At 42.4% G+C, this 70,678-nt stretch overlaps 4 protein-coding genes and 2 long non-coding RNA genes across 11 annotated transcripts; 3 read left to right on the plus strand and 3 right to left on the minus strand.

Moving 5' to 3' along the window:
* The first annotated feature begins 13,529 nt into the window (after positions 1 to 13,529).
* LOC103974993 (phosphatidylinositol transfer protein PDR16) lies at positions 13,530 to 22,911 on the plus strand. 3 transcript variants are annotated; one of them, XM_009389901.3, is made up of 6 exons: positions 13,530 to 13,771; positions 20,957 to 21,055; positions 21,687 to 21,863; positions 21,944 to 22,042; positions 22,129 to 22,374; positions 22,469 to 22,911. In XM_009389901.3, the coding sequence occupies exons 1-6, from the start codon at positions 13,691 to 13,693 to the stop codon at positions 22,739 to 22,741; spliced, it is 975 nt and encodes a 324-aa protein (XP_009388176.2). In that variant the 5' UTR covers positions 13,530 to 13,690; the 3' UTR covers positions 22,742 to 22,911. The 3 variants fall into 3 exon arrangements, with proteins under 3 accessions (XP_009388176.2, XP_009388178.2, XP_009388177.2); XM_009389903.3 differs by having other exon boundaries at positions 13,531 to 13,771; positions 20,962 to 21,055; XM_009389902.3 differs by lacking the exon at positions 13,530 to 13,771 and adding an exon at positions 13,837 to 13,861.
* Positions 22,912 to 26,333: 3,422 nt separating this feature from the next.
* Positions 26,334 to 27,631, minus strand: LOC135637235 (protein NONRESPONDING TO OXYLIPINS 2, mitochondrial-like). The gene is made up of 3 exons (XM_065149812.1): positions 27,421 to 27,631; positions 27,196 to 27,317; positions 26,334 to 26,654 (listed from the first exon to the last, which is right to left on the minus strand). The coding sequence occupies exons 1-3, from the start codon at positions 27,627 to 27,629 to the stop codon at positions 26,635 to 26,637; spliced, it is 351 nt and encodes a 116-aa protein (XP_065005884.1). The 5' UTR covers positions 27,630 to 27,631; the 3' UTR covers positions 26,334 to 26,634.
* A 9,667-nt stretch (positions 27,632 to 37,298) lies between these two features.
* On the plus strand, positions 37,299 to 48,526 carry LOC135624556 (uncharacterized). Of its 3 annotated transcripts, XR_010491727.1 has the most exons (7): positions 37,299 to 37,645; positions 37,766 to 38,265; positions 38,415 to 38,485; positions 45,288 to 45,440; positions 45,532 to 45,719; positions 45,824 to 46,928; positions 47,001 to 48,521. It is a non-coding gene; the product is annotated as an uncharacterized LOC135624556 (long non-coding RNA). The 3 variants fall into 3 exon arrangements; XR_010491726.1 differs by having other exon boundaries at positions 37,299 to 38,265; positions 45,285 to 45,440; positions 47,001 to 48,526; XR_010491725.1 differs by having other exon boundaries at positions 37,299 to 38,265.
* LOC135624562 (uncharacterized) lies at positions 44,517 to 45,999 on the minus strand. The gene is made up of 2 exons (XR_010491728.1): positions 45,860 to 45,999; positions 44,517 to 44,827 (listed from the first exon to the last, which is right to left on the minus strand). It is a non-coding gene; the product is annotated as an uncharacterized LOC135624562 (long non-coding RNA).
* On the minus strand, positions 48,449 to 50,890 carry LOC135624550 (protein DETOXIFICATION 48-like). Its single transcript, XM_065128285.1, has 2 exons — positions 50,218 to 50,890; positions 48,449 to 50,099 (listed from the first exon to the last, which is right to left on the minus strand). Exons 1-2 carry the CDS (start codon positions 50,359 to 50,361, stop codon positions 48,567 to 48,569), a joined length of 1,677 nt encoding a protein of 558 aa, XP_064984357.1. The 5' UTR covers positions 50,362 to 50,890; the 3' UTR covers positions 48,449 to 48,566.
* A 4,837-nt stretch (positions 50,891 to 55,727) lies between these two features.
* LOC135583778 (transcription factor bHLH18-like) lies at positions 55,728 to 57,975 on the plus strand. Of its 2 annotated transcripts, none has more exons than XM_065128317.1 (5): positions 55,728 to 55,885; positions 56,079 to 56,153; positions 56,240 to 56,743; positions 56,832 to 57,206; positions 57,289 to 57,975. In XM_065128317.1, the coding sequence occupies exons 2-5, from the start codon at positions 56,118 to 56,120 to the stop codon at positions 57,361 to 57,363; spliced, it is 990 nt and encodes a 329-aa protein (XP_064984389.1). In that variant the 5' UTR covers positions 55,728 to 55,885; positions 56,079 to 56,117; the 3' UTR covers positions 57,364 to 57,975. The 2 variants fall into 2 exon arrangements, with proteins under 2 accessions (XP_064984389.1, XP_064984385.1); XM_065128313.1 differs by having other exon boundaries at positions 55,731 to 55,885; positions 56,061 to 56,153.
* The last annotated feature ends 12,703 nt before the right edge of the window (positions 57,976 to 70,678 follow it).

A 70,678-nucleotide genomic window follows, 5' to 3' on the forward strand; every position in this document is an offset into this window, starting at 1 on the left:
GGTATAGTGGTGTTCCTATAAACTGTAACCAATGAGAATGACATAAAAATTTATATAAACCTCATCTTCATATCATTCTTTTGACCAAGGATTGGATTATCTGCACAATGGGAGCAATCCACGAATAATTCATCGTGATGTAAAGTGCAGCAACATCCTTCTAGATGCAGAAATTAATGCGAAGGTCAGTGACTTTGGGCTATCAAAGCAGGTGCTTCAAGTAGATGCCACTCATGTTACTACTGCTGTCAAAGGCACAGCTGGTTACCTAGATCCTGAGTAAGTCTCCGACTTGGCACTTCATTTTCACTCCTATTGAAATCCTTACAATTGGTTTATTGCACAGATACTATGCCACCCAGCAATTAACTGAGAAAAGTGACGTCTATAGCTTTGGTGTCGTGTTGTTGGAAATGATTTGTGGACGTGAACCTTTAAGTCATGTTGGACCTCCAGATACTTACAATTTGGTGTTATGGGTACTCTATCTTCACTCTTGTCAATTTAACTAAGCTTAGATAGATAAATTTGCTTAGGTTTACAGTGATAATTGACTATATTACTTTTGGATGTGTTGGATATGATTTTATATAAAAAGTTACATGTTATCATCTTGAACCTTTTTTTTATTGTTATACTAGTGGGAAGTTGCATTTGTTTTACATGACGTTGTTATTAGAAAAAAAATAATTATTGTATAAATATATTTATAAATATTTTTTCTTGATAGAATCTGAGTGTTGGACAATTAAGAAACAACATATACAAAAAATTTATATCGCTAAGATAAGAAAGTTAAGATGGATATGTGAGTTACTAGGAAAGATAGAAAAGGAGGTGCATACATTCATGAACAACTGAGTATCGTTTCGATAAAGGATAAGATGAAAGAAAAATTATTTAAAATGATATGGGCATATGTTAAGGAGATCTCCAGATGCGACAGTTAGAAAAGATGAAATAATTAATATTAATGGTACAATAAGAGATAGAGGAAGGCCTAAAAATACTATAGTACTTAAGTACATAGTTTACATAGTTCCTCAAGGACCATGGGATATTATCCCAATGGACACCTCCTTATACACCTCAGCTCAATGGTGTCTCTGAAAGGAGAAATCGTACGTTATTAGAAATGGTACGGTCCATGATGAGTTTCGCTGACCTACCCATCTCATTCTGGGGATATGCCCTAGAAATCACAGCTTACCTTCTGAACAGAGTTCCAACTAAGTCGGTAGTGTCTATATCATATGAGATATGAAAAGGGAAGAAGCATGATCTTAATGTTGTTAAGATTTGGGGCTGCCCTGCCCACGTTAAAAGACACAACCCCGATAAGTTAGAATCAAGGATAGAGCGATGCAAATTTGTGGGATACCCCAAGGAAACTTGTGGGTATTATTTCTATCATCTTGAGGACCAAAAGGTCTTTGTAGTTAAGAGAGCAGTGTTCCTTGAGAAGGAACACATTCTTGGCGGAGACAGTGGGAGAATGATAGAGTTGAGTGAGGTTGGAGAACCAAGCTCAAGCACCACTCTACAACCCGAGTCTGTTCAGGTATCTAATACACAAGTTTCAACTTTACGTAGGTCTGATAGAGTATCTCATCCTCCTAAGAGATATGTGGGACATATTAGAGGAGAGGATGTTGAGGATATTGATCCTCAGACCTACGAGGAGGCTATTATGAGTATAGACTCCGGGAAATGGCAAGAAGCCATGAATTCTGAGATGGATTCTATGTACTCCAACAAGGTTTGGAGCCTAGTTGATGCACCCGAAGGTATTGTACCCATCGGTTGCAAGTGGATCTTTAAGAAAAAGATCGGAGTAGATGGAAAGGTAGAGACCTATAAAGCAAGGCTAGTGGCTAAGGGGTATCGTCAAAGGCAAGGTGTTGACTACGACGAAACCTTCTCACCCGTAGCAATGCTAAAATCCATCAGTATTCTATTGGCTATTGCAACACACTATGATTATGAGATCTGGCAAATGGATGTGAAAACTGCATTCCTCAATGAGAACCTCGAGGAGGAAGTGTATATGATGCAACCTGAGAGATTCGTGTCCAAGAACTACCCAGATAAGGTGTGTAGGTTGCTTAGATCCATTTATGGACTAAATCAAGCTTTCTGAAGTTGAAACATAAGATTTGATAAGGTAATCAGATCTTATGACTTCATTAAGAACGAAGATGAGCCTTGTGTGTACAGGAAGGTAAGTGGGAGTGCTATCACCTTTTTGGTGTTATATGTGGATGACATCCTGATCATTGGGAATTACGTAGGAATGCTATCCACAGTAAAGGCTTAGTTATCTAGACACTTCTCCATGAAGGACTTAAGGGAAGCATCCTATATCTTGGGGATTAGAATCTATAGAGATAGATCCAAGAGGATGCTTGGCTTGTCCCAGTCCAGGTACATAGAAATCATTGTCAAAAGGTTTGGCATGGAAAATTCTAAGAGATGTCTCGTACCGATGAGACATGGGATATCGCTTTCTACGAGTATGTCCCCAAAGACTCCAGAAGAAAGGACGAACATGGATATGATACCTTATGCCTCAGCAACAGAGTCTATCATGTATGCCATGCTATGTACTAGGCCTGATATAGCGCATGCTCTAAGTGTCACGAGCAGGTATCAGGCGGATCCAGGCTTGGAGCACTGGAAAGCAGTAAAGTGTATCCTTAAGTACTTGAGAAGGACTAAGGATTTTTTACTAGTATATGGAGGTAATAGCCTTAAGGTTGAAGGTTACACTGACTCAAGTTTTTAGTCTGATGTCGATGATAGCAAGTCGAATTCAGGATATGTGTACACCTTGAATGGAGGAGCAGTGTGCTGGAAGAATTCCAAGCAAGATACCACTACTGACTTGACCATAGAGGCGGAGTACATTACTGTATCAGATGCAGCAAAGGAGGGAGTCTGGGTGAAGAAGTTCATCACAGATTTGGAAGTCGTGCCGAGTAGCGAGGAGCCGACTTCCTTATATTGCGACAACTATAGGGCGATTACTCAAATAAGGGAACCCGGGTCTCATCAGAAGTGTTCTGAGGAGGTTCCAGCTTATCAAAGAGATCGTAACCCGAGGAGATGTAGTAGTGGAAAGAGTTCCATCTGAAGATAACATTGCAGATCCACTAACAAAGCAATTGTCTCAGATTGTCTTTGAGCGTCACATGGGTCTGATGGGGATCAAACACATAGGTGATTAGCTTTAGGTCAAGTGGGAGATTGCTAGTCATAGGTGCCCAGCAAGCCAATCACGTGAGTGATAGCACGTGTGACTTGATACAGAATCTTTTTGCTTATTATATTTTGGCGTATATCACTTTATAACTATTGCATATATACATATATATATTGTGATGTCCTTAGATTTGTGCAATGGGAATCGGATCGTGATGAGATCACGATAATGAGATCGATTCACCTTTAAACATATATCCTAAATAATCCCGGTCATAGGTTACTCGAGAGGGACATCGTGATAACCGAACATACTGGTGTGTTGTATACCCGTCCATATGATGGATGCAGCTAGTCTCATAGTTGCTCGTGTAGGGACACTAGGGATACAGTACAGGTGCTCATTGGAGAACGAGTTCACTGATTGATCCACTTACGGAATGTTGGATGGTTGATGATGCCTTATTGTCAAACAGCGATTCCGTAGTCCTAGTGGTGTATCTGGTCCTTAAACTTGAGACACCAAGGATATCCTGTATGAGTGCTCCACTCTTTGATACCAGACTTATAGGTTTGGCTGTCCCAGATCTAGTACAGCTGGTCATTGGGAGTGGTAATCGACCTTACGAGGGCTATTGAGTGTCGATAGATGATCATCCACTCTCGGCGTCATGAGAGGAATATCCCATGTATTCTTGCGCAGAAAAATCCCTGGCTAGGGTCATTCGGGTTGAGAGAGAAAGAGTTCTCCGGGAGAATCTGATTAGAGCGAGACTCGAGTAGAAACCATATGGGTCTGATAGCACCATGCTCGATATATAGTCTTTGGGATATTAGATGGATGAGGAACTATAGGTACATGGTAACTGAGGATAGACAGGTCCCCTGTATCGTCTGGGGACTACGGCGTAGTGGCCTAGTATGTCCGTAGTCGATGAGTCAAGTGAATTATTACAGAGATAATAAATCATTGAGTTAGAAGGAGTTTTGACAGGTATGACTCACGACCAGCTCGATATTGGGCCTTGAGGGTCACACACATATGGTAGGCATTGCGATGAGTAGAGGTTCGGATATGAGATATTCGACGGAGCCCTTGTCTTGTTGGATGCAGATCCAATACCCACTAGGGGAGGACCCATTAGGGTTTGACAGGGGACCTCTATAAATAGGAGGGATTTAGAGCCTCATAGGCTAGAGCCTTTGCTTGCCTCTCCTATTCTCCTCCCCTTCTCCACCTCAGAGCAGGCCTGGAGATTTGAGGAGCGTTGTCACAACCCTGCTGTGTAGATCACCACTAGAGAGGAGGACGCTTGACCTCTTTCACCCTCTCCTAAGGATCTGCAAGGAAACAGGGATATACGATCTCCCTAGGTAACACAATCTACTCTATACGCAGTTTTAAGTTTCGCGGATTTTGCGCCTCAATCTTCGCATGACGACGAACATCTCTTTGGGAATCGGGGATTTTCTTTTCTTGTTATTCCGCTGCGCATGTGATGTCGCCCCCAAGATTTTCCAACAGATCCAATACCCAATACGGTGGGATCTATTAGGGTTAAGTTGACAAGAGGCCTCTATAAATATGAGGGAACCAAATACCCATAGGCAAGAGATTTCTTAGTTGCCACCTCCTATTCTCCTCTCCTTTTCTCCTCCTCAAACAACAGGTGTGGAGATTTGGGCAACAATTGGAGGAGTATCGTTGCAGCCCTCCTATGTGGATCACTACCAGAGAGGAGGACGCTTCCTTCTTTCTCCTCTCCTACAGATCTGCAGAGATTCAGGGATATACGATCTCCCCAAGTAATCCTTACATGTACTTACATGTACTTTTCAGTTTTGCATATTTTGTGTACCAATCTTCGTATGACAATGAACACTTTTTGGAAAAATTTGGGGTTTTTGTTTTCTATTCTTCCGCTGCGCATGTGTTGTCGCCCCTATATTTCCAAATAGTAGGATTGGGTGATATTAGCATGCTTACATTCTCTAATGAATACTACCATATAGCATCATGAATTGAGCACTATTTGAGATAATGATATTTTCCCGACGGCTTCATAGGACAAACACAAAGACTTAGGTGTAGATCATATGGATGCTAGCCGGGATGAGTAGCTTGCAGCTTGAACTCTAGGAGTGGAGTGCTCACCACCAAGTCACGATAATGCGAACACTTTATATATTCTAAATCCTGTAAAACCCTAGGGTCTATGGGAGTTATTCCTCTTGATGAGGGAGAGGCGAGGACCCCTTTCACCCTCAAATTATCGGAGGATAGGGTATGGACCTTGATTAACTAGCAATTAGTGGACTTGGAAGAATTTGTGCAAGAGGGGAGAGACATCCTAACCTGAGGTATAGAAGCCAAATAGTAGACAACCTAAGGATTGACTCTCCTTTTGGATACAAGAAGGAAGCTTCAAAAATATTAAGGCTTGAGTAATGGAATGAGCCTTACTAAATAGGCCAACATAGGTTTATAAATAAGGGATGACCTCTCTCATGAGATTGGCACAAGTGTCTCTTCCGGACCATATCAAAGGGACACTCTCCCATTGCTGAGGCACCAATTGAGGAAGATATGAGACAATCTTCCTCTCTACCCCCACTATTGAGGTGCTAATCAAGGAAGATATGAGAAAATCTTTCTCTCTCCTTCATTGTTGAGGTGTTAATCGAGAAATATATTATTTTTCTCTTCTCATATGATTAACACAATTGTCCCTTCAGGACCATGTTGAAAAGATGTCACTCAAGCATCTCTCCCTCTCCTCCATTACTAAGGCACCAATCGAGGAAGATGTGAAGAAGATATATTCTCTCTCCTCCCACTATAGATGTCGATCGAGGAAAGCAAATTCTCCCCTCTTATGATGGTGCCACCCTCCACGATGTTAGAAAATAAATAGATAAACAAGTTGTAAAAGAAGTTGATTGTTATTAACATATCCCCCTTCCTTTTATACAGGTTAGAAGGGAGAATTTTCCTCAACAGGTTAGAGGATTTCCCTCAACAGAGTAGAGAGATTTCCTCAAACAGTTAGGGAAATCTCATCTACTTATCATGCCCCCGCAAGATGGTACTTCGATCAAGGAGACCAATCTTGGACAGATGTAATGCAAAAAGTTTACGAGCTAGAGGCTTCGTAAATGAGTCAGCCAATTGATCAGTCGTATGAACATGAGAAACACGAAGTTTACGGCGGACAACTTGATCGCGTACAAAGTGGAAGTCGATAGCAATATGTTTCATGCGGGAGTGAAATACCGGATTAGCGCACAGATAGGTAGCTCCAATATTATCACAATATATTGTAGGGGTGGAATCGATGTTGAGTTCCTGGAGTAGATTCGTGATCCAATTGAGTTCTGCAGTGGTAGCGGCAATGGCACGGTATTCGGCTTCAGTTGTAGACCGAGCGACTGTCTTTTACTTCTTAGAACTCCAACTGATTGGATGAGCACCAAGGAAGATAATATACCTCGATGTGGATGTTCTATCATCAAGGTTACTTGCCCAATCAGCATCGGCAAAGGCATGAAGACGAAGTGGAGAGTGTTTACGAAAAAAGAGACCATGATTTAGGGTCCCTTTAAGATATCGTAGAAGTCTCTTGACCGCAGACCAGTGTAGAGTATATGGTTGCTGCATAAACTGTGATAATTTGTTGACAGCAAATGAGATGTCTGGATGCATGAGAGCTAAGTATTGTAAAGAGCCAACAACTTAGCGGTATTGAGTGGGTTCCGTAGTAGGACTTCCATCCGATAATTTGAGAGAACCACTAGTAGAGATGGGGGTTGTAACTGCATTTGCATCTTGCATGTTTGTCTTTAATAACAAATCTTGAATGTACTTGCGTTGTGATAAAAGGAGACCGGAAGACGTGAAGGTAGCTTCGACGTCCAGAAAGTAGCTCAAGGGTCCGAGATCCTTAAGCGAGAATCGAGCTGCCAGCTGTTTGATGAACGCTTGGATGCTGATGGGATTGTTGCTTGTGACAATAATATCATCCACATATACCAGAATATATATTGTGTTTCCATGATGATGTCGCAGAAATAACGAAGTGTCCGATTTGGAGTTAAGAAAGCCGACAGAAGTCAAAAATGAGCTAAGTTCAGTGTACCAAGCTCTCGGAGCCTGACGAAGTCCATAAATGGCTTTCCGAAGTTTGCAAACATGCTGTGGATACTGAGGATGAGTAAAATCGGGGGGTTGTTGCATAAAAACATCTTCGGATAGAGATCCCTGTAGAAAGGCATTATTAACATCCAATTGTCGTAATTGCCAACCTTTAGTGGTAGCCAGACTCAAGATAAGCCGGATTGTAGTGGGTTTAACAACAGGACTAAACGTCTCAGTGAAATCAACTCCAGGTCGTTGATGAAACCCTTTGGCGACTAGGCGTGCCTTATATCGTGCAACAGAACCATCTGGGTTCCGCTTAATTCTAAAGACCCACTTACACCCGATGATGTTTTGTGAAGGATGGAAAGAAATGAGATCCCACGTTGAATTATGGAGGAGGGCATTATATTCCTCACTCATGGCAGTACGCCAATACGGAGATTTTTGGGCTTGAGTGAAGGTGGTGGGTTCAACGTTGGGGGGTGAGGAATTCATGATAGCTTGTAGGTTAAGTACCTGACGAGGTTTAAAAACACCATGCTTAGAGCGAGTGGTCATAGGATGATTGGAGACGACAGGATTGGGAGGTGATGTTGGGTGAGGATCTGTGGCACAAGCCGGGTCAAGTGGAGACACGTTAGGGGCACTTGGGCAAGAAGGAGGTAAAGAGGATGGTTGTGTTTCGGAACATATTGCCCCATCAATTGGGGAAGAGTGGAGTGGAGTAGGAACAGAGGAAACGGGCAAGTGTTGAACTGGAGTGATATAGTGCGGATCAGGAGGGGAGGAAGTAGACGAAGTCATGAGAGGCTCGTCCGATTGGTCCGAAGGTATACTCCAGTGAGATAGTGAAGTGGTCTGTATGGCAGGATATGGAAGGGTTTGGAAAGGAAAGTTAGACTCAACAAAGACAACATGACGTGATATGAAGATTTTGTGAGTGTGGAGATTATAGCAGCGGAAAGCATTATGTTCAAGTGAGTAACCAATAAAGACGCAAGGAGTAGATCGAGATGTTAACTTATGAGAGGCATAGGGACGTAACCAAGGATAGCATAAACAACCGAACACTCGGAGTTTACGAAGGTTAGGAGGTTTGTGAAATAGTGTGTCAAAGGGGGACTAGTATTGTAGAACTAGTGTAGGCATTCGATTAGTTAGGTAGACAGCAGTTTGAAAGGCTGCTGTCCAAAAAGTTGAAGGCATGGAAGCCTAATGTAGAAGTGTGAGTCCAGTTTCTACTATATGCCGATGTTTGCTTTCGGCAGAACCAACTAGTTGAGGAGTATGTGGGGGAGACTTGAGGTGTTGAATGCCACAAGCTGAGAGATGGGATGCCAGGGCTTGATATTCACCGTCACCATCAGAGTAGACTGTTTTAATGGTAGACTGAAAATAGTTTTCAACCAACTTCTGAAAAGTGAAAAAAATGCGAGAAACGTCAGATTTATGAGAAAGAGGATATATCCATGTATACTTAGAGAAGTGATCTACAAAAATAACATAAAATCGAAACTTATCAAAAGATAAGATTGGAGTAGGACCCCAAACATCAGTATATATAATTTCAAAAGGTTTAGAGGAGGAAATGGAAGATGAGCCAAAAGGCTGCCGATGACTCTTATTACTAAGACAAGCATCACAATGCATCATAGAATTAGTGGATTTAAAAAGAGGAAGAGAGTGACGAGATAATAATTTCTGCTGAATAAAGGACGAGGGATGACCAAGCCGACGATGCCACACATCAACTGGAGCCGCAACAGAAGAATGAATAGTGGGCTGGGTTATTCGAGAGGTTGACGGCCATTCGTAAATATTGTCTTTATTCGGGTCTTGGACCAATGATGCCCCCGTGCTCAAGTCCTTAACAAGAAATGAATCAGGAAAGAATTCAATGGAAGTATTGTTATGTTTGCAAAATTGAGAAACAGAAATGAGGTTGTGTTTCATATGAGGAGCGCATAAAACATCATTGAGGGTAAATGTATTAGAGTCAGAATTAAGCATTGTGGAACCAGTATGAGTTATAGGAAGTCCTTTACCATCACCGATGATGATATCTTCATCGCCGCCATAGGGATTGTGAAGAGACAAATTCTGAAGATCAGCGGTGATGTGATGAGAGGCACCAGAGTCGACAATCCAGTTGGACTGGCTAGGTGTCGGAGAAGTTAGGAGATTTGCCTGAGGCCAGTGTGACGGAGCAGAGAGGCGGGGACGAGACCGGCAAACTTTAGCGAAGTGGCTGACTTTGTCACACAATTGGCAAACGACCCGTCTTTGATGGCTCGGTAGGGCAGGACGCCAAGACGGATGATGGCTGGAGTTACCACTTTGCGAGAAGTGATGACTAGGAGGATAGGAGGGGTGTTGCATGGAACTCACAGAATCAAGAGGCGCATTAGCCAAACCTTGGGTGATGTTCGGCGAGTACTGAGTGCTCTTCCGTTTAGACTTGTGACTGACTTGAGTTGTGACAGTTGATCCAAGTAGTTTGTCTGCACGCTTCAAGTACATCTCGTAGTCAGTCAGTTTATCATAGAGATCTTCAAAAGAGACTGGCGAGTCGCGTGCCCAAATTGCAGCAGCCAATTCCTTGTAGTCGGTGTCGAGACCATTGAGGGTATGAATGACAACCTCTTCGTCACATAGGGAATGATCTATCAAGGCTAAGTCATCAATGATAACCTTGATATGTTGTAGATAATCAGAGATAGTACTTCCCTCTTGTTTCGTCACCATAAGCTTGGATAGAAGACTGAGCTTGCGAGTACGTGAATGATTTGCCAGGGTGGTTTGCAGTGTAGACCATGCATCGGTAGCTGTCACACATGAAGATATCAAGGGAGCAACGGATCCAGCAACTGAAGCTTGAATAGCTTGGAGGATGAGACGATCTTGACGTAGCCATAGTTTGTGAGCTGGATTGGGTACTGGACTGGGATCGCCGGGGATGTTGAGCATGGCTAGAGGACAACTAAAAGAGCCATCAATGTAACCTAACAAGTCGTATCCAAATAAAAGATTAGAAAATTGAGCTCGCCAGGACGCATAGTTGCCACCCTTTGATAACTTAAAGGGGATCAGCGTGGCAGCATTGATGGAGGAGATAAGCCCTGTAGAAGAACAAGAAGTGGCAGTCCCTACAGGAACTGAAACATCAGAAGAAGTGAATGAAGACTTTTTTTTTTCTCGTGTGCTTTTTTTTTTTTTTGTAGAAGATGCAGCAAACCTTGTGTGATACTCAGGTCACACAAGGTAGAGAATGAGGGAGGGGGCTGCTGCTGCAGCAGATTGGGCAATCTACAACAGTGCCCAAAGCTGTCGGCAGCTGCTGTGGATTGCTGCTTGCTGTAGCAGATTATAGAGGCTGTAGTTCGCCGAAAGATGGCCGCGAAAACTGTAGCGGTACTCAAGACTGCGGATCGTCGGGAAATAGCCATGAAAATCTACAGCGGTACTCAAGGAAACTGCAGTGAGAGAAATCTGCAGCAATTAGATGTATAAAGGAAAGCTGCAGCGAAAGCTGCTGCGGTAGAGGAAGGAAGATGCAGTGGTTGCGGCTGCTGCTGGCTAGGAAGCGGCTGCGACAGCGAAGGAGGAAGACGCGGCAGCCGTCGTTAAACAAGGAAGACTGAGCGAGGAAGACACCGTCGTTCGTCGTTCGTCGCTATTGAGGAGGAGGACACCGCCATTAAGGAGGCATCATTGTGTAGAGGGAAGCGATAGCGAAAGCTGCTACGGTAGAGAAAGTTGCAGCAGTTACGACTGCTGCTGGCCGGGAAGCGAGGAAGACACCGCTGTTCGCCGTTCACCGCTATTGAGGAGGCAGTGAGAGAATGTTTTCCTCCTTACGTGACGGTGACGGAGAGTGTCTGCTGTAGGCAGCAAATAGGAGAGGGAGCAAGGCCAGCGTTGAAGGAAGAGAAGGAGTGGATGAGCAGAGCCAAGACAGTGCGACAATGCTCGTTAGCACTAGCTCTTAATCCGTGTCTTGTGCTTCTTCAATGACTCTGCTTGAGGCAGCGTGTTACTGTGGCCGCTTGGCTAACACACGGTGATACTGCTGTCGCCAAGGAGGAACTGCTCTGATACCATGTTAGAAAATAAATAGATAAACAAGTTGTAGAAGAAGTTGATTGTTATTAACATATCCCCCTTCCTTTTATACAGGTTAGAAGGGAGAATTTTCCTCAACAGGTTAGAGGATTTCCCTCAACAGAGTAGAGAGATTTCCTCAAACAGTTAGGGAAATCTCATCTACTTATCACACGATTGAGTTAAATGTTCCCTCGGGATAGCTCCGAAGAGACGTGTGAGTCGAGAAGACCCAACCGACACTAGAAGATCCGCTACGATAGAGGTGCAAGGTGAAATGCATACAGATGCATGAGTCAAGAATACTTAACTTGCATAAAAAAAAATTCACTACGACGAAGGATCAGGCCAAATGGCACCCGAGGCGCATAAGTCGAAAAAAATCCAACTCACGCTAAGCGAAATCTGCTAAGGCAAAGGCGCAAGATGAAATGCATCTAAGACACATAAGAAAGACCTAACCCATGTAAAGAGAAATCAACTACGGTAGAGGATCGAGTCAAATGGCACCCAAGGTGCATGAGTAAAAAAAAATCTGACTCGCACCAAGCGAAATCCGCTACAACAGAGGTTTAAAGTAAAATGCGCTTGAGATGCGAGATTTAGGAAGACCCAACCTGTGTAAAGAGAAACCTGCTATGCTAGATGATCGGGCCAAATGGAGCCCGAGGCACATGAGTCAAGAAAAATTCGACCCATGCCAAATGAAATATGTCATGATGGAGACATAAGGCCTAATATACCCGAGACACCTAATTCAAAAAAACCCGACCTGTACGATGAGATCCCAAATGCTCTCATGCTGAAAAAACCAAATGACGCACTTCAAATGCAAGAACCTCAAAGCACGTCTTCCGGGTGATAAATGATAGGGAATATATAATTAGCCAATCATCGCCCATCACACCAACGCCATATAAGGCCCATGGGAGGGAAAAGGCTTATACTACTCGACACTTGCTTACTTGCATAGATAAGAGTCCAAGAGACAACTCGGGTTAGTTATCAAATTGCCTCCCTATAGAATATTCATAAAAATATTCCTAAGAATCTAGGGATAATTCAAGTTAGTTACCAAATTGCCTCCCCTTACAAAATATGTAACCGCTCAGGAGTCGAAGGGATAGCTCAGGATGGTTACGAACTACCTCCCCTACAGAATAATCACAGAAATATTTTCAAGAGTGCAGGAGGCAACTCGGGTTGGTTACAAATCATCTCTCCTATAAAATATTTATGGGATATTTTGTCTCCTCAAGGTCAGATATAAAAATACACCCTCAACTTCGGATGAGGGGGGAGTCAAAGCAAAATGAAGTGGTTCATAGTACTAGTTTAAGTGTCGGAAGGATTGACTCGGGAAGCTCCTCTCGACTCTAATCTTTAAATAAGTAACGACTCAAAAGAATACGCTCTCCACTTCAAACGACTCTGCGCATACGGTCTAAGGCCACGTTCGTGTTGACAAAGACATCAGCGACAATTTTTTCGAGAGTTCTATCATGTTATATCATGATGTTAATATTTTAATTAATTTTGATCTTTAGTTTTATTATTCTATCTCAATATTATTTGATTTTTTCTAATATTACATAAATGATTAAAATAACTTTCCTTTTGAACAGGAACAGAAACCAAATAACTATGCATTTGCAGAGTTGCTGTGTCCTAAATTGCTACGCAAACCCCATGTTTTATATGGTGGCTATATCACAGGCTTTAGGCATGTGAGAGACAGAGAAGATTGTGGATCTTGAATACTTATGTATTCGCCCCATGCGACGCACGCTACTCTGCACCTTTGTTGACTCACGGAAATATGGCATCCATCTCCGTCTCCCTCACTGATCTCTGAAATATTCCTGAACACAAACACAGACGTCTTCTGGACTTGGGGCCAAAACTCCACTGACAAAGTACGTACGATCCATTCGTCAGCAACGCCAGCTTGACTTGACGGTGCCATGTCACTCTACTGTCACCCCAGCATTGCGAACACAATAGCTTCTCTACGCCACCTTTGGACACGTCATATTAAACTACGCCACATATGCTTTGGGTTAGCTCCAAATGACGCGGAAAAATAGATCGAATACTGAGTGGTCCACTCGTCGAGTCGTCTACGCGCTTCTGCGAAGCTTTTCGCCTGCGTTTTGTTTGGGTTGGGACTCCACCCGATCGTCGTCAGCGAATGAGCTGCAAAAGAGGCGAGGCCGCATCTTATGTCTGCTGCTCCATTCGAAGTCGTTGATGCGGAGCAGTTCGCCGACCGACCCTACCCCTAAAGCCAAAGAAATCGCTCTCTCTCTCTCTCTCTCTCTCGTTCACCAGGTATGGATTCTTTCTGTTCCTTTTTTCTATATCGGCACGCCTATTGCTTGCTAATACCGGAGTGCTTCGCCTGGAACTCATCTGAAAAAGGTTGTTTGTTTATCTTCATTGCCGCTATGTTGATCATGTTACTCGTTTCAGACTTTTAGTTCTAGTAGGGTTTTGCGATTTGGGGGAGAGATCTGATCCGTTGGTTTCTTGATTTCGTTTGCAGTCGCATGATTTCTAGATGCATTTTCTTCTCTTAATTATTGTTCGATTCTCCTGTATATGTGATCGGAGGAAGTGGTTTTATTTGATTTTGTGATACTCCCCGTAACTGTTGTCTATCTGCTTCCATCTGGGGATTTCTGGGTGATGAGGGAATCTTTTAATGATCTAAATCGGTCAACATTCTCTGGCTAGGAGGCACCCAATGCTTGGTTAGATCTATTTCTCGCATCTTATTCCTCACCGTGCCGTTTACTGTTCCACAATCATAGGCTTCCTGAGGTGCTGTCACCTCATACGAAGAGATGATCACTTCTCTTCGAAGTAATTGCTGAGATAAATTAAACCAGAAAGGTGAGTGAAATCAGTCATCCGAGTTTCCACTTTGTGATTTCTTGGTTCATAGCCTCATCTAATCCCCGTCCTCTATGGCTTAGCTTGCTGAATTGGATTGTTCTTCCTCTTAGGAATCTCTTTGACACAGGCAAGTAAAATATTATGTAAACTAGATTTATAGTTGTTTATTCTGTATTTGGTGTTACTGGGAAGTGACAAAGCTTTTAGGCTGGAGGATACTTTAAATGCTGTTTGTCTATGGGGACCCAAAACTATAGTTGGAAAAGGAAGCTCCAAACTACTGAGAAGATATTTTGAGATGTATGAGATGATGGTATGGTCCAGTAGCACATCACTCATTGGTATCTGGAATCATAGGCTCTGATAGTCACAACATGGGGTTTCCTAGGCTGTATGTGCATGCTCATAGTAGGTCATAGGTCCATCACTACAGGATAGAACATTTTCCCTGATGAACTAGCCCATTGCTTTGAACTTCTCATGACGTCAATTACTTGACCGATTACCCATAGTAGTTCGCTTGATATTTGCATGCTTATGGTCTGTTTAAATGTGTCAGAAATGTGTGCTCATGTTCTTAGACCATTGTCTCATTGTTACTAGAACTGAATAGAAAATCATTCACTGGAATGGCTCATAGGACAATCCAAGAATTTGTATTTGCTAAAAATGAATAGCCTATTTTGTACACCTGCCACCAGACTGCACTTGAATAGTAAAACTCCTGTTAAATCTTCAGTTGTGAGCATTAAAATAATTTGTTGTTCTCTTCCACTCTCATCCAGCTTTCTGTTTAAGAAAATCTTACTTTTAGCATAGCATTTCTAAGACAAATGCACAAGTGGAATATATAGGCTCCATGAACAATTGCTGTTGAGTTTAGCTGTCTTCTTCTAATCTGTATTCCAGTATGAATTTTCAAAGTGGTCTTCGTTTTGTATCTTTTTGGACCTCTAAACTTGGATCATCTTTGGTAGTTGGACATTCTATGTGATTATAAAATGATATTGTTGATGCATCTGAACATATTCTGCGCTACAGGCTCGCCTAAGTGCTCGCTCGAGCTTAGTGAGATGTTGACAAATATTAAAATTAAAAATATAAATAATGAAGGATAAGAGTGAGAAGGAGGGAGGAGGAGGAAGGAGAAGAGGGTCGTCGGGGTCCGAGAAGAGTCGCCGGTTTGTCACGGACTTAGCTGGTTTTGCCTAAGTCGTGCGGCACCCTTGCGTGTCCGTCCATAAAGGTCAGCCTCCCCGAAATCTCCCATGTCCCTTAGGACCCACGAAAGAGAGAGAACGGGTTAGAGAAAACGCCTCAATCGGGATCCACAAGCAAACATCTCCGAAAAACACTTCATAGACAATGCAAATTACAAACAGACTTTACAAGCTCTGAACAGTTGCACAACAAAGGGTAAAATGGTCCATTACAGACCGAGAATCTCTCGCACGTGTCCACATGACATAACCTTTATTTACAAGCCTAAAGAGGCCACCAACCCAACTAAAGTGGGACTATTAAGCCTTCGGCCGTCCCTCTACATGTTGTACAAGGTATGAACATTCCCAAAGACACGGACATACATAAGCATTACATCAAACATCCTGTTTAGAAGTTTGTCCGTGACATTCTCCCCCACTTATTCCTTCGACGTCCTCGTTGAAGCCTTTGTCGACACTGCAACTCCTCGCCTTTTGCTGAGTCTTCAATCTTCTGCTCCAGCTACAATGCGCCTCTTGGCTCCTAGCTACTCTCCGCTGCTGTTTTTGAGTAGTCGAACCTTTGATCCGCCATGCTGCTTCAACTCACCAATGACTCTGACTTTGGTGTGGGGTTGGCTGAGTTGTGTTGATCATTGTTGATTCCTGCGGATCCCCCAGATGAAGGAAAATACCATCCTTACTACGCCAGTCTCTTAAATTCCTCATGCTTCTTGAACTGGGTGGATGCTTGTTGGAGCTTTAACGAGCATCGTCTCGCAAACTTCTGAAGTTTTGGGTCCTTCCTCCACAAAATTTGCTCATTGACTCTTCTTTCACTTAGTTGTCACATCCAAGTAGGTTCGCATCACTTCCGCTTTCGATTGGCATTTCGTTGGGAAATGAAGCGGACAATCTACTCTCAGTAACACTGATCACCGTTGGTGAGGATTTGACAACTATTGTCTTCCATTATCTTCGAAGGGTCTTTGAACATATGCAGAGCTCCTCTGCTGGATAGATAAGAGAATTTAGGTACTCGGTTTCGCCCATTCTCTTAGGAGTTGAGAAGGCAAAGGTTACTTGACTTCGCCCGCCTCCTCAAGGTTGTACTCCATGCATCGAGCTGGTTACTGGCCTTCGCCTGCTCTTTGCTCACACTTCTGAAGCACTTGAAGTGTTTGCACTCCTTGCGTTGAGTTAGCTACTGTGATTTACCTTCTCAATTCCATCGAACTTCTGGAATGCAGGAAGTTTTCACCCCAACTTGGAGTAATTCTCTCATAGGTTTGGTCGCCTCTGGGATTGTACCGTCTTCTCCATCAACCCTGCCGCCTACTCCACTGAGTAGCAAAGGTACAGCACCGCGTACTGCCTGCTTCGTTCCTTGGCTATGCACTCTTGCATGACCCGAAGTCCTTCACTTTCGGCTATCTTGATGAGAAGTTCATTGACACCGGTCTTACGAAGTTCCTCGGCCTCTGCCCTTCAGCGTTGTCTTGGTACTTGGAGATTGCCTCTGCATGCTCCACCTCCTCGGCCCCTTTCACGACCAAGCGCTCTCCCTCCATGAGAGCAAGGGATCAATGACTTTCACGGAAGTCCCGCCTCTGCGGTACCATGGCGCTGCCATGCCCATGGCACTACTATCCGTCGCATCGCATCTGCATCCCTTTTCTTCACAATCAGTAGATATGCCTTTGTGGCACTCCTCCGAGTCTACCTCCATTCTAACTGATGCTTGATTTTGGGTAGCTAAGTTCCTCTGGACTCGTCGTCGCTTCCTCGCCCCTTTCAACCCCTTGCTTCAACACCTCTGTGTTCTCCAAGTAGCTCTCCTTTGGTCGATGGAAAGACAGACTACAACTCCCATGCATGGCCTCTGCCATCGCATTATAGGGTTTGCACCGATTCTGTTCTCTTTAGCTTCCTTGGTAGCAACGTTCACTTACTCGACCTTGTCCTCTGACTTGTCAGGCTCCCTTAAGCGAATATGAGCTCTGGAGCAGTCCAACTCTCCAGCTGCTTCGATCATACCTCTGCATGATCAAGTCCCTCCCATGGAACTCATTGGTACTTGCATTTGAACTTTTCCCTTGGTGGAACACAGCCCCCATATGCTGATGACCAAGGTTTTCATCCGATGCAAAATTCGATACACGTACGGAAGACCCGCCTCTGCGATACCATGACCTTCACTCCTTGAATCCATAGCCCTTCTTACCGTCGTGTTGTTCACCGAAGTGGAGCTTCCAATAGCTCCCGATCATACCTCCGTATGATCTAGTCCCTCACAGGACAAAATTGTGTGTATCGCATTGCCACGAACTGTTCCACCACGATCCGCTGCACCATGTCGCCTCCTGGTGACATCTCCATTGCATTCTGATCCTTGTGGAATAAACTCGAATTATGAACCCTCCATGTGTGGCCTCTGCCAATACATCGCAGGGTCTCTTCCACCTTCGATTTTGTTCGCTCCTTTAGCAATCGACCTTCATCCACCCACTCTTGGGTCACATCTAGATGAAGTACCGCTCTAGGACAGTCCGTCGCCTAGTAGCTCCCGAAGTCCACCGACTTCACTGTAATTTGTGCACCATTGTCTGGATCCTGGGCCTTTGCCCCTACCAGCACAATCTCCGCTGCGCACCGCTTCCTTCATGGCAACTTGAATGGCAACACTGTGGCATATTCTTCAAGAGTACTCGCCTCTGCGTCCTCTTGCCCCGTGTTAAGGCCTTCTGAACCCAATTTCGCCTCCGCATATTTAGTCGCCTTAGTTCCTCCATCAAATGCTCCTCCGAGATAAGGTGCATGTGCCCAGAAGCTCCCTTCATCATTGGCACCATGCAAGATGAGTCCTCTCTGATAGAATGAATGACCCATGGAACAACATGATTCTACTCTTGCCTCTGCAAGAGTTCATGTCCTTGACCTCTGTCTAAGGAAAGCACTGTGCCTCCGCTCCATGTTCCAACTTCTATGCTGGCTCTCTTCATGCGGCTTGGGTACTTCGCCAAGTTACACCCAAGTTGCTCCGCTCCTCGTTTTTGCATTGAGTCGATGGTGGCCCTCGCGCCCACCATTCCACGGGTCAGCCCTCCCTTGAGTCCGATCTCCATATCGACTCCAAGTGTGCCTTCATTTAAGTTACTTTGGGTCGCTCCCCCACTTGATCTCGCAATGCATCCACCAATGCATTCTCTCAAGCGAGATCATGCGACGACTCCTCGTCGCTTGCTCAGTCCATTGAGCTTCGTGGAGTCGTTGTTTGTTGAGGTACTCCTCCTCAACATGTGAGGTCCGTCTCACATGATTCTCCCTCTGGAGAGCCGGGACTTATCCCTCCTGGATAACTGTCCCATTGGAGCAACATCTCTCTTCGTTTCGGAGACCACCATCCTCTTGGACTACTCCGATCTACTGAACAAACTGTGCATTGTTCTGCCTCCTGCAAACGCACTTGCTAGATTGCGACTCCACGTCAATACAGCCCCTGCTGCACCACTCAAGGCCTAGCAACATGCTAAACTCGTTGCACACTCCAGCCTCCTACGGACGTATCCTTCACATGCCGAAGAGAAAGTTCCAATGCTCCATGGCGCCGAGTTTCGGTCGCCTTGGGATGGCCGCGAACATTCCATCGTCCGCATACAAGCCCATGCATGAGTATCGAATTCTTTGAGTTAGCAATTCCCCTCACCTCTGTGAGCTTTGCAAAACTCTTTCGATCGCTGAGCAACTCATTCCACCTTGTATGGTCTCATTCTTTACCAAGCGCCTCGCTTGCCTTGAGCACCATCAAGTATAGTTGTCAACGTTGAGCCGTAGCTCAAACTCAGCCATCCCAACCTTTGTGCGCTCCACATTCCTCCAAGCTTGCCTGTTCTCGTGGTGCCTCTTGCGCGAAGGGTTGGCCATTCCTCTGAATGCCAATGTCAGATGCCCGCTCCTCCTAGCGACTCCTTTTCCCTACATCTCCATGCCCGTTTTCCCCTAAACGGTCGCGCGTGTGCTGACTGCCCTCAACGCAGCCCCGCTAGGTCCCCCACGTTTGCATGCTAAGTGTTTTTATGAGTGCTTGTCCCGCTCTGATACCATCTGTCACGGACTTAGCTGGTTTTGCCTAAGTCGTGCGGCACCCTTGCGTGTCCGTCCGCAAAGGTCAGCCTCCCCGAAGTCTCCCATATCCCTTAGAACCCACGAAAGAGAGAGAACGGGTTAGAGAAAACGCCTCAATCGGGATCCACAAGCAAACATCTCCGAAAAACACTTCATAGACAATGCAAATTACAAACAGACTTTACAAGCTCTGAACAGTTGCACAACAAAGGGTAAAATGGTCCATTACAGACCGAGAATCTCTCGCACGTGTTCACATGACACAACCTTTATTTACAAGCCTAAAGAGGCCACCAACCCAACTAAAGTGGGACTATTAAGCCTTCGGCCGTCCCTCTACATGCTGTACAAGGCATGAACATACCCAAAGACACGGACATACATAAGCATTACATCAAACATCCTGTTTAGAAGTTTGTCTGTGATAGGTTGGGAGGGGTGCTATTGTGGAGAAGGCAACCATAGAGAAGGAGAAAAAGAAAGGGTTTACTGAGAGGAAAGGAAAAGGGAAGGAGAGAGAAGGAGAAGAGGGAGGAGGAGGGAGAAGGGTGTTGTCGGGGTCCTAGGAGGCTCAACTAGGATAGGGGATTGTCGGGGATGGCAAGGGGAGGGGGCCTATTACGGAGGCTCAGCCATCAAAGGATGATGGAGGAGGGAGAGGAGACGAGGGAGAGCAAGGTGGGGAGGAGAGAGAGTCACCATGAGGATGTTGTTCGCCAGTTCGTCGATCGTTGGAGTGTCACCTTTGCTGCAAGAGGAAGCCATTCGTCATTGCTAGCGCTAGGTTACCCAGATAGGAGGTCAGGGATGGTCTCACATCCAAGGGACGGGTAGTGGGGGTAAGCTATCAGCCGTTTAGTTAAACCGAACCAGCATCATTGGGTTCGATTAGATTGAACCAGGATTAGTTCAAGCACACGCTTGAACTAATCCTGAACCTTTTGACAGTGATGGTTTATTCTTGTTGTAACTGGGGTTATTGTTAATGCATCTGAATCTTTTCTGAAGGTATATATATTTCACCCTTTTCATAAAACAATGTCACCTGTTGAATTAGACCATGACCATTAAAAAATTTATTATTCCTTCAATCTCATTAAAAAATTTATTATTCCTTCAATCTCTTTCTGTGACTTAATCTGTGGCGTAGGATCCATTTACAATTAAGAGATCCATTGTGGATGGATATTTTAATTTCTTTTTGGGTTGAGATAGATGTGTTTTTTTCTGTAATAGCATGAATGATGCAAGTTCTGTTTTATTAACCTGATAATAATATACGTGTTATCAGCATAGGTTGGACTTGGTTCTGGACTACCTCTTGATCATGTTCAGAAGGAAGCATAGCTCTAATGATGACCTGGATAATGCTGCTCCACAAGAAGAAAAGGTAATGAGTGAATAGATCCAATCATGATAACAAGTACATTTTTCTCTATCATATTGTAGGAAGATCCAATTCAGCTTTAAAGAAGAAAAGATCCAAAGATCGGATATGTCATTTGTGTTTATTCTTAAACTCTGAAAATCCAGTCTTTTATTTAGTTTTCACTAAATTTATTTTTTAGATAAATAATGCTGAATTGTGTGATCATATTAGTATATTTTGCATGATAAATTGCAACACTAGCTATGGGTTCCCAACAATATGTAATTTTGTCATTTTTGTTTCTATTTGGCATCTTAATTTCAAAATTTTGTTATTTAGATCCCTCTGGATTGTAACATGTTCCATGCCAATAATTTTTCATATGAAGATTTTAAAGAGGTTTTCGTCAAGATGTCTTATATGATAATGCAGTCGGTAGTCTAGTACTAAATAACATATATTTCTCACATATGTATGCAAAATGTTAGCTTGCAATTCCATTGTGCCATTTTCAAAATGGATCTGCGACACATTAATCTGGTCCAAGATCGAAAGAGCTTAATCTAGATACGGAAGTCAAGTCATTGACTACTTTAGTAGGTTTGAGTTTTCCTTCTCTATATATATTTTGTTGTAATTGTTCAACAAACAGGTCAAAGAGCTCAGAGCTGCTATTGGACCCTTATCCGGACATAGCTTAATGTTCAGCGACGATGCATGCCTGCGGAGATACCTGGTAGCTCGGAACTGGAACATTGATAAGTCAAAGAAAATGTTACAAGAGACACTTAAGTGGAGAGCGACTTATAAGCCAGAGGAAATTCGTTGGGTGAGCTCAATTTAGGTGGTTGATTTTGAATGTCCGCAAAATTACAGCCATGTTTTACACTATTATTTGGTTTGTTTCAGCATGAAGTTGCAGTCGAAGGTGAAACCGGTAAGGTGTATAGAGCAGATTTTCAAGATCGCGAGGGAAGATCTGTTCTTGTGCTGAGACCAGGGAAACAGGTTTGGCAATGAACGTTTCATTTTCTCAGAAATCATCATGTTATTCAGCATCGAGAATGGAGAGGATAACCATTGAGATGTTGCAGAACACATCGTCGCATGACAACCAACTCAGGCATCTGGTGTATCTCCTAGAAAATGCCATTATCAATTTACCCGACGGCCAAGAGCAAATGATCTGGCTGATAGACTTCACAGGATGGTCACTAAGCAACTCAGTGCCCATCAAGACTGCTCGAGAGACGGCAAACATCTTGCAGAGTCACTATCCTGAGAGGCTTGCGGCTGCATTCCTTTACAATCCTCCAAGAATTTTTGAATCATTCTGGAAGGTATGAGCCTTTCCTCCTTGTTTCGTCAAATATGAAGGAAAAACTGTGATTTAATTTGTAAGATGCTGATGGTGCTCCATTTTTTCACATGCAGATAGTTAAGTATTTCTTGGACCCGAAAACCTTTCAGAAGGTGAAGTTCGTATACCCAAAGAACGAAGAGAGCATGGGAGTAATGCATAAGAACTTTGATCCGGAGATACTACCCGAGGAATTTGGAGGAAAGAGCAAGGTACAATATGACCATGATGAGTTCTCAAAATTGATGTCAAAGGATGATGTTAAGACTGCGAGCTTTTGGAAACCGGACGAGAAGACCACCTTGGTTGCACCGGAACCTGCACATTTTGTTGCCCAAGCAAGTTGACCAAACCATTAGCTTGTAGAACCAAGTTGAGCGAACCATTCAATCCGCCTGACGTTGTTGTTGTGAACTAAGGTCGTCAACCTTGTGCAGGAAGGAAACGGTCTCTCTTCTTCTCTACTCGTTTTAGGATCTCCACTAAATAAAGCACTTGGCGTTTCCGGATTTCATTTCGTCGATGGACTAAGAATGAGAAAGTGGCTTTTCTCTTTTTCTTCTTCTTCTTTAATCTTTTTATTCTCTAGTAATCAAGTAAAATTATTCAGTCAATTTCTTATAAATATTATCCCATATTTGTCAATATCAGAGGGGACAAAATTTCAGTGAAGAGACTATAACAGTAAGTTCGTGCCTAAAGAATCGAAGCTAAAAGTTGGAGAACCCCAATAAGTGTGCTATATGGTTTCGAGTCATCAGGATAACAATTAACGATTGCTTCGTAGAAGATCGTCAGGTTTTGTGGTGGGATATAACTAATTAACTAGTAAATAACAAAGACTTTTGGACCATCATTGTTTTTTAAGCTCGGAACTTTAATTTGAAAAATATTTATGTATAAAAATCGCTTGCAAAATGTGTTACCTCACGATAGAGGACATTAAAAGATTAACCACTCGATTACCCTGTCAGATGATTGCAACCTCCAAAAGAAATTATAAATTTGAGATATAACTTGATTTCTCCATCAGGACTAACGTACCGAGTGTACAAAATGCGCACAATATACCATAGAATACCTATCTATATAATCAAGGAGGTCGATGGGATGGGATAAGAGAGGAGTGCTTCCCCGCCCCCGTCAGGTGGGGGAACCATGAAAATTCTCAATTGGGTTCAAGGAAACCCATATTCTCCTGATTATTTTATTTTATTTTTTTTAAAAATAAAATTACAATCAAAACTAATTAATAATATCAAATTTTATAAAATTAAATATAAGATCGACTTAGTTATTAATGTTCGATTTATAGATATTGAATTCAATTCTCAAATATATTTATTTAATAATAGTAATAATAATAATAATAGTAATAATAATAATAATAATAATAATAATAATAATAATAATAATAATAATAATAATATAAATGAGATGATGACAGATACAAGAGTAGGGGCCCCATAATCTTATCGTACGTGTAATAGAAAAATGCTCAACATCCCCGTCCTAATTAGGGACTGATCCTCATAGGTATCTGGATGTACCATCGAACACAATTGACACCTCTATCTATAATTAACCATTATTGCTAAATAGATAAAGGATATCATATGTTCTATACCGCCCAAGAATTGGGGAAAGAAAAGAAAATATTAAGGCCCTTCAGGTAATTTTCTCGAGGGACCGTGGTGGACAAGGTGGTGGCAACAAGAAAAGGTGCTCTAAGATAGCCAGGATAAATAAATTAACTCAGAGAGTGTAAAAATAGATTAACAACTTGGAAAATTAAAAACCTTTCAGGAAAAACATTAAAGTTAACAAATACGCAAATTGGACACAATTGAAATTCTGTTTATAAGATAAGATTAAAATAGCAGGATAAACATCAACATGAAACAGAAAACATCAGCTATAAACTTTGATACAAAGGGAGAAAGTACAAGAATGGAGTAGACATTTCTATTTGATAGCAGACTGAAACAAAATGTTTCAAGGACATAAGAATTTATGAAGAAATCATGGTCTTTAAATTTGTAATAAAAGAATAGACACTTATGATGCCAGTCATAGGTTACTCAAATAGAATTATGCAATCATATGCCTAATAAGAGGTTTTAGAAGGGAGAAGAGATAAAGCAGCATGCAGGCCACAAATATAGACAAAAGCAAGAAATAAATCCAGAATTCTAGATTCCATAACGGCTTACAATCTTATAATCACTAGCACATATTTCAAAAATACCAAATCAAACCAAACCAACCTACCTGTTGGGATGTCTTAGATTGATGCAGATTCAAATTACTTAAGCCCGAGTTAACAATAAGACATCCATCAAATCCGTGTAAATCAATCTTGGTCTTAGCCCACTTTCGACGGAGTCTAATGGAATTGGTACAATCTCCTCCTATTTAAGGGCTTAACATCCTCCTCAAGACTCAACATAGTCCAAATCAAATCTTAGTATAATACATGTGAGATATCGCCAATGGCAGCTCCACGTCATGACACGCTCTCTAGCCCCATCCATGGGTAATCTTTTCCTACTCAACTCTTACACTATACCCAATACTAGGTCAGGTTTGATACCAACTGTCACAACTCAAACCGATGAGATAACTAGACTATCAACTTCGTTGAGTCTAAACAACGGGTTCGAAATGCTTAAACCCAAATTAATAATAATACATCCAGTATATCCTTATAAATTAATCTTAATCTTAGACCACTTTCGATATAGGACTAATCGGAACGTTACATAAGCATTGCCAACTTAAGCAGACAAAAAAAATGACAAGGACAGATGTAGAGCAATTTGTCTAGAATACATATATAAATCAAAGAAAGCGGACAAAAAAATGGCAAGGACAGATGTAGAGCAATTTGTCTAAAATACATATATAAATCGAAGAAAATAGTAAGGACCGAAAGAAATCCAAGAATTACATGGTGCGAAAATAACACAATAGAACAGAGAAAAAAGAGAACAGTAACAACATGAACATTACAATGACTAACAAGATTAAGGGGAAAAGTGGAAATTGGGGGACCTAAAGGATCAGATAAGAGATTCAGAATGTAGTTAGTGCAGACATGGCAAGGATATGTATAAAAAGTCAAACTTTAAGATATACAAATCACATCCAAAAACTAGGAAACTGAGGGAGCAGCAAAGCAAAATTTCAGACTAATGATTTTAACAAAAGGATAGATATTAGAGATGGAGGCCAACAAACTTGCTACTGCAAGGTAGAATAGAAACTTGGGTAATACTAAATACAAAGAACAAACAAAGTAAAAGAAAGTGAAGATAAGGAGAGGTGAAATAATTACATATAGACAACAAAGTTTCAGGAACTATGTCGTTTAAATGGATCAAATCAGCCATGTGGCCATGTCACCTGTTATGGACGTGGAGGTCATTCTTGTGGTCAGCTATTCATGTCCTATTCACATTAGGTTGTAGAATCTATTACGTGGTCTGATTCCAAATACTATCACTTCTTCACGTATTCTTGGGTTATTTTATCAAATTGTAAGTAGTATATTTAATCAGATTCCAAAGGCTTGGAAGGTGAGAATTCCCTATTTGAGATCAAAATATTATGCAAGTGATACAACCACCAAAGCCAATTCCAACATCATATGAGGAATTTGGATACTTGTTGTACAGTACTAAGTAGAATAATATACATACAATCACAACAATAATCATTCTTGTTGCAATTAGACAAGTAGATAGATTAACTAAAAATAAATGCATTACATAACAGAGCAGTTCAGAATGATTTGTAAGTTAGGACAAACAGGCTTAGTTAGAATCCAATCTAGTTGCTCAGTAACATTACGGTGTCGTCCAAAGAATTATCATGATGGTGGTTATCAAATCCATAAGCTCATGACATACGCATATGTCCATGCGAATAGAGAACACATTGCAAAAGGAAACAATTGACCTAGCTGCATCAGATGCCAAATTTTCTTGTCTAAAGTACATGGTGAACGATATGACATGTGTGCCCTAGGAGGCACCAGTTGATGTTAAAAGCCCATCAAACAAGAAATGTTTTCTCAATAAGTTCCAAAAATTAAAAAGCCAAGACGCTAAGGCTAAAAAAGAGAATGTCCAGCGACTTGGTACAATTCAAGTTTTATAAGCAAGTATGTTATTGTCTTCGGAATAGAGAAGCCCTATGAATCTACTACTCCACATAGCATAAAGCCATCACACCTTGGTCACAAGGGTAAAGCACGTCCTATACCATAAAAATAGAGAAACATGTTAGGATAAGAACAGGTCAGACTGCAAAGCTCCATTAACATCCCCCAAAACAAAGAAACAATCTGCTTGGCATAGATATAAATGCCAAAATCAGTCTCAAGCAGAGAAATGACATTGATCTTTATTTTCCTTCTCACTCCTACTCTTATCCAATAAGATGTCAAAGGACAAGAAGAAACAATAACGTGGCCTGTCCTGTGGAAGTCGTGGTTTAAATTCCTCACATGCAATCTTCCTTCCCTTCTTCGTCGTACTCTTCAAAGCCATGGTCAGATGCGCTTGCTTAATCCTATCATCAGAATTACCACAAGACAAAAGTTCCAATTGTGCAATGAAAACCAATCCAACGACTATTCTCATTTGATGTTAAGTCCCTCCATAGAATCTAAACCTCTTGAAATCTAGATTCTTTTTGCTTCTACCAAATGCCAATACTCGTATGCATAACAAAATGAAAGATCTCCCCAGTTATCAACGATGACCAACCAAGGCATAAGGAAGTTCATGGTTGTTACCTTGGGAGAGCCAACTCCAACAGGAGGAATCAACCGCGATGAAAGACTTGAGACGGGCGGAGGCGATGGCGCTGTGAAGCGGCATCAGCGACTCGACACTTCCCAGCGCCGGTGCGATCGACCTAGAAGATTCGTGCTGGAATTAATCAGGCCACCCAATCGACGTGAACGAGAAGTAGTAGAAGGGATCTCGAAGGCATAGATTTCGGGAGACAATGGCTGCACCTCCGAACGATAGGGGCGGCTCTTCGAGATGACGCGGGCTTCGGGAGTAGGTTTTTGGAGCGGACCGCGATGGACCTCGCGGCGGCCATGGCGGCGGACCTACAGAGCGACCCCATCTTGGATCTCGGACGGGTTTTCTTCGTGTCGGGCGACAGACGGGGATAACAAAAGCCCTTAAACCCTAAGCGAGTGGGCATGGGCATGGGCATGGGCATGGGCATGGGCAATGCGTCGAACGAGTGACCGACTCACCATCACGAGTCGAGAAAGGTCGACCGAGTGCACCAAAATCACATGCACTAAAACGGAGATTAACGCTGTATCTAAAACATTGTTGGTTTCGACAAATCTTTTGTACGATAAAAATCAGAATAAAAAGTGTTTAACTTGAAAGTGTATTCACAAAGTTGTGCAGCAAATGTAATGATGAAATAAAGTAAGTAAGAATGTTTGCAGTAATTTAAATAGCAGTAATGAAATGCAAACCAGATATTACGTCGTTTTTAAAGTGGTTCGGTCAAGTGACCTACATCCACTTGCGAGGCCCCTCTTCGATGAGACTCCCACCTTCCACTAGTAAATCTCTTGAAAGGGAAGGGTGAATACCCCTCTTATAACTTTTTACAAGCGGTTCACTTTCTTACAGATTTTCAGCAAGAAAGAAGGAGGTGAACACTAGCAAATTGAAAACAAAACTAGCTAAGACTTTTCTAAGACCTTTCTCTCAAACAATTGCTGCTCAAAAAGTTGTAATCTCAGCTGAGATTTGAGGGGTATTTATAGGCCTTAAGAGGATTCAAATTTGGGCTCCAAAATTTGAATTCTCTTTGGGTTCCCGATGCTGGTGGTGCCACCGCCTGTCAGTGTCAGACACTGACAGTGCTGGGCGGTGTCACCGCCCAGCCCAGGCGATGCCACCGCCCAACTCTCGGGTGCTGGGCGGTGCAACCGCCCAGTCTGGCGGTGCCACCGCCAGACCCTTCGGTTCACTTGTTGGGCTTCAAATTTTGCCCAAACCAAGTCTAATTTTGGGCCCAGTTGGCCCCTAACCAGGATATAGGATTATCTCTTAATCCTAATCCTAATTACAAGTGAACTACATAACAAAACACATCCTAAGTAAGTTTTCAACCGCGAACGTCGAGTCTTGTTCCGACGAGCTTTCCGACGAACTGCTTCCGATGGGCTCCCAGCAAGCTCCCGAACTTGTGATGACTTTAATGAGTAGCCGAGCCTTCTCGGTGATCTCCGTGAACCTCCGACGATCTCTTCGGTGAACTTCCGAAAATTCCGACAGGTTCCCAATTTCTTCTTGGTTGGTTCCAGCAGCATCTCCGATGATTCTTCGGACTCTAAACGTCCATCGAACTTGACTCCGGTATTCTTGCTTTGTGTTTTCTGGTTGTCGTAGTTAATCCTGCACACTTAACTCAATAATATGGATTAGATCAATTAACCCATCAATTGATTCTATCATCAAAATCCGAGATTCAACAATCTCCCCCTTTTTGATGATGACAATCAATTGATGACGGAGTTAAACATAACTCTCCCTATCTATATGCCATATTATGAGAAGATAAAAACACTTGAATTCCATCCCATTGAATTCAAGCATAAACCGATAAGTTCTAACCGTAGAACTTATCGTTATTCTCATTAAGCATAAGTAAATGTGAAACTTCGATGAAAATCCTTTTCAAGTCGAATGATAAGAGATAATTTTTTCTACGACAGGAGATAAAGATTTTCAACATGAATTTAATGATATACATGTTAGACATGCTTTCAATATGATCAATCGATCTTGTGATATTCTCAAAGATTTTGCAAGGCATATAAGACATTCATATCACACAAGCTTTTGCAATTCATATAAGTCATGCTATTAAAATGATACAAGTCATCACTTTTCTCCCCTTTTGTCATCAACAAAAAGGGAATGAGACTTGAAGCACATAATTTGTCATACAAAAATTTTATCATTCAGCATTGATCATACATCATTCATCCATATTATCATTGATCGTACAAAGATTTTATCAATCAAAATTAAGTATGCTAAAATATTTCTGCAGAGTTCATCTTAAATGAAAATTCAGCATTCATCCATATTATCAAATCTCTTCTTTCTATAAGTAACAAAAATTGTAGATGTACAAGGAAGAGATTGGGATAAGAAAAAAAGTTTCAAGTAGTAACTCCAATAAGTCAAGATCATAATTCGAATACAAATCCATTCAAATTCAATTCGTCAACTTGAAACTCATAATCAAGCCATCAAAATCAATTTCGAGATTCAAAATATCATAAAATCATTAATCTTGATCAGATGGGAGCGGTGTTTGACTCAAGATAGGATAAGATAATTTAACATGTCATTTAGAATCGAAAGAGAAGGATCAGTTCACCGAGGAACGGAGAGAGGATGAAAAACTTTACGGAAAATCCATTCAAACAAGTTTATTCTTAGGGACAATTTAACATACCTAATTCCCTTATAATGAATTCAAATTGGTCTTCATTCAAAGCTTTTGTAAATATATCTGTTAATTGATGCTTTTGTATCAATGAATTCTAGAACAACATCATTGTTAAGGATATGATCGCGTATGAAATGATGCCTAACGTCGATGTGCTTAGTTCTAGAGTGCTGAATTGGATTTTTAGTAAGACATATGACACTAGTATTATCACATCTTATGGGAATATTTTTAAAGTGAATTTCATAATCTTCTAATGTATTTTTTATCCAAACAACTTGTGCATAGCATGCACTTGCAACAATGTATTCGGCTTCCGCCGTAGATAGTGCAACTGAATTTTGTTTCTTGGAAGTCCAAGAAACAAGTGCATATCCTAAAAATTGGCATATTCCGGATATACTTTTTCTATCTATCCTGCATCCGCCAAAATCGGAATCTGCATAAGCTATTAAATCAAAATTTTCAGATTTTGGATACCACAATCCTAAATTTAGAGTTCCTTTAAGATACCTAAATATTCTTTTAACACTTTTAAGATGAGATAATTTAGGATTTGATTGAAACCTAGCGCAAAGTCCTACACTAAACATAATATCCGGTCTAGTCACGATGAGGTAGAGTAGACTACCTATCATTCCCCTATATGTTTTTTATCGAAATTTTCACTATTTTCATCCATATCTAACTTAGTCGAAGTACTCATAGGGGTGTTTATTGCTTTTGAATTATCCATGTTAAATCGTTTTAACAATTCTAATGTATATTTAGATTGGTTAAGAAATATACCATCACTAAGTTGTTTGATTTGTAATCCTAAAAAGAAAGTTAATTCACCCATTAAACTCATTTCAAATTCATGACTCATACATTTGGCAAATTATTCACATAATGATTCATTCGAAAAGCCAAAAATAATATTGTCAACATAAATTTGCACAATAAGAAAATTATTTTCAAAATATTTAATAAACAATGTAGTATCAACCTTGCCTTTGGTAAAATTATTTAAAATAAGAAAGGAACTAAGCCTTTCATACCAAGCTCTAGGAGCTTGTTTCAAGCCATAGAGAGCCTTAGTCAATTTGAATACATGATTAGGAAGAAGAGAATTTTCAAATCCGGGAGGTTGTTCGACATATACTTCTTCAGAAATAAAACCATTCAAGAAGGCACTTTTGACATCCATTTGAAATAGTTTAAAATTATTACTACTAGCATAGGTAAGGAGCATCCTTATGGCTTCTAATCGAGCCACGAGAGCGAAGGTTTCTTCGTAATCAATACCTTCTTCTTAGTTGAAACCTTTGGCCACTAATCTAGCCTTGTTTCTAACCACGATACCATTTTCGTCTTGCTTGTTTTAAAGACCCATTTAGTACCAATGACTAAATGTTCACTAGGTCTAGGAACAAGCTTCCATACCTTATTCCTCTCAAATTGATTCAATTTCTCTTGCATTGCAATAACCCAAAAATCATCTTTTATGGCCTCGTCAATGCATTTAGGTTCGATTTAAGAAAGGAAGGTGGCGTTAGCACAAAAATTCTTAAAAGAGGAACGAGTTTGAACCCCTTTTGATGTATCTCCTATAATTAGCTCCTTTGGATGAGCATCTATATACTTCCATTCCTTAGGTAAGGAAATTTCGGAAGAAGGTGCATCCAAGTTGCTATTTTGAGGAGGGGGTTCATTTAAATTCAAATAATCAAAACCAAGATCATCATCAAAATCATTTTTCTTTAAATTAGAAACTTCATTAAAAACTACATGAATAGACTCTTCTATTACTAAGGTTCTTTTGTTAAAAACCCGAAAAGCCTTAAAAACGGAAGAGTAACCAAGAAAGATGCCTTCATCGGATTTAGCATCAAATTTTCCTAAGGCATCCCTTTCATTCAAAATAAAGCATTTACAACCGAAAACTTTAAAATAGGAAATATTTGGTTTTTTGTTATTCCATAATTCATAGGGAGTTTTTGATAAGGATGGTCTTATTAAGACTCTATTCATGATGTAGCAAGCCGTATTTACGGCTTCGGCCCAAAAATACTTAGGTAAACTATGTTCATTTAACATAGTTCTTGCCATTTCTTATAGGTTTCTATTTTTTCTTTCAACTACTCCATTTTATTGGAGATTCCTCGAAGTGGAGAAGTTGTGATTGTATCCATTAACTTCACAAAAATTTTGAAAGTCACGGTTTTGAAATTCGCCACCGTGATCACTCCGAATTGATGAAATCATGAAACCTTTTTCGTTTTGAGTAAGTTTACAAAATTTAGAGAAACATTTGAAGCAATCACTTTTGTGAGCTAAGAAATAGGTCCTAAGTGTATCTAGTATAGTCATCCACAATTACAAACGCATATTTGCTTCCCCCTAGACTTGGTGTGTCAATTGGTCCAAATAAGTCCAAATGAATCAATTGTAATGATCTAGTGGTGCTAATTTGAGTTTTTGGCTTGAAACTAGTTTTTATTTGTTTACCTAGTTGACATGCATCGCATACTTTGTCCTTAATAAACTTTATATTTGGAATTCCTCGCACTAATTCTCTAGATGAGATCTTAGATATTAGTTTCATGCTTGCATGGCCTAGTCTCCTATGCCAAAGCCAAGCATCATCATTTAAAGTAAAGAAGCACATTTCATTACTTAGTTCATCAAGGTTGATGGTGTAGACATTATTTTGTTTTAATGCAATCATAGTTATGTTATGGTTTGGTTTTTCAATAATACACACATTTGATTCAAATCTAACGATATAACCTTTATCGCATAATTGACTAACACTCAAGAGATTATGTTTCAATCCATCAACTAGTAAGACATCATCAATAGAAAATTTTAATTTGTTACCTATGGTTCCCTTGCCAATGATTTTGCCTTGGTTGTTGTCTCCGAAGGTGACGTACCCTTCTTCTTTGCTAGTGAGCATAGAGAAATGAGATGGATCTCCAGTCATATGTCTTGAGCATCCACTATCTAGATACCATCTCTTGCTCCTAGCTTGTGATGGTGTATGTTTCTACAAGAATGGATTATTTTTAGGTACCCATTTTCTTTTGGGTGCCTTGAAAACTTGTTTATCATATTGCATAGAATTGATCATGGTTCCTTTAGGAACCCAAATTAGTTTGTTCGGACTAATTTTCTTGAATGGACATTTATAAGTTTTATGTCCATATTTGCAACAAAAGTTGCAATTGCTTTGGTGCCGAACATGTAAGACGGAGCCTTTAATGAAGGTGGTTGGATTTTGGTGAGGACTTCTTACAAATCCGATTCCACTTCTTTTAGGAACGTGACCCTTATTTATAAGGATCATGTTCAAAGATTTGCTACCAACCTCGAATTTCTTCAAGGTGTCCTTAAGTAGCAAGTTCTCCTTTTTGGATAGATTCTAGATCATGACATTTTATACATGGAGCTAAACTATCATGATATTCAGTTTTTAATTTATCGATATCACAAGTGAGACTATCATGCTCCTTTTTTAGCAATTTATATTTTCTACTAATTGTCTTACATTCATCAAATAACTCATAGAAAGCATTTAATAATTCATGATAAGGTAAATCTGCATCAATTAAATACGTTACCTCTTCTCCGATGGCCATTAGGGCGTAATGAGCAACTTGCTCGGTGTTGGACTCCTCTTCTTCGGACGCGCTTGAATCATCTCACGTTGCTTTGAGCACCTTCTTCTTTGATGTTCTCTTTTTGGCTTGAGGACAATCGTTCTTATAGTGTCCCGGTTTTTTGCATTCATAGGAAATCACTTGGTCCTTCTTTTGTTCGAATTTATTTTTTGTATTATTTTTAAATTTGTTCTTTCTTAAATATTTTTTAAATTTTTGAGTCAAAAGTACAATGTCATTGTCACTGTCCTCATCACTTGATGTTCCTTTCAAGTGGTCTTCTTGTGATTTGAGTGTCATATCCTTCCTGTTCTTTGGAAGGGGGTTCTCGAGCTCGTCATGAGCTTGACATATCATTTCGTAGGTCATTAGAGACCCAATGAGTTCTTCAAGAGGGAATGTTTTAAGGTCTTTGGCATCTTGAATGGCCGTAACTTTTGGATCCCAACTTTTAGGGAGGGATCTTAAGATTTTAGTTACTAGTTCAAAGTTAGTAAAATCTTTACCAAGAGCTTTGAGTCCATTGATGATATCCGTAAACCGGGTGTACATGTCTCCGATGGACTCACTTGGTTTCATTCAGAAAAGTTCGTAAGAGTGCATAAGGATGTTGATTTTGGACTCTTTCACTCGGCTAGTGCCTTCATGAGTGACCTCAAGAGTTCTCCAAATATCAAAAGCCGAATCACAAATTGAAACACGATTAAATTTATTTTTGTCTAGTGCACAAAACAAGGCATTCATAGCCTTTGCATTTAAAGCAAAAACCTTCTTCTCCGATTCATTCCATTCGCTCATCGGAAGAGAAGATTTTTGAAATCCGTTTTCAACAATAGTCCAAAGCTCGAAATCCATAGAAATGAGGAAGATCCTCATCCGAGTCTTCCAATAAGTATAATCCGACCCATTAAACAAGGGTGGACGAGTGATAGAATAACCCTCATGCATGCCGGAGTAAGCCATCTCTCTTGGGTATTAAACCAAATATGAGAGTGAGCCTTGCTCTGATACCAATTGTTAGGATCGGAGCGGCACTAAGAGGGGGGGGGGTGAATTAGTGCAGCGGATTAAAACGTTGGTTACGATAAATCTTTCGTACGATAAAAATCGGAATCGGAAGTGCTTAACTTGAAAGTGTATTCGTAAAGTTGTGCAGCAAAGGTAATGATGAAATAAAGCAAGTAAGAATGTTTACAGTAATGCAAATAGCAGTAATGAAATGCAAACCAGAGATTACGTCGTTTTTAAAGTGGTTCGGTCAAGTGACCTATATCCACTTGCGAGGCCCTTCTTCGATGAGGCTCCCACCTTCCACTAGCAAATCTCTTGAAAGGAAAGGGTGAATACCCCTCTTATAACTTTTTACAAGCGGTTCACTCTCTTACAGATTTTCAGCAAGAAAGAAGGAGGTGAACACTACCAAATTGAAAACAAGACTAGCTAAGACTTTTCTAAGACCTTTCTCTCAAACAATTGCTGCTCAAAAAGTTATAATCTTAGCTGAGATTTGAGGGGTATTTATAGGCCTCAAGAGGATTCAAATTTGGGCTCCAAAATTTGAATTCTCTTTGGGTTCCCGATGCTGGCGGTGCCACCGCCTGTCAGTGGCGGTGCCACCGCCTGTCAGTGTCAGACACTGACAGTGCTGGGCGGTGCCACCGCCCAGCTCTCGGGTGCTGGGCGGTGCAACCGCCCAGTCTGGCGGTGCCATTGCCAGACCCTTCGATTCACTTGTTGGGCTTCAAATTTAGCCCAAACCAAGTCTAATTTTGGACCCAGTTGGCCCCTAACCAGGATATAGGATTATCTCTTAATCCTAATCCTAATTACAAGTGAACTACATAACAAAACACATCCTAAGCAAGTTTTCAACCGCGAACGTCGAGTCTTGTTCCGACGAGCTTTCCGACGAACTGCTTCCGACGGGCTCCCAGCAAGCTCCCGAACTTGTGATGACTTTAATGAGTAGCCGAGCCTTCTCGGTGATCTCCGTGAACCTCCGACGATCTCTTCGGTGAACTTCCGAAAATTTCGACAGGTTCCCGATTTCTTCTCGGTTGGTTCCAGCAGCATCTCCGACGATTCTTCGGACTCTTAAACGTCCATCGAACTTGACTCCGGTATTCTTGCTTTATGTTTTCTGGTTATCGTAGTTAATCCTGCACACTTAACTCAATAATATGGATTAGATCAATTAACCCATCAATTGATTTTATCATCAAAATCCGAGATTCAACAATTTTTATATTTTTTAATAATATAATATATAATTTTTTTCTATTTAGAATTTACTTATATAACATATTGATTCACAATAAATTATTAATATAATGACATATATAATTTATGATTAAGATCCATTTTAACTTTTATAATTTTGATCATAGGCCTCTTAAGCTCTTATGATTTACTTGTCTCTAAAATTACTATTATATTTTTAAATACGTAGCATATAATCATTTTCCGTCAAGTTTAAGTTAACAAATGTTAAAGTCTACTTACGTTTTATGTTGACTCACAATAAACTATTAATATAATGATACGTGTATTTTAAATTCTTTTGAAAAAATGAAATATCCATCAAAAGAGGTATCGTCATGAAAGCGATCACCACCAGCAACATTGAACCGTTACTAACTAGTAGGGTGTCATACTCATATAACCTCTCTCATGCTAACGATGGCATAGGAGCTTCCGGATGTCACTTGCTAGCTCTAGGGTGTATGCCATGATGGCACTGTCCGCCACCACGAATCACACTCGCTCCGATCTCAATAAGTACTATCATACCTTGTAAACTACCTCATTTGGAAAAGTACTATATCACAAAAACGAAGAGTAGGTGGTAGGAGCGGTTTAGCTGGTCTATGGAGCCCTCCCACACCCGTTTATTCTCTCTGATTAGCTTGTTGAGAAAGAGGAAATGATAGTGGTAATAATGGTGAATGAAAGTGGAGAGGCAAATGTAAGGGAGGTTGGAGGTAAAAGTGAAGAAGAGCTGAACTCAAACATAGAAGAGAATGAAGTGGGAGGCGATAGAGACAAAAACGCTGAGGAGAAAGAGGGACCAAGAGACCACTGTATACCTAGCGTCGGACTGGTTGACACATATCCACTTGAGACAAGACCAAAAGCTCGTGAGCTCGTTGTTAGTACGGGAGACTATGTGTGTATGATGCCTTGCTAGACAACAATAACTCAGCACAATTACTGTTGGTCAATTCAACGACGATGCCTCCTCCCGTTATTGATGGAGGTCTTTGTTTTTTCTTAAAACTTAAATTATATATGTCATTATATTAAATATTTTTTTATGAGTCAGCATGCTACGTAAGCAGACTCTAACGTCTATTAACTCAAACTTAATGGGAGAGGCTGATATGCTATGTTTTTGAAAAATATATGAGTTATCTTATACATGAGTAAACCATAAGGGCCTAAAAGATCAATGACCAAAATTACAAGAGCTAAAATGAATCTTAATCCTAAATTATATATATTATTATATTAATAATTTATTATGAGTTAACATGTTATATAAGTAAATTTTAACATCCATTAACTTAGATTTAATGGGATGGGTTTATATGTTATATTTTTAAAATATATAGATTATTTTAGATACGAGCAACCCATAAAGATTTAAAAGATTCATGACCGAACTTAACTCTTTTATATATATATATATATATATATATATATATATATATATTCATTCGACTCGATGAATTCCAACATGGAAGAGGCCGTTTCCAAAAACATTTCCGCCTCTGTTTTTTGTCTTCAAAAACGGAAACAACGTCATTGGCTGGAGCGGCGCTTCGGCCACCTCTCTCCGTTCCGAGTGCCTCTTTGGATTTGGGTGCCCAGCGGCAACCATGATACGCGTGGTGATCGTGATGAACACCGAGGGCAAGCCCCGCCCCCTCAAGTTTTATGACTTCCGGGTCCCCGAAATCTCCTCCTTTTTCTCTCTTCTGCCTTGATGTTTGCATTCCAATTGGAATCGTCTCTTTAGATTGACTGCTCTTGCATGCTCTTCTCTTGAAGTCCAGCCCCCGGAGAAACAGCAGGGGCTCATACGCAGCGTCTTCACAGGTCGGAAGCCTGTAATCCCAATAATATGGAAAAGAACCCTCAATTCACCCCTCTTACTTCGTTCGTTTTATATCTTCGCTACAAAATTTCCATTAATATTTTTACGTCATTATGCCGTAGTTTTATCGGGAAGACCGGACAATGTTAGCAATTTCGTCGAAGCAGATGCAATCTTCGGCTCAGTAATCTTGTCCTCTCTTACTTTATCTCTCGTTGCAGAAAGGAGGAAGCCACCAAGAGGAGACCATAAACGTCTATATGTTTGATTTTTTGTTACAATTGTACCTCTAATTGCTGAATATAATTCCTCCTTTTAAAGTTGGATTTTTTATCAGAGAAAAATTGTTGATGATTTATAGAGCTAAGGGCCCGTAAAATTCCACAGACAATGTTGGCCATTGCTTAGAAATTTTGTAGATAGATTGTGGCTTTGATGTTTGCTCTCCAAGAAAATTCCCATCTTTCCTGCCATCTATCTTATCAATCTGGTGACTGCCACTGCCATGGTTCATCTTTCTTGCAGGGTACCCGGCTGGTATACAAGCACCTCGCGACGCTGTATTTTGTTTTTGTGTTTGATGGTTGTGAAAACGAACTACCTATGCTCAACCTCAGTCAAGGTGCAAATCAAGCTTTCAACCTAGAGATTATTTCCTTATAAAAATTTTATCGTTTGTTCTTGCATGGAACTTTTTTGACGATCGTGAGTTAATTGTGCCCATAGCCTTGTATGAAACTTCGTTCCTAATTTAGATTCTGTCAACTGCAGTCCCTGTTGAGACACTGGACAGATGCTTCAAGAATGTCGGTGAGCTTGACATAGTGTTTAACTTCAACAAGGTATGCATTTGTTTTGTAAGCAATTTCTTGGATGTTTTTGACAAGTCAGTTCGTCAACATATACACCAAAATTTCAGATTACTTGTGCATGTTCCTCCGCTATGCAACTGAAATAGTAAACTTCTCTTTCATTTTTTAAAAAAAAATGAAAATGCTATATTTAGAAGGAGTTGCAAAAACTAAGGCATTAGAGGCCTCTAGACAAGAACTAAAATGGGAAGTGCCCTGTACCCTACAAAAAAGGGTATGGTCATAGGCTACAGGGTTTAGTGTCCTATCAAAATGGTTGAAACCCATAATATTCAACCTGCTAGCAGAGGAAAGTATATCCAAAATTATGGTTTTGAGGTCCCAGAAGACCTTTGGGTTGGAGTTGATACAATTGACAAGTTGGAGACAGTCCGTCCATGTGTCCAATGTGTGTAAGCTGTGTTGGAGGGCTTGCCTGAGTCCTTCAAGCAATGCGAGCGCTACTGCCATTAGCGTTGAAGTGGCCACACAGGGAAATCTTCCCTCTATCAGGATTGTTCCTTCAATATCCTTAACAGCATCCCCGCCACCTGTAAGACCAGTAACAGGGTCAAAGGATCCATCACATTTGAGTCGAAGGCAAGAAGATACTCCCTGTGATGTGTAAGGGGGTTGTGTCATGCCCGTTCCCTCAAGAGCTTGGGTTGTGCAAATGGCATTTGTGTCAGCTATAGCCCTACAGTAGAGAAAAGCACTGAAACAATGGTTGCAAAAGCGGCAATTATTGCGGTTTAACCAAAGCTGCCAAAGGCAGTTTGCGATGGAACTTCGAGTCCAAAGACCCTCAAGATGTCCAAGGTTGTATCCCTCATTAAGCTAAGATCCTTCATTCCACTCATCGAAACAATAGAAGGAAACTAGGATATGATCCCTAACCAATCTCCAATAGGAGGAAGTAAAGCGACACTCAAAAAGAATGTGAGAGTCATTGAAGAGGTGGCAAACTTGTCATGGCTCAAGCTAGAAGTGAAGGAAGTTGGTGAAAAGATCAGCTATGGAGAGTAGATTTCATAAAAGTTTCCACATAAAGGTATTGATTTTTGGGGCCACCTCTACCTGCCACATCGCCTCCCAGCCATTCCATGCTTCTTCCTCTAGCTTTTGTTAGCTTTCACATACCTATAAGTACTGCTTGTAGTTAAAGAACCCTTCGGGGAAAGAGTCCAAACCCAAGCATCATTACTGGGAACCTGTAGGAGATGAATACAAAGGATGCAGGAGACGAGCAAGGGGTGGAACACCTCCCTTAGTTTTATCAAGTCCCAAGCCCTTCAGCAATAAGATCAGCAACAGTATCAATTTTCTCAACAGCATTAATTTTAAAGAAAGTAGGCCATCAATTAATGGGGCAGTTATAGATCCAAGGGTCCGTCCAGACTTTACAACCTTCCCCAATAATTTTATGTAGAATCCCATAAGATGATTCAATAAGTGGGAGAGACATTGTTCGGCATGGGATACCCTAGTGGTTTTGTTGTTCTCCCAAGGGTTAAGGTCCCCGTATTTGGCACTCTGGATATTGACCCAAAGCTTGCTATCACAGTTTAGAAGAGGGAGGACACACTTGGCATTAATGGTAGTTTTGATAATTTTTAGGTTGTGTATGCCAAGCCCACTGCAACTCTTAGAGTTAGCGATCTGATCCCAATTGATGAGTTTACATTTGTTATGATCAGCATTATCATTCCAAAAAAAGTTCCTAGTGACCTTGCTCATGTTACTAATGATTTTTTTATTAGTCCAAGAACTCATGAGGGTGTGGGTAGGGATAGAGTTAATAACCGAATTAATAAGGACAGTTTTGCTCATTTGAGAGAGCAACCCTTTGTACCAGTCTTTAATCTTACCAAGGGCCTTGTCAACCATCCGACCTTGGTAGTGCTCTTGGATTTTGCCATTGGAGAGAAAAGTTTCAAGATAAGGGATGGGCCAGGATCCCTCCTTAATGTCGAACAGATTGCAAATTGCATATTTCGTGGTAAGACTGCAATGCTTGGGGAAGTAAACATTAGATTTATCCAAGCTAACCGTGAGATTGGTTAGATTGGCGAATAGGTTGAGGGTAGAAAGGACACTGTTGCATGTTTTTAGGTTCGCCCTAAAGGAAAATATCAAATCGTTAGCAAACATGAGATATGAGACCTTGATTCCCTTGATGTTAAAAGGGGTGAACTTGTTAAAGCTAACAAGGTCAGTGAGAACCAAAGAGAGGATCTGCTGGATCAGAATGTAAAGATATGGTGAGATTTGGTCCCCTTGGCGTATACCTCTATGCCTAGAGAACCAATCAAAAGGAATCCCATTGATCAGACAAGCAAAGGTTGGGGAGGACAGGCAAGCAAAAATCCAAGATATAAAAATAGGAGGAAATTTCATGGGCTCCATGACCTATAAGATGGCATTCCAGGATATGCTATCAAATGCTTTGGCTAGGTCAATTTTGAGCATTACCATAGGAGAGTTGCCCTTAGAGGTGACCATGAAGTGGGGAAGCTCATTGACGATCAGAATATTATCATGGATGGATCAACCAGAAATGAACATAGATTGTTCTTGTTGAACAAGTTTGTTAAGATGAATGTGAATTCGGTTAACCAGGATCTCATAAAGCAATTTGCAAATCACGTTGCAAAGAGCGATCGACCTGTAGTCTTTGATTTTCTCAGGGTTATCATGTTTGGGAACAAGGACCACGAAAGTTCTGCCCGAACTTTGTGGGAGATGTTTGGATTTTGGAAAGAAGTTGAAAGCTTCCAAGATGTGGTCCTTAAGAGACGTTCAATATTTAAAGAAAAATTTGACAATAAAGCCGGTAGGCTTAAGAGAATTACTAATTTCCAGAAAACAGCTCACTCAAGATGGAATTGTCAGAATGAGTGAGAGGGGGAAGGGTGGGAATGAGATTCCAGTTTTCAGAGGGTTTGGAGCTAGAATGAGCCCACAAATTTGGATACCAATTAGAGAAGTGAGAACAAAACGATCGTTGTGACAAAGATCACCATTATCAAGTTTTAAAAGGTTAATGCTGTTTTTATGGTTTCTGAGGGTAGCCACTTTGTGAAAAAAATGGTGTTTTTAGCCCCTTCCACTCTTCCAAGTCCCATTTAATTTTAGCTCTTGTCTTCCACTTAATGAGGAGCTATCTATTTAAAGCAGTGAGTTTATTGTGCAGGCAGAGGAGATTAGAGTGATCATCAGGGGTAAGCATGCCATTGGAGTCTTTAGTTTCAAGGCCAACTATTTCTTTCTCAGTGTCTAGAACGACCTTTTCAAGTTTTTCATCTGTGGTGGATGTCAGAGAGAGGGTAAAGGGTGTTGATGTCTCCTCTCCATGAAGAGGCAACAATATTATTGACCTCTTGGTAAAAATATTTTAGCATTTACAGCCCTGTTTAATCTTGTTTGCTTGAATAAGAAGAGGGGCATGGTCGGACGCAGCCTGAGCCAAGTGCTGGACGAAAATCTTATCAAACAAAGAAATTCAATACTGGTTACCAAGGGCACAGTCCAACCTAGCAAAGATCCTGAAGTGCCTTGTTGCTCCAGGTGAAACGACTACCATAAAAGCCAAAATCAAGAAGACCAGAGTTAAAAACAAAGTTCTGGAAATCCAAGACAGAACTAGAAAGAAGGAACGGCCTATCTCCAAGCTTTTCATCGATAAAAAGGATAGTGCTAAAATCGTTGTAAAGAAACTATGAAAGCGAAACAGAACCGAGAGCAGAGAGCAAAGTCCAAAGAGACCGACGAGTATGAACCGAAGTGCTTGCATATATTGCGGAAAAGATCTATGGGGACATACAAGGGGTTTCCATAACGAGATTAAGACTTTGGGTATTTTTGCTAATAGTGGTAGCCTTGATCGAGGAGGATTTCTAGGCTACTAATATGCCGCCAGAACGTCCAACAACCGAGACGAAGTTCCCACTCCAAGCCTTTCCTAGCCTATGGAGGAAACTGCAGTTGCACTCCTCGTCCAGGTGAGTCTCAAGAAGAGTGATGATATCTAGTTGATGTGTTTTTATAAGGGCCATGAATTGCTCCTTTCCTTCTTGTTTCGAGGCACTCCTGTAATACCAAGAGAGTATAATAATTAGATTAGGAGAAGAGGGGGGTGTGGCGAGGGATTGAGAGCCTCTGCATCTGCAGAATCGGCACTAGGATGTAGAGTTTTCTTTTTCTTTGATTGAGAAGAGGAGAAGAAGAACGAAGGGGAGGGAGTCGACTTCATGATCTCCTCTTGAGCTTTAGGCCCATCCTTCACTATCCTGACCCACTCTAGATCTACTTTGTCTGCAAGTTAGTCATCACCCTGTTTCAACCCTTTCTCAGTTGCCTTATGGAAGACCTCCGTCACCCTGCAAACCAAAGCCTCAAACGAGGAGTTAATGTTAGAGGAAGAAGGAGAGGAGGGGAGGGTTGTTCGAGTTCGGCCTTACATTGTAAACAAGGGCAAAGATCAGAACAATGCTCGACCACGCCATAGCTGAAATAGATATTGGGTATATTTTCATATGATATTGTTTGGAAAAACTGGTAAGAGCCCTCCTTGATCCAGAAACCTTGTGGCAAAGGTTTGGAGAAGTTGATTAGGACACACACGGGCAAACTTCCCTCTTGAACGAGATAGTGTGATATCATCTATCTTCACCAATCTACCAATTCTAAAGGCAATTTTACTAAGAACGCTCGAATAGTGAAGCTCAAATGGCAAGCCTGGCAATTAAATCTAGATTGGTGCAACTTCCACTTTCTCCCACAACGATTGGAAGTTGTCCTTCCAAGGCAGGAGGGTAAGAGCCTAGCTACCAACAAACCACGACCCTCCAGTGAGGATGTCCGATAGTTCCTCCTTGGAATTGAAATGGAAGCCAAAGAATCCTGATGCTATATCCACAATCTAAATTCCATTTGGGAGTTTCCAAATCTTGAACAGGATCGATCTTAAGAATTCCAGATGGGGGTGCACGCTCGAAGAATTTTTCATAGAGACAGTGTTGCCAAGCCTCCTTGGAGGTCTTCACTTCTGAGAGGTCGAGCTCTATCACTAGATTGGAGCTCTCCTGAATGCGATGGAGGGTGGCTTCACAAGGAGCTTTGTTGCCATTTTGTGTTCCCTTGAAGAGGCTAGCCTAGGTTGATCGGATAGATTGTGGCAGCAGTGTAGGGTTGCATGATGGTCGAGAAGAAGAGAGAGGGGCTTTGCAAGAATCGTCGGGTGAGTTGGGAGGCTTGTCTGGAGGCTTTGGGGGCGGGGAAACTTTGGGGTTCATAGGGGGGAAGAGGAGTGACTCCTGTCGCCAGAGCTCACCGCTGAAGCTTTCCAGAAAACTTCTATTGTAACCGAGTAAAATGCATCTGCTCTTTCATCTTAACTAAAAGAAGAATGCACAAAAGCTAGGGAAAGTGAGCTTAGGAGAATGTTATTTTGTTCTCAATGGAATGGGTTGCAAAACAACTTGAAGCAAGTTCACTTTTAGTTAGACAAACCAATGTTACAGAGAATCAATTAACTCTATCCTGTTTGCTAGAAGTATTAGCGATAACAGAATGAGTATTTGCTCAGAACACTCATGAGCTACTCATATTAAACTTGGCATGACTGGATCTTGAACTCAATGTTTAAATATTGGCTCATTTCCCTCTACTTGTCTCTTATCTTCATATTTTCTTTCTTTAAACTTCTAGCGTTTGTTTTTATGTATAAAATAGAATGTATTTATGCTATGTTTTTTTCAAGTAGAAATGAATGCTTTGGAATAGCAACGTTTCCTATCTATAATCAACAAAAGAATCTATTACTATACCCTTACTGGCTATATTTACTATGAAAATTGATCCAAGAGGGTATCATCATATTTATAGTTTACATCAGATCATGCCAATTAGTTGGAGACCTCCATGTTCCATAAATGCTTCTCAACTGCATCTTTTAGGCATTGGACATATAGCCTTGTGATGAGTAGGTTGTAAATAGGTACGAACAGGGCGAAATTCACACTAAAAGAATAAATTATTTAGTATGCATATATGTGCCACCAATAGATAAGATATATTGAGGACAAGCCTTAGTACATCAGATAAATTGCTTTTTTGTGACCTGGATGACCACAGTTCAAGATACTGGAACAACTTCTTTATTTGTAAGGTAACCCTCAGATTCTGCATTAGTAGGAGCCTCATTTGCTGGGTTCGCCCAATGGATAAGATATATTCTTGGTGACACAGCAATGGTTACTTGGGCAGAGATTTCACTTGTCTTTTTTAGTCAGAGGGTATACTTTCAACATTTGGCTTCTTTCTCTTACCCTACTGCAGCATACACAATATGGTTTTGTCAAATTCATTTATTTTTGCATATTACATGTTCAAGTTTTATCTCTTTATACAATCCATTCTTCTAATAACATCAATTATTTTTCATTGATGAGAAATTTAATTTGGATCTTCCAAAACAAAAAGACAAATTTAAGATCTTAGAAAGTTAATTGTGGCATCATGAAATTTGTATAATTTAGAATTTCAAGAAAAACCATAATTTAGAATTTGAAAAAAAAAATTGTATGCTAATGGTTGTAGATGTGTTTACAATGCAACTACTAAAGTATGTTGTGTAAAATTGTGTTTTTGTATATTTTCTTTTGCTGATAATACAGACAAGCCATATGAGTTGTTGAGATGTGTTACTGTTGTAGAAGACAATAATTTGCTTCATTCCTTGTCATCACGTCCCATCTTATATGAAAACTAAAGTAACTTGTTTACCTAGAAGGCCGAGACGGGCTCTACAAGATTTCATGTAAACTATGTGAACGTGGATTTCTTATTCCCGGATGCATACTGTCCTAGATGAAATCATATTTGGAGGCCAGGTGCTGGAAACTAGTTCCTAGCAAGTGATTAAAGCAGTCGAGGAAATCTCAAGGTGCTATCTCTTTCGAGCTCTCTTCCAAACTCGACCACATGAGAAATTATTTGTTTCTCTACGTTAACTGAGATTAGTTTCATTTTAACAGGCTAGAGAAATCTTCCAATTCAATCAGCTGGGTGCCAAAGTCTGTAACCAGAAGGTTTGGCCGCTAGTCTGCTGCAAATTTCAGGATGTGGTTCCAGGACCAGTGCATCACTGTGTAGGTTTCTTCAATCTTCTGCATTTGAGTTGATAACATCAACAGATTGGGAGCTAGTTTGAGCCATGGTGAAGGTGTGCTTCTTATGGGTTAATACTCTATTGGATCAAGTTATTCTGATCTACCTTTGTATTATCATGGAAACATGCAAGTAAAATATTAACCCTAATTTGCTCAGGGAAACAGGAGACATTTCACCGAGGCCAGACCGCACCTGGTATATTTGCTTACATTGCTAGGTAAGCAACTTGGTATGGAGGCTAGGTAAGCACCTGGTATGGAGACATTTCACCGAGGCCAGACCGCACCTGGTATATTTGCTTACATTTGCACCTGGTATGGAGACATTTCACCGAGGCCAGACCGCACCTGGTATATTTGCTTACATTGCTAGGTATATTTGCTTACATTGCTAGGTAAGCACCTGGTATGGAGGCTGGGCTGCCCCCTTTTATATGTTTACTGGGTTCGTCTGGACTGATTCAGTTTTTAGCAACTTCGATACTGATGGATTTTCCAGAACTTGTAAGTCAGGCCAATTTTCATTAGGCAAGTATACTTTTAGATTTAATTCCCTGATAAATGTATGCTGTCTGAGTCATGCTATCAGTTTGCTTTTCCATTTATTTCATTGCTTTGTGTTTATTTCAAGTTACCAGAAAGTGATTTCTGTCATTATCAGTTCCTACATAGTTCATCATAATTTTATGTCATTATTGGAAGCCTTATCTCACCCCATATGGTCTTTACTCTGTATTCATTTTTCCTTTTATAAATTTAGCTTTCATTATGATAATTGTTTGAGCATATACCTCTCTACAGCCGTCAGTTCTAATTGACATTATTGTTATAAAGTAACTGTAAAACATATATCATCACTCATCATTGGCTCCTGGTGAGTTGTATTAGCAGTATTTATTTGCATGTCTGGTTGGGATACTACTGTCAGAAAAAAGAGGTTTCAAGGAATCATGATTAGTAGTATAAGTTCATTTAATCAGGCCAGCCTGAATAAGCTTTGCACCACAGGTTGGAATTGGCTAATTTGTCTGCACATCCTTCCAACCATTGCTTAGTAAAAGAGATGAGCTGGTCAATTTGGCAAACTCAAATCTTCTCTGGATTGCATGGATTTAATTAGTATGATTGTGATTAGGTGTGCACATCAAGTGATAATATGCCTTGTGCAAATGCTTCACGGTTGGAGTATACAACCACACCACGGGCAGTGTGTTCATTGCATCTGAAGTGTTGATTGCAGCGTTCTCTCTTTCTCCCTTAGGGTATATGCACTGATGCTGACCACTCTTTGACCAGATTGATGATCTCGTCACTAATCGAATGTTTTCGTACAGAAAGGTGGTCGTGGATCGGTCGGATCCTATCCATGGTGCCAGAGTTTGAACAGGACTGTTCTTGCGTTGCCATGGAGGAATACGAAGGGATCTCCTTTTCCCTTGCTTCTCTCCATCTTCCAGCTTACGTTACTTGGATTCCAACCTTGCCCTGCGTTTTAAGGGAAGACGGAGCGGAGCAGGTCAAAGGCCAACCCACGCCAGCCAGTAGTAGTCATTCATTCAGTTTACCTATCTTCTCCACCACTCGCTCTTGCTTCCACGCCGGAGATGCTCGATCGAGCTTCGTGTGGCTCAGTCGTAGCCCTTTTGCTTTACAAATGGGCAAGCGGAGACCGAGTTGGGCACCCTGTTTTGATCACTATTAATGGTCTCCCACCTTGCGTGGCACCCTTCTCTCCAGTCGCCATGAGATCAGATCACCGTTGCTTTGCAGTGTAGCACGCCACCTTGTTCAATGGGTTTGAATTCGCATGTTTCTTGCCCCATCTTGAGGTGGCGGTGGAGAGATAGTGGTCTTCTTTTTCACCGATGCAACAGCCAACGCCACCTCCGGGCTCCAGCTCAAGTCTTCCAAAAGAACCATGCCGGAGTAATAGAATATGAGAAGGAGAACATGGTGACATGGGGTTGGCAGTGATGAATCCTCCTAGCGTGGTAGCCTCGTCAGCCCTAAGGCAAGAACACAGGTGGCGCTGCCCTCCAAGCTCCCCATCATCCCCTCTTTTGAACGCTTGGAGGAGCAGCAGCGCAGCACAGCACTCACCCACTCTGCTTCAGCTCCGGTATTGACATGACACTCGAAAGTCCAACCAGAAGCCTATATAAACAATAGTGGCGATGTGATCTTTTTTAGTCGCCTCCCCCTCCCCTGTTTCTTCTTTTGCAGCAGCCCATGCCCCACCGAACTCAGCATCTCCACCAATGATCCACCCTCACTGTAATTAATAGATTTCTAGTGCCAAAAGAACAGGAAAGCTGCAGTGACATGGTGCTTCGTGATGATGATGACGATACTTGGTTTTCCCTCTATATTTTTGCATGTGGGAGTTCTTTCGACCATTCCAGCAAATTGAGTACTTAGAAGAGCACCACAAGTTCCAAGATTTAATGGTGAGTTCCAGTTGGTGGAGGAGGTACAGGGACGATAAGGTTGTTTACTTCACAGGCATCTCATGATGGTGCTCTAAGCTTTTACCATTTTGTTGAACTATCGGTGTATCATTAGGAGGACAGCTTTGGGAATGCTTAAAGAGTCAGCTGCCATGGGAGTTATCAAAGAACACGAGTAGGAAGAGTACTTCTGCAATCACATGCAGTACTTGCGCAACTTCACTTGAAGATGGTGACATTTGCGTGCTGGATTCTGCATGTACCTCTACTCGAGAAGTCCCATCTGCTCTCCGATGGGAACTGCGTATCCTTGGGAAGAAATGACCCTCTCAGGGTTACCAAGATGGACATATTAGATTCATGTATATTCTCAAACCATACATCAGATTAGAATAGGAAAAGAAGGAAATAGAGAAGGCTTTAAGGGCAAAGACACAAGAATTTGTGCACTCATTACACATAGGAAATGAGATGATCTGTTTCAGAACTACTCACCCTCTTCACATCGCCATTCATGCACAAAATCCCTTCCAGTGCAGCTGCCCTCTTTTTGTCTTCACTGGTGGAAGGTGATAGAACACTGTTGATGCCACTAGTATCAGCAGTGATGGGAGCGATAGGAGGAGGAGGAGGAGAAGAATTAGAAGCTCTTGTCAGTTCTCTGGCTCTCTCCACCTCCATCCTCCAATCTGTGCCGGCGAGCACGTATGCCATGATGGCCGCGCACGACGCCTGCGCCGCCAGCAGCCCCAGCCACAGCCCCGGGAGCCCCATTTTCCCGACGAAGCTCAGCAGTATGGCAACAGGCAGTCCGATCAAGTAGAAGGAGCCCAGATTGATGTTGGCCCCGGTGGTCGGCCTCGCGCTCCCCCTTAGCACGCCGCACCCAGTGGTCTGTGGGCAATTCCCGAGCTCACACAGCCCGGCGATTGGCAGCGCCAATGCTGTGAGCTTCAGAGTCTCTGCGTCGTTTGTGAACAGCCTCCCCCATTGATGCCTCATCGAAGTCGTGAAGACCATCGCTGCGAGCCCGAGCAGGACGGCGCACGCCAAGGATACCACGGCCGCGGTCCGGGCCTTGGCCGGACGGTTAGCTCCCAACTCGTTGCCGACCCGGGTGGACACCCCCAGGCTCAACGCCGACGGGAAGACGTACACCAAGGACGTAGTCTGGATAAGTATCCCCATGGAAGCAACTGCTGCCTTGGGGTTGGCCAGCAGGCCGCTGAACAGTACCATGAACTCGTACCACCACCACTCGAGGCACACGGACACGCACGACGGTGCGGCGAGCTTGAGCAACGTCGACCAACCCCTGAGGCAGTCCATGCTCGGCCTCACCCACGAGTCCTTGCACACGCCAGAGCACAGGACGAAGAGAAGCAAGCATATGAACAGGTTCAAATTGGTCCAGACCATCGCCAGGGCCACGCCCGCGATACCCATTTTGAGATGCACGACGAGGAGATAGTTCAACGGCACGTGGAGGACGACGGAGACGAGCGAGCAGTACGTGACCGGAAAGGTGATGTTTTGAGATCTCAGGTAGATGCGAAGAGGGTGGAGAACTGACAAGAAGAAGAGGTCAGGAATCGCGAATGTAATGAAGATGTGGGCGGTGGAGGAGATCCGCTCATCCTGCCCGCACCACAGGAGGATTCTCTTCATATTGAGCCAAAGGAAGGCGATTGGGATGGACGCCGAAAGCAGGAGCAGAATGGTCCGTTGCAGAGTGAGACCGAGGAGCTTGCGTTGCTTGGCGCCGAAGGCCTGGCCACAAATGGGCTCCATGCCCATGGCGAGGCCGGAGAGGACGGAGTAGCCAGTGATGTTCGCAAACCCGATCGACAGGGAGCCGCCCGCCAGCTCGAGCTGGCCGAGGCCGCCAAGGAAAAGCATCGATATCATGGCGCGCGAGTAGAGGACGAGGCCAGTTAGAGCCGTGGGGATAGAGATCTTCCCTATGGCCCTCATTTCTTCTGCCGCCTGAATCCAATTCATGCGAGCAAAGCATATCAACCGTCAGCATCTCTATATATCGGCTAGCGAAAGCACCAAGTGTGTGCATGCATTGGTGTGGCAGAGGGAGTAGCAGTGTGTTTACCTCTGCAAGACCGGGGCATCTGTGGAGGTCTTGGTCAAGGGGTTCGAGAGGGAGATCCTCCATACGGAGCTTGTGGGTACTTAAGAGATGAGAGTTCGTATCGAAGGGGAAAGAGGTAGGAGAGGAGGGTGTGGTGTTGCACATGGTTCTGCTGCTTCCTTGTTTTGGCTTCTGGTTGTCTCTCCACTAAGCTTCGCACGGCACAAAGATACTTCTCCAGTTCGTGAGTGCTGCAGCGCGCAGTGGCTCTTTGGTTCCTTCGCGTGCTCTGCCGCTGCTGCCGCTGCTGCCGCCTGCTAATTGGGAGGGAGCACGGGGGAGTCCACACCTCCTTGGGAGATACACATCCCCTTATATAGTGGGAGAGTACACAGATACACCACACGTGTCAATTGTTTATTCCCGAGGTGGGTTCGGGGCATACTTCCCTTCCCACTCTCCATTTGGCTCGTATCAGCAGAAAGGACCGTGATGTGGTTGGTTCCGGCACCAGTTCACGTACGTCCCTCCCTACCGAGAATGGCAGTCCGCTCAGGGTCTACTGCTTTGACTCGCTTCTTCCTTCATCATGCTTACGCCCGGGCCGGAGTGGCAGGCCGCTCAGGGTCTACTGCTTTGACTCGCTTCTTCCTTCATCATGCTTACGCCCGGGCGGGCGTCGCAAATCCTCTGCAACCGTAGTTGAACTCGGTCGAGCTGAGACTCATCGTACAGTTGCAAGCAACTCTAGCCTTCATGATCTGTCCCTCTCGCTGGAATTTTCTCGGTGTTTAGCATGGCCACCTCCTCATTTCCTGTAGGCACTGTGTTGCCTCCGAAGTTTTACTCTGTTTCCTTCCTCAAAAGAGTGCAAAGAACGCTTCGGTTGGTGCTCTGTTATCCGAGTTTTGTTGGAATCTCGAGCACCCTGCCATCCATCTCTGTCTCTTGGATTTTGCTAGAATGATAGGTGGGCCTCGCTCGCAGCTGCGGCTGCGGGGCCTCCCCCGGTCCTCCTAGAATGAAAGGTGGGCCTCGCCCGCCGCTGCTGCTGCGGCGGGGCCTCTCCCGATCCTGCCTGCCTGTGTTCCCTCTCCAGCTTTGTCTGCGTGTTCCATTTCTCTCGAAGTCGCTTCAGCTCTCCAAGGGTCCTATGACTCACGCATCGCAAACGCCAAGCGCTCGCTATGTTTTGTCTCGATAACCCTCCATGTTCTTCCATTAGTGTTGCGCTACGGTACACCACCATGTCCTTTTCAATTCATCAGGCTAAAGTGACACATTTGTACTTTTCATGATCAGACACAGGGAAGATTAAAAGGAGAAGTATGCAAAATAATCTTAACTAGCAATCACTGACATGTTCTCGAGTGCCACCAAAAATGTCAAAGAGGTGTGAAACAGGAAGATGAGTCTGAAGTACCACCACACCAAATGAACAGTGAGAAACGATCAGAAGAATGGGGGAGGGTAAAAGTTAGAGAGCACAAACGCTGGGCACCCGTAACATAATGGTGGTGGTAAATGGTGCATAGTGCCGAGGAAGCAGTTGGAAGGTAGGAAACACAAAAGGACATGCACTGCTCGCCGGTTCGTTTGTATCCATGGCCGCAACATCATGAGGCGTCAGCTCAAGGGCCTGAGCAGAGCAGCAAGGCCTCCCGAGTCCCCACAACAACAACGCGATGGCGAGCACAGGTTGACACATGATCGATCTCATTCTCTCGCTCGCACGCAAGCACTTTGTTTGTCCTCGTTGCGCTACACGGCGACGGAGGTGAAGGGACGCATATCAGCGGCGAAAGAGATGAAGCACAGTTGTCCTTTGGTCCGCTAGTTAGGACTCGATGCATCTGGCTTTAGCTTGTCAAATCTTAGGCCTATCTTGCACGAAGGGGTTTAGGTTGGAAGGACCCTTCGCAGAACTCCGGTGATCTCGACAAGTACTGGAGAACCCTGGGTTGATCCGCACAGTGAGCACAGAAGAATCTGGTGACCGGTATGCAGCTCGCTTCAGTCGAAGGACCAACCTACGACTTGACTTGGCACGGCACTCACTGCTCGCTCTACCTCTCTGGGAACCACACCTCATTTTGCTGTGACTGGAATTCAAGGGAAGCTACTATTAGGTGTTTGCATGCCGGGTAAAAGTAGTAGTGGTTTTTACAGGGGAGGGAGATTTCAGACTCGCATGCCATAGTAGGCATGGAAGGCAGTAGATTGAAAGCCAGCATAGGTTTTCAGGAGGAACAGGAACCTATTTGCAAGAGAAGTAGCGACTGCTTTGGAGATCGCTTTGAGGGCCTATAACCCAAGGCATGTCTCCATCATAAAGCTTGCTACAATTCTCTCGTAGCCAGCCCTGACCCCTGTAGAACAGAACCAGTGGCTCCGACCATTTGAATTTGGAATCAGCCGAATTGGTTTCAGAGGGTTTTGAATCGAAATTATCTATTTTATTTTTTTAAAAAAAATCTTTTTATTTTTGATTGATTTGGAATTGAACCGAAATCAAATCGAAACCTTTGAACGATCGATTTCAGCTGTAGATAGTAGGAACTGGAACTAAACCACCCTATTGTGGTTTAATTCAATTTCGAGCCGTTGATTGGTTCAATTTTAGTTCAATTCTAGTTTGAATCAAATCAGATCTACTCACACCTATAAGCATCAAGTGACATGGTTGAGGAGGATCGAAGAACAAACTTAACGTAATAGAGTCACCTAAAGAAATTCTACTAATAAAATATGTTTTTATTTATTAAATCCTTTTGTTATTTACTTGTCCTCGACCTGTGATTATATCAAAGTTTGGGAGAAAGAGCAAACTTGCAAATCAAAATAAAATTTACTGGTTTATTTGTGTAGTTCGACACTCTTTGCTTACATCTTAAAAAAAAATTTATTATTAATATTATGAGATCAATTATAAAAATTATCTCCACTCAAGCATAACTCTTTTGGTATATCCTCTTTGTATAAATCTCGAATAATTTACATAGATAAAAACCTTAGAGAGAAATCTAAAAGCATCTCAAAATATTTTCTAATGTCTTATTTTTTCTATATATATGTTTTATATTAAGATTCTTTTTGCTTGTAGGAGATTTTAAACTCGAGAGATCGAGAGAGAGAGAGAGATTCTTATCTTCATATGCTGACTTGTACATCCTCCATCCCCCCCCCCCCCCCCCCCCCCCCCAAAAAAAAGATAACAATAAAGACAAAAACACGTAGGAGTTTATTCCTGTAACACTGTGAAGCATTTAATAAAGGATCTAACTTCAATGACCAACTCAAAAAAATACTGCAGTCATCGAAAAGGAACAAAATCTATATTTTTATGAACTCAACACCCTATTTGACCACCTCGTCCCCCAACCATTGCCAACCTGCAAGTGCTTCCTACAGCAAAGGCCGGCGAATTGGCACCCTCACAAACTGTAATCCAGTGGCCCACTTCTGAGAAAACAACCAAACCTATCCCCATCCCCATCGCCAAACAACCAAACCTATACACGATAACATCCAGCTCTTGCAAACCAATACTGGAAATGCCCTGCTCGATGGAACCATTAAGATACTGCAGTTCCTTCTCTTGTGTTTGCTGTGACACGGTCAACGCCACGTCTGACTTTTCTTTCCCGCTTGGCGTTTGGGCTGTGGCCTTCTGAACCTTTGATCCCATGACCTTTTCTTACGAGGCAGAATCGATCAACGTTTTCATCACGTATGCAATTAGCTCTCCCTGTGGCGAGACGAGATTTGGTCGACAATTAGTCGTTGGTGTAATGTCCACAGAAGCCACCCACGTGAACTTATGGAATCCTGTGCAGATATTGCCTCATCGATCTCGAGATCTCACATGCTTGGCTTTAATCTTAACCGAGTGCCGGAGTCGTCACGAAGCATCTTCGAGTTCACCCACCCGATTGCCATGAGTTGCAGCACTGCTGCCAACTTTGGTCTCCCGACGATCCGACGGACGACCGATAGATTCGTTACGATCGCTGCTTCGCTTCACAGTCCCGGCAAGCTCTGAACTCAGCCTTGTTTACTCAAAAGGATTAACATCAGAGAAGAAAAGATGCTCTGTTCTTGAGGCACAGGACTACTGTTGGAAAGATCTCGGGTATCTTTAAATAGTAACTCCGGCCTCGAGAGAATCCCACTGGATCCCTGTCTAACATCATTGCTGCTGTCAGCTTCGTATGGGCTTCCCTATGTTGAATGAGCAACCTCCCATCTCTTTGGATTCCGAAGCAGATGATGCTAAAGCTTCTTGTCACGTGAGGATAAGTCACTGTCTTGAGTCGGATTCCAAGTGTTGGCAACGTTGGTTCCTCATATTATAATATCAGATATGGTGAGATGCAGGGAATGGTTGAGCTGGGCTTGTCTCCGATGCAAGGATCGAACGCCAGAGATGCATTGATAAAACTTCAAAAAGGATCAGCAGGAGATAGTTATACATAACAAAGATCGCAGCAAGTTGCAGTATATATTTATATCTTCACCTCAGCAGTCTATTGCTTCATGAAGTAGTTTATTAGATAGGGTTTGTGATGCCTAAGTGAGCAGCAATAATTGGCTATATAATACGTGACTGCGAGGCATCCCAAAACGCCGAGATGCATAAAGATGGCAGCTCCAGCTTTGTTGCAGGCTGAGTTGGGACATAAAAACTTTGGGATTCTGATGGATTTGACCATATGTAATCCTGAACAGGAACTAGGAAAACAAATGGATCTCCTTCTCTTCACTGTTCTGCTCTGCAGCTCCAATTCACTGCACTTGTGCTGATCTTTCTTGTCATTTATTTGTGATGGTGACTTATTTTGGATCAGAGTGTGAACTATGGGACACATACACGTATGCAATCCCTCTGATGGTAGCCCATTAACCCTCGTGGACTAAAGGTATTGTTTAATGCATAGGTCCACGTGAAACTGGTCGTCTTTGTCGCACTCATTTTCTTCTTATGCCTCTTCCTCTCCTTTCCTGATCTAAACGCCTTCCTGTGTAAGGGAAACGAAATCGCAGTGAAGTTGACGAGTCAACTTGATTTATGTGTTCTCTTCTCTTTTTTCTTTTCCTTAGTAAATCTACACAAGCACCAATCATTTGTTTGCCATGAGTTCAGCTACAACCAGGAGCTATTTATGGCAATATATCATCATGTTGGTGATACAGCAGGCAACCGGAGGTGGTGGATGGCAGGGAGGGCTCCTGCTTTGTGTCTTTATTAGCTGTAGCGGATGACTTACCAGATAGATGCAAATCGCATCCATCGATGAGTGGTCATGGAGAAGACGATAGCTTGGGAGCCAGAGACTTCTGTAACTTTGCAGCGATGGGGCTGCCTGTCATATCATCTTCCGACTCATTGGTCGCAAAGTTGATTCGATTGGTAAATGTTATAACACGTATCTATTCTTCCCCCTAAAGAAGAAATAATTTTGTTGACACTGTAGCTGCCTGCTAAAAACATATAAATATTATAGATTTAGAAGGAAAGATGGAGGTCTCCAAGTCTTATAAAAGGGCCCAAAAGCCTCCATAAGAACAGTGGTAGACGAAGTATGAACGCTCAGGGTACCCAAGAAGCTTAGCACAAATATAGATACAAGGAGAAGAAGATTGCTCTTTCATATCTAGAGAACTGAAGGGTTCAAACTTGCTGCTGCAGGTTGGCTTTCCTCCTCCATCTCAACACTGTCGGAGCAGTCTTTAGCTTCCTCCTTTCTGCTGGTTCTTTGTTTTCTTTGATGTCTAGTAGCTTATCAAGATAGAGTTCCTTCTCTTGGCTCTTGAAAAGATCATGTTCTGTAGAGTAACTTGATGGTGTTAATTTGATCCTGTAGAGGTCTACCTTGATTCAGGTTCCATCGGTTCCTCTCTCAGAGCAAGAATCTGGCAACATGGAAGCATTACCATCTCCAGGCTACTCTGACATGGTAAGGAGCCCCAGGTGAAGTCCTTTAGCTAGAGTACCAGAGTACCAAAAGAATGCGCTTAAGCTCCTTTCTTGTACAATCGACAGGGAATGGATCACAGTTTCTTCAATCAGTGGGACTTGACTGCTTTGGATCACTACAGTACACCAGTGGCCCTTGGGCGAGATCTAGATCAGTCTCCTTCCTCCGAGAGCTACACCTCATACCCTTCCTCCCACCCGCAAGCGAGCACTGTTCGACCCAATAAACTCATCAAGACTAGCAGCTGGAAATCCTGCGCGACCGAGCAGAACTCGGCTCCTGAAGCGTCCTGTCCGAGAATTCTGTCATTTGGCAACCCGGAGTCGCCCATCTGTCAGTATGGCAGTCATGCTGCGACGGGGAAGACGAAAGAAGAGGCGGATGGGTCGATTCCTAAAGGCTCAAAGAGGAACTACGACACCATGTTCGGCGATGGAACGAAGAGCGGGAACACGGGGGTCAGGTCAGCCTCTCATAACCAGGAACACATAATGGCTGAGAGGAAGCGTAGAGAGAAGCTAAGCCAACGATTCATAGAGCTATCCGCCGTAGTTCCCGGCCTAAAGAAGGTACATTCTCGATCGATGAATCCTTTACTTTTAATGTGCCGCAACAAAGCTGACAAAATCTCTCTTCATGTCTCCTGCTCCTGGGAAGATGGACAAGGCGTCTGTTCTTAGCGATGCTATCAAGTACCTGAAGCAGCTTCAAGAGAATGTCAAGGCCCTTGAAGATCAAGTTGCAAAGAGGAATGTTGAGTCAGCGGTACTCGTCAAGAAATATCAGCTGTGTGCTGATGATGATAGCTCCTCCTGTACTGAGAACTTCAACGAACGCCAAAGCGGCGAGTCCCTCCCAGAGATCGAGGCCAGAGTGTGCGAGAAGACCATCCTCATCAGGATTCATTGCGAGAACCGGAAAGGAGTACTGGTGAAAGCACTGTGCGAGATCGAGAAGCTCCATCTTTCTGTAATGAACACGAGCGTCATGCCCTTCGCTGGCTCTTCTCTCGACATCACTGTGATGACTCAGGCAAGACTCAGCATGAAGTTTATCCGTCGGTCCAGTTTGAGCACTTGATGACCTTCCTGTGTTGTGTTGTCTTCTTTTGCAGACCGAAGAGGAGTTCTCGATGACCGCCAAAGACATAGTGAAGAAGCTCAACTCTGCTTTCAGAGAATTCATGTGACGAACCGCATCAAATTCTCTGTGGAAAATAATAAAAGATTAGCTAGACTTCAGTTCCCAACTACTGGATCTTGTTCTAAAACACCAGGCCTGTTATCCCCCAGCACTCCAAAGATCACCATTTGCATCATGTTTTTCGTTGCACGAGTGTTTATCTTCAGGTTCTTTTGCTCCTCTCATCGCAAACTTTTTTGCATGGTTGAACTACTTGATCATGTTTTCAGAAGGGGAAGAGTGATAGATACGCTTGGTTCTGTTTTCTTCTTCTTCTTTTCCTTTCTGAGGATTGCTTTGGCAAGTTGACTTTTCCGTTCAATCCCGATCTTCCCTTTGTAGACCTTTTCTCTGAGGAGTTCGACAATGTAAACAACTGCATCCTCAGTTCCCAACCAGTGTTTCCTCAAAGCTTGGATGAGCTTCTTAGTTCTGGGGGATGATCAAATCCTTGTTTCAAAAGTTTGGAGAGATCCTTCTTGAGGATCTTACGAATAATTCCTAGTTGGACTCTGTTTGCTTTTGTTGTCTTGTGGGAAATTGTAAGAAACTCCAAACATGCACCATGGCAGAGGATTAACAGCAAAATGCTAAGAACTGTGAGCATTGTTTTGCTTTCCTTTCTTGCGTTGTTCCACCCAATCCATATTGCATTTTGGGGCAAGACAACTCTGGTACTGTTGGCCGAGGTGTTTAACAATGCTGGAAAATCTTATTTAAATTCCTAATACGGAAAAAATCTTCTTCATGAAAATAATACTTCAGGGCGACAATCGCTTTCGATCCCCATTACAGATTGTGATTTTGGTGGCACGTCTTTGTCCTTGCTACATTGATCGATGCGGACCAGTGAACTTCTACCGTCATCGTGAGCTACTCTGTTCTTGGCATGGTATCATATTACTATATTTTAGACGGTAAACATCTGATGTAAACCAGCACAAGCAATCTTGTCTTTCTTTCGCTCATCTTTCCTTCGATGGTTTCATGATCCATCTGCATTGAGGCAGATATATGCTCGCATGAAAGGATGAAAGGAAGAGGAAAACTCACAACATTTGGCTGACATTGTCAAGAAAAAATGACAAGGTAATCATGCATACATCCATGGAGATATCCAGATGGTGGTCCAGCCATAAAACGTGGATTGGTGCTTCAGCTACCATCATGATAGGTGTCCAGCGAAGTATGTCACAGATAACGCAGTAGCCTGCCATGTTGCCGCACACATATATCCGTGGCAACAAAGTCTGCACTACACTGCAGACACAACTACAGCTACTCTGTGAAACTGATCACCGCTCATTGCCTTCTACTCTTGGGATAGTAAAGAAGGATTGAAGATGAGACTTTAGTTAAGAAATTAAAATATATTTTGAAAGATTATAAATTAATATTTTATATTTTAAATGAGATTAGATATACTTTTAAGGATAAGAAATTTTTAGTTTAAAATAGATTTTAAAAGATTTCAAATAAAATTAGTTAGAATTATAAAGGTTAGGTGATATCTATATAAATCGGTTGTATCTATATGTAGATCAATTGAAGCCTCAAATATTTAACTCTAAGTCTAAGTCTATAAGTATTTTCTTTTTGAGAAGTTCAATAAAACTTTTTTTTCCGTTTTGTTTTATTCTTCTTCTATTTGGATTGATCTTGGATTAATAGTACCTTGTTACTACTATTTAAGAAAGGGTTATACTATGTGATTCTCCCTTTCTTATCATAACCTCAAGGATGGTAATATGTATTTATAAGATCTCCTTAGTGAAGAAGATAATCTTTTTGAACCATGGAATATTATAATCGAGTTAGTAGATTTTGTTGAATCTCGAATTTTGATGATGAAACCAATTAATAAGTATTTATAAATTGATCTATGTTTTGAGTGATGTAGAATGCTTCGATCAGGATGAGACAATTAAAGCAAGAAGAATCATGTTGGGCCGATGGAACATGTCAGAATATTAGATGTCTAGCCGGAGGATCAGATGATATATCAACAGAAGGCTTCGGGCTATGAATTTGGGCATCGGGCTAAGAAGAGCGAAAATTACGCCAAAGATATTGGAGTTGCAGAGGTCAACTGGCCGATTGGGCAATAGGCCATAAGAGAGGACAATAAGTCGAAGAATCGGACGAAGCATCGATGGACCAATAATATGTCGGACAACATGATTCATGCTTAGTAATAATTATCTAGATCAAAGTATGTTTTTACATGTGCAAGATTAACTATGATAGCAAGACATAAAGCAAAATGAAGTCATGGAGTCAAGAACGTGATTTCATTGGGAGTTCGAGAGTTCATCGGAAGTCCGGATGTTCATCAGAAGTTCTATTAGAATTGACCGAGAAGTCCTAGAGCTTGCCAAAGAAGCTAGTCAGAACTCGCCAAGAAGATCATCATGAAGTCCAGGAGCTTGCTGGGAGTCTACTGGAACATTGCCTAGAGATCGTCGGAAGTTCGTCGGAAGAAACCTAGACTTACGAATTTTGTTTAGCTTAGTAAACATCTTAAAATTCATAGTTAGCATATAATAGGAAGTAGAATTGGGCTAACCCAATTAGGGACAATTGGGCCAAGTTTAGGTAGTGTTAGGCCAAGAGAAAAGCCCAAACAGTAACCAAACAAGTGAAACCATCGTGGCATAGTCTCTGAGACTGTGTCAGGCGGTGGTACCACCTAGACTCAGTCTCTGAGATTGTCTGGGCGGTGGTACCACCAGTTTGGGTGGTGATACCATCCAGTGTCAGGCTGTAGGCGATGGTACCGCCCGTACCTTAAAATTTCGGGGGTTTGAATTTTAGGCTCCAAATTTGAATCCATTTGGGGCCTATAAATATCTTAGCTATTCCTGCATGGGTAAGTAAGAAATATTGAGCAAAACCCTATAATTCTAAAGTTGTAAACCTTAGAAAGTTGAGTTCTCTCATCCCAAAGCTTAGAGAGAGTTCTAAGGGAGGTGTGAGAGGGATACCTTGTAAAAGAGGGTTGTAAAAGATTATCTCCTAAACTTGTGAAAAGGAGAAGAGGGGTGTAAAAGGGTAGTTGGTTTTTGCCTATTAAAAGAAGACTGATAGTAGATGTCGGTGGTCTCGACGGAAGAGGAATCATCGAAGTGGATGTAGGTCACGATGACCAAACCATTATAAAATTCTGGTTTGCATTTCTCTTATACAATTTACTTTACTTCAAACCACTTTAATTGCTTTACATCTACTATATTCTTCCGTATGCTTTTTGTTAAGATCAAGAGCACTAAGATCAAAATGATCAAGAGCAATCATTTTGATAAAAACGATTTCGATGTAAAAGCCGATTCTAAGACTACTTTAATTTAAGCGAGATGACGTTAAAGTAAATCTACAAAGGCAGTTTGCAGTTTATGATGAAAATCAGAATGCAAGCACAAACTGAAATGCAACGTTCGTACGATAAAACCGGTTTACGTCTAAATGTCAATTTTGAAGATACTGAACTTTGAGATATGTTTTATAAATGCGCAGAAGGCAATTTGCAGTTATGATTGAAATAAAAAAGTAAACGTAAACTGAAATGTAATGATCGTACGAAAAAGTTGATTTACGTCTAAACGCAGATTCGGAAAGTTCTGAACTTAGAAACTCGTTCGTAAAAGCGCAGAAGGCAGTAGCTATTTAGGAGGTTTGCAGTAAAGTTAAAATGCTCAAAGTAAATGCAAACCGAGATTTAGAGTGGTTCGGTCAATCTTGACCTACTCCACTTTTGGCTTCCTCCACCGACGAGGTCACCGACGTCAACTAGAGGCCTTCCTTCAATAGGCGAAGGCCAACCACCCTTTTACAGTTTCACTCCTTTTGACGGGCTTAGGAGACAACCCTTACAGAAATTTTCTCTCATCTCTTTACAACTCAAAACTTTGAAGAATAGAGGGAGGAGAACTTTTGGCCTTTACTATAATTTTGAGCTCTAAGAATCACAGAAAGATGTCAAGATTTTGAGTGTTAGATGCTACCTTTCAGTGCTGAATGAGTGGGGTATTTATAGGCCCCAACCCAGTTCAAATTTGGAGCTCAAAACTGTCAATTCCCGGAATTCCGAGATCAGGCGGTTGCACCTCCTGACTGGGGCGGTTGCACCGCCTGGCAAAGCTCGAAGACTGAGCCTCTGGGCGGTGCCACCTCTGTCAGGGGCGGTTGCACCTCTCTGCCAGAGCTCGAAGACCGAGCTCAGGCGGTTGCACCTCTTGACTGGGGCGGTTGCACCGCCTACCAGAGCTCGAAGACTGAGCTCAGGCGGTGCTACCTCCTGTCAAGGGAGGTTGCACCGCCCAGTCTCGCTCGGAGACTGAGCCCAGGCGGTGCTACCTCCTGGCTCGGGTGGTTGCACCGCCCAGTCTCCCTGGGAGACTTAGCCCAGGCGGTGCTACCTCCTGGCTTGGGCGGTTGCACCTCCCACAGCAATCAGGGTCCGAATGGGTAGATCCATTCGGCCCAATTTGGGTTTTTCAAGGGCCCAATTGCCCCAAGATTAAGCTAATGGGATCACCTCCCATTTCCAACTTAATCATTGTGCTAACTACGATAAATCCTAAGACAATTTCTGCAGCTTGCTCCGGTACGATAAATCCTAAGACGATTTCCATCGTTATGAGTAGGAACCGATTCCCGGTGTAGGTTACGACATAGAGATGTCACCGGTGACCTGAGGGCATGGTATGCTTGGTCGAGTCCCTCGAGGGTATATCATCAAATCAGACTCATCTTGTAACGAAGGTGTTGACTTAACCGAGCATCATGGTTGGCCGAGTCCCTCGAGGCCATGGTGATTCGGAGGCCGAATAGGACGGGAATCACAAGGAGTTGTGATCGGCAAGAGTTGCCTACCTTTTAGGCTTAGTGTGATTGGTCGAGTCCCTCGAGGTTACACTAAGATGCTGATTGGATCCTGATCCCCACTAGAAGTCTGCCGGAGACTTCCGTTTCACGTGCTGAGGGTGTCGCGTGACTCGTTAGGAAAATAGTGGGAGCATATTAAGATAGAAGTCCATATCTTGATAGTTTATTTCTTGCAAAATCTGCATGTTATTCATTTCTGCTACATCTTTATTTTCAGAAAATGTCGCTTTCAAATCCCTTACGTGGCATACTTGATGTCAACCGCCTCACTGGTCCAAATTATACGGATTGGCTCCGTAACTTGAGAATTGTTCTCACAGCGGAGAAAATCATATACGTCCTTGATACAGTGATGCCTACGCCCGAAGAAGGGGCAAACGAGGATGAGATCACTCGCTACGTGAAGTACATTGATGACTCCACTCTTGCTCAGTGCTATATGTTGGGCTCTATGACTCCAGAGTTACAGAGACAACATGAAAAGATGGATGCCAGATCCATTCTCCTACATGTCCACAAATTGTTTGAGGAACAGGGAAGGACTCAACGATATGAGATATCCAAGAGCCTTTTCCGCGCTAGGATGACTGAGGGGACACCGGTTCAGAATCATGTCCTAAAGATGATTGAGTGGATAGAGAAACTCACAGGTCTAGGAATGGTCCTAGAGGATAACTTGTGTGTGGACATTGTGCTTCAGTCCCTACCAGATTCCTTTTCACAGTTCATAATGAATTTTAATATGAACAAGCTTGAGGTGACTCTCCCAGAGCTCCTCAATATGTTGAGGGAGGCAGAGAGTACTATTAAGAAAGAGAAGCCAGTTCTCTACACTGGTGAGACCAGAAAGAAAAGGAAAGCAGAAAGGTCCCTTAAGAAGGGAAAGGGCAAGGGCAAACAAGGTAAAGCAAAGGTTGCTAAGAAAGACCCAACAAAGGACAAAGGCCAGTGCTTCCACTGTGGTAAAGATGGGCACTGGAAGAGAAACTGCAAAGAGTACCTTGCAGAAAGGGCGAAACAAAAGCTTGATGAAGCTTCAGGTACATTCATGATCAGTCTCTATTTGTCAGAATCTTATGATAACACATGGGTATTGGATACCGATAGTGCTTATCATATATGCAATTCGTTGCAGGTTCTGGCAAGGCCTAGGAGACTTGAGAGAGGCGAGATGGACCTCAAGATGGGTAATGGAGCAAAAGTTGCTGTAGTAGCTGTTGGCGAGGTCGCCTTACATCTGCCTAGTGGAGCTTTTAATGCATTAGATGCATGTTATTTTGTTCCTTCTATTATCAAAAAACATTATCTCCATTTCATGTTTAACAGTTAGTGGATATAAATTTGTTTTTGAGAACAATGGTTGTTCAATATTATTAGATGATAAGATCATCACGAAAGGAACATTGCATAAAGGTTTGTTTATGCAAGACACTACTCCACATATCATGAATGTAAGTGTCTAAGAGGAAACGAGATGAGGTGAACAGTGCATACCTATGACATTGTAGGCTAGGTCACATCCATGAAAGAATGATTCAAAAGTTGCTAAATAATGGATATCTAGATCCATTCGACTATGTGTCATATGCAACTTGCGAGCCTTGCCTTCGTGAAAAACTAACCAACTTTCCATTTAGTGGAACTGGAGAGACAGCCACTGAGTTGTTGGAACTCATATATAGTGATGTATGTGGACCCATGCCAACTCATGCCATTGGAGGTTACTCATACTTCATTACATTTACTGATGATTTCTCAAGGTATGGATATGTGTACTTAATGAAGTACAAGTCCGAAGCCTTTGAGAAATTCGGAGAGTATAAGAATGAGGTGGAGAACCAGACTGAAAAGAGTATCAAAACTCTTCGATCAGATCGAGGAGGTGAGTACTTAAGTACAGAGTTTACTCAGTTCCTCAAGGACCATGGGATATTATCCCAATGGACACCTCCTTACACACCTCAGCTCAATGGTGTCTCTGAAAGGAGAAATCATACTTTATTAGATATGGTACGGTCCATGATGAGTTTCGCTGACCTACCCATCTCATTCTGGGGATATGCCCTAGAAACCACAGCTTACCTTCTGAACAGAATTCCAACTAAGTCGGTAGTGTCTACACCATATGAGATATGGAAAGGGAAGAAGTCTGATCTTAAGGTTGTTAAGATTTGGGGCTGCCCAGCCCACGTTAAAAGACACAACCCCGATAAGTTAGAATCATGGACAGAGCGATGCATAATTATGGGGTACCCCAAGGAAACTTGTGGGTATTACTTCTATCATCCCGAGGACAAAAAGGTCTTTGTAGCTAAGAGAGCAGTGTTCCTTGAGAAGGAACACATTCTTGGCGGAGACAGTGGGAGAATGATAGAGTTGAGCGAAGTTAGAGAACCAAGCTCAAGCACCACTCTACAGCCCGAGTCTGTTCAGGTACCTAATACACAAGTTTCAACTTTACGCAGGTCTGATAGAGTATCTCATCCTCCTGAGAGATATGTGGGACATATTAGAGGAGAGAATGCTGAGGATATTGATCCTCAGACCTACGAGGAGGCTATTATGAGTATAGACTCCGGGAAGTGGCAAGAAGCCATGAATTCTGAGATGGATTCTATGTACTCCAATAAGGTTTGGAACCTAGTTGATGTGCCCGAAGGTATTGTACCCATCGGTTGCAAATGGATCTTTAAGAAAAAGATCATAGTAGATGGAAAGGTAGAGACCTATAAAGCAAGGCTAGTGGCTAAAGGGTATCGTCAAAGGCAAGGTGTTGACTACGACGAAACCTTCTCACCCGTAGCAATGCTAAAATCCATCAGAATTCTATTGGCTATTGCAGCACACTATGATTATGAGATCTGGCAGATAGATGTGAAAACCGCATTCCTCAATGGGAACCTCGAGGAGGAGGTGTATATGATGCAACCTGAGGGATTCGTGTCTAAGAACTGCCCAGATAAAGTGTGTAGGTTGCTTAAATCCATTTATGGACTAAAGCAAGCTTCCCGAAGTTGGAACATAAGATTTGATGAGTCAATCAGATCTTATGACTTCGTTAAGAACGAAGATGAGCCTTGTGTGTACAGGAAGGTAAGTGGGAGCGCTATCACTTTTTTGGTGTTATATGTGGATGACATCCTCATCATTGGGAATGACGTAGGAATGCTATCCACAGTAAAGACTTGGTTATCTAGACACTTCTCCATAAAGGACTTAGGGGAAGCATCCTATATCTTGGGGATTAGAATCTATAGAGATAGATCCAAGAGGATGCTTGGCTTGTCCTAGTCCAGGTACATAGAAACCATTGTCAAAAGGTTTGGCATGGAAAATTCCAAATGGCAAACAAGAATATGATACCTTATGCCTCAGCAATAGGGTCTATCATGTATGCCATGCTATGTACTAGGCCTGATATAGCGCATGCTCTGAGTGTCACGAGCAGGTATCAGGCGGATCTAGGCTTGGAGCACTGGAAAGCAGTAAAGTGTATCCTTAAGTACTTGAGAAGGACTAAGGATCTTTTACTAGTATATGGAGGTAATAGCCTTAAGGTTGAAGGCTTCACTGACTCAAGTTTTCAGTCTGATGTTGATGATAGCAAGTCGAATTCAGGGTATGTGTACACCTTGAATGGAGGAGCAGTGTGCTGGAAGAGTTCCAAGCAAGATACCACTGCTGACTCGACCACAGAGGCGGAGTACATTGCTGCATCAGATGCAGCAAAGGAGGGAGTCTGGGTGAAGAAGTTCATCACAGATTTGGGAGTCGATACAGATAGCGACAAGTCGACTTCCTTATATTGCGACAACTATGGGGTGATTACTCAAATAAGGGAACCCGGGTCTCATCAGAAGTGTTCTGAGGAGGTTCCAACTTATAAGAGAGATCGTAACCCGAGGAGATGTAGTAGTGGAAAGAGTTCCATCCGAAGATAACATTGCAGATCCACTGACAAAGCCGTTGTCTCAGATTGTCTTTGAGCGTCACAGGGGTCTGATAGGGATCAGACACATAGGTGATTGGCTTTAGGTCAAGTGGGAGATTGCTAGTCATAGGTGCCCAGCAAGCCAATCACGTGAGTGATGGCACGTGTGACTTGATACAGAATCTTTTTGCTTATTATATTTTGGCGTATATCACTTTATAACTATTGCATAAATGCATATATATATTGTGATGTCCTTGAATTTATGCAATGGGAATCGGATCGTGATGAGATCACGATAATGAGATCGATTCACCTTTAAACACATATCCTAAATAATCCCGATCATAGGTTACTCGAGAGGGACATCGTGATAACCGGATAGACTGGTGTGCTGTATACCCGTCCATATGATGGATGCAGCTGGTCTCATAGCTGCTCGTGTAGCGACACTAGGGATACAGTACAGGTGCTTATTGGAGAATGAGTTCACTGATTGATCCGCTTACGGAATGCTGGATGGTTGATGATGCCTTATTGTCAGACAGCGATTCCGTAGTCCTAGTGGTGTATCTGGTCCTTAGACTTGAGACACCAAGGATGTCCTGTATGAGTGCTTCACTCTTTGATACCAGACTTATAGGTTTGGCTGTCCCCAGATCTAGTACAGCTGGTCATTGGGAGTGGTAGTCGACCTTACGAGGGCTATTGAGTGTCAATAGAGGATCCTCTAGGCGTCATGAGAGGAATATCCTATGTGTTCTTGCTCAGACAAATCCCTGGCCAGGGTCATTCGGGTTGAGAGAGAAAGAGTTCTCCGGGAGAATCCGATTAGAGCGAGACTCGAGTAGAAACCGTATGGGTCTGACAACACCATGCTCGATATACGGTCTCTGGGATATTAGATGGATGAGGGACTATAGGTACATGGTAACTGAGGACAGACAGGTCCAATGGATTGGATTCCCCTGTATCGTCTGGGGACTACGGCGTAGTGGCCTAGTACGTCCGTAGTCGATGAGTCGAGTGAATTATTACAGAGATAATAATTCACTCAGTTAGAAGGAGTTCTAACAGGTATGACTCACGGCCAGCTCGATATTGGGCCTAGAGGGTCACACACATATGGTAGGCATTGCGATGAGTAGAGGTTCGGATATGAGATATCCGACGGAGCCCTTGTCTTATTGGATGCATATCCAATACCCACTAGGGAAGGACCCATTAGAGTTTGACTCGGGATCTCTATAAATAGGAGGGATTCACAGCCTCATAGGCTAGAGTCTTTGCTTGCCTTTCCTATTCTTTTCTCCCTCTCCACCTCAGAGTAGGCCTGGAGTTTTGAGGAGCGTCGTCGCAACCCTGCTGTGTGGATCACCGCTAGAGAGGAGGATGCTTGACCTCCTTCACCCTCTCCTAAGGATCTGCAAGGAAACAGGGATATACGATCTCCCTAGGTAACACAATCTCTATATGCAGTTTTGTGTTTTTGCGGATTTTGCGCACCAATCTTCGCACGACGACGAACATCTTTTTGGGAATCGGGGATTTTTGTTTTCTTGTTCTTCCGCTGCGCATATGATGTCGCCCCCAATGATTTCCCAACATTTAGATCTTTCGCCTCTTGAATAGCAGTGACTTTAGGATCCCAACTTTTAGGAAGGGATCTTAGAATCTTATTTACGAGCTCAAAATCCGAAAAACTTTTTCTGAGTCCTTTTAGACCGTTGACGACATCCGTGAAACGGGTAAACATGTCACCGACAGTCTCACTCGGTTTCATCCGGAAAAGTTCAAAAGAGTTTAACAAAAGATTGATTTTTGACTCTTTCACTCTACTTGTGCCTTCATGAGTCACTTCGAGTGTGTGCCAAATATCAAATGCGGTTTCACAAATCGAAACACGATTAAACTCGTTTTTATCAAGTGCACAAAATAAGGCATTCATAGCCTTTGCATTAAGAGCGAAAGCCTTCTTCTCCAAATCATTCCAATCGATCATTGGAAGAGAAGAGTTCGAAAAACCGTTTTCGACAAGATTCCAAAGTTCAAAATCCATAGAAATAAGAAAGATCCTCATTCGGGTCTTCCAATAGGTGTAGTCCGTCCCATTGAACATGGGTGGACGTGTAATAGAATGGCCCTCTTGGTTTCCGGCGTAAGCCATCTCTCTTGGGTTTTAATCCGTTTGAGAGTTAACCCTGCTCTGATACCAATTGTTAGGATCAAGAGCACTAAGAGGGGGGGGGGGGGGGGGGGGGGGGGGGGGGGGTGAATTAGTGCAGCGGAAATATTTCAGCGATTAAAACCGAAAGCTGCGTTCGTTTGATAAAAACGATTTCGATGTAAAAGCCGATTCTAAGATTACTTTAATTTAAGCGAGATGACGTTAAAGTAAATCTACAAAGGCAGTTTGCAGTTTATGATGAAAATCAGAATACAAACACAAACTGAAATGCAATGTTCGTACGATAAAACCGGTTTACGTCTAAATGTTAATTTTGAAGATACTGAACTTTGAGATATGTTTTATAAATGCGCAGAAGGCAGTTTGCAGTTATGATTGAAATCAAAACGTAAACGTAAACTGAAATGTAATGATCGTACGAAAAAGTTGATTTACGTCTAAACGCAGATTCGAAAAGTTCTGAACTTAGAAACTCGTTCGTAAAAGCGCAGAAGGCAATAGCTATTTAGGAGGTTTGCAGTAAAGATAAAATGCTCAAAGTAAATGCAAACCGAGATTTAGAGTGGTTCGGTCAATCTTGACTTACTCCACTTTTGGCTTCCTCCACCGACGAGGTCACCGACGTCAACTAGAGGCCTTCCTTCAATAGGCGAAGGCCAACCACCCTTTTACAGTTTCACTCCTTTTGACGGGCTTAGGAGACAACCCTTACATAAATTTTCTCTCCTCTCTTTACAACTCAAAACTTTGAAGAACAGAGGGAGGAGAACTTTTGGCCTTTACAATAATTTTGAGCTCTAAGAATCACAGAAAGATGTCAAGATTTCGAGTGTTAGTTGCTACCTTTCAGTGCTAAATGGGTGGGGTATTTATAGGCCCCAACCTAGTTCAAATTTGGAGCTCAAAACTGTCAATTCCCGAAATTCGGGGATCAGGCGGTTGCACCTCCTGACTGGGGCGGTTGCACCGCCTGGCAGAGCTCAAAGACTGAACCTCTGGGCGGTGCGACCTCTGTTAGGGGCGGTTGCACCTCTCTGCCAGAGCTCGAAGATCGAGCTCAGGCGGTTGCACCTCCTGACTAGGGCGGTTGCACCGCCTGCCAGAGCTCGAAGACTAAGCTCAGGCAGTGCTACCTCCTGTCAGGGGAGGTTGCACCGCCCAGTCTCGCTCGGAGACTGAGCCCAGGCGGTGCTACCTCCTGGCTGGGGCGGTTGCACCGCCCAGTCTCCTTGGGAGACTTAGCCCAGGCGGTGCTACCTCCTGGCTTGGGCGGTTGCACCTCCCACAGCAATCAGGGTCCGAATGGGTAGATCCATTCGGCCCAATTTGGGTTTTTCAGGGGCCCAATTGCCCCAAGATTAAGCTAATGGGATCACCTCCCATTTCCAACTTAATCATTGTGCTAACTACGATAAATCCTAAGACAATTTCTGTAGCTTGCTCCGGTGCGTCAATCGCTTCTTCCGGCGAACTTCCGTCGATCATTCGATGAACCCTCGGTGATTCTCCTGCGGACTTCCGGCAAACTACTGGACTTGTGACGATACACTTGGCGAGTTCCGACGAGCTTCTTTGGCAAGCTTATGGACTTCCCGGATTTGTTCCCGCAGAACCTCCGACGACTGTCCGAACTTCCGTCGAGCTCTCGAACTCCCAACGTGATCATTGTCATGACTCTGGCGTAACTCCTGCTGCATATCTTACTTTCATCGTAGTTAATCCTGCACACTTATCTCAACATATAGGTTAGACAACAAATGACAATTGACTTCATCATCAAAATCCGAGATTCAACACTTTTAAAGTTAATACCTATATGAAATGATTTTTCATCGAAAATAGGTTTAATCGCAATGAAGTTTTGAACCGATGTAATTTTTACCGCTGCACTAATTCACCCCCCCCTTAGTGCCGCTCTTGATCTTAACAATTGGTATCAGAGCCTCATATTTCTCATTTGGTTTAACACCCAAGAGAAATGGTGTTAGGATCGGAGCGACACTAAGAGGGGAGGGGGGGGGGGGTGAATTAGTACAGCGGATTAAAACTTGTAAGTTTGAAAATGATTTCGTAAATGCAAAGAGATTTCGATTGATAAAGAATGACTTGGTAAAAGTAGCTTGAGTAAAGTAAGGAGATGAAAACCAAAAGCTTGCTAAATAACGGTTTCAGAAAGGTAAACACTCACACATTCAAGGAACACACCAATTTAAAGTGGTTCGGTCAAATGACCTATATCCACTTGTGAAGCCTTCTTCGATGAAGCTCCCAACTTCCACTAGCAAATCAATTTAAAGGGGAATGACAAATACCCCTCTT

The sequence above is a fragment of the Musa acuminata genome, chromosome BXJ1-3, assembly GCF_036884655.1.
Source record: "Musa acuminata AAA Group cultivar baxijiao chromosome BXJ1-3, Cavendish_Baxijiao_AAA, whole genome shotgun sequence".
NCBI classification, from domain to species: Eukaryota; Viridiplantae; Streptophyta; class Magnoliopsida; order Zingiberales; family Musaceae; genus Musa; species Musa acuminata.

Coding starts and splice junctions, on each gene's coding strand:
- LOC135637235 (XM_065149812.1), bottom strand. CDS start 27,629: ATGCCCATGCCCATGCCCACTCGCTTAGGGTTTAAGGGCTTTTGTTAT. Junction 27,318..27,420: donor GCCGCCCCTATCGTTCGGAG/GTGCAGCCATTG, acceptor CGAATCTTCTAG/GTCGATCGCACCGGCGCTGG. Junction 26,655..27,195: donor TTGGAGTTGGCTCTCCCAAG/GTAACAACCATG, acceptor TTTATGGTATAG/GACGTGCTTTACCCTTGTGA.
- LOC135624550 (XM_065128285.1), bottom strand. CDS start 50,361: ATGTGCAACACCACACCCTCCTCTCCTACCTCTTTCCCCTTCGATACG. Junction 50,100..50,217: donor GATGCCCCGGTCTTGCAGAG/GTAAACACACTG, acceptor AATTGGATTCAG/GCGGCAGAAGAAATGAGGGC.
- LOC103974993 (XM_009389901.3), top strand. CDS start 13,691: ATGCGGAGCAGTTCGCCGACCGACCCTACCCCTAAAGCCAAAGAAATC. Junction 21,056..21,686: donor CTGCTCCACAAGAAGAAAAG/GTAATGAGTGAA, acceptor TTCAACAAACAG/GTCAAAGAGCTCAGAGCTGC. Junction 22,375..22,468: donor TTTTTGAATCATTCTGGAAG/GTATGAGCCTTT, acceptor TTTCACATGCAG/ATAGTTAAGTATTTCTTGGA.
- LOC135583778 (XM_065128317.1), top strand. CDS start 56,118: ATGGAAGCATTACCATCTCCAGGCTACTCTGACATG. Junction 56,154..56,239: donor CTCCAGGCTACTCTGACATG/GTAAGGAGCCCC, acceptor TACAATCGACAG/GGAATGGATCACAGTTTCTT. Junction 56,744..56,831: donor TAGTTCCCGGCCTAAAGAAG/GTACATTCTCGA, acceptor GCTCCTGGGAAG/ATGGACAAGGCGTCTGTTCT.